The following is a 72089-nucleotide window of genomic DNA, read 5'->3' on the forward strand; positions in this document are numbered from 1 at the left end:
AGATGATCAACTTCATAAAACAAATCGAACTGAAGCTCAAACGACCTGTTCGAAGAATCCGAAGTGATAATGGTTTAGAGTTCAAAAACAAGACTCTAGATTCATTTCTCAAAGACAAAGGAATTGAACATAACTTCTCAGCCCCATACACTCCACAACAGAACGGAGTTGTCGAAAGAAGGAACAGAACTCTATGTGAAGCTGCAAGATCAATGCTTATCTTCGCTGATCTGCCACAATACTTCTGGGCAGAAGCAATAGCCACAGCTTGCTACACTCAAAATCGTTCCTTAATCCATAAACATCTTCATAAAACACCATATGAAGTCATTAACAACCGAAAACCAAACATCAAATTTTTCCAAAAAGTGATTTGTTTCTGAAAATTCGTTGGTTTTTGTATTTTCCGTTTTGATCACGCATTCATGCAACCTGAAATAACTGATAATATTTGTTAGATAATACAAATACAGCTCGTCTTATTTCAGTGATGGTTACATACAATGTCACATACAAAGACATTTTTCAACAAAGTACATGCTGATTCTGATCGCGAAGATGGATTTCAATCGCATGGTTCGGTGATCAGAATTTTGGGCTATTACTTAAGAGTTATGATATTTATATTGCTTAGGAATAGATAACAACAAGGTTTTCATATGGATTGTAAGGATAAGTTTTTCCGCAAAGTTTTAAAATAAAAGAAAAAAGGTTTTGATTTTATTTATTTTAAGTATCCTTACAATGGCATTTGTGAAAAGTTGTTGCTTATAAGATTCCATTGATAGCAATATTGGAAAAATGGATTTGATTCTTTCGGTTGTGGTAGTGTCTAATATTACCAAATAAGGAAAGATTCTCATCACCCAAGGTTCAATTGGACCGAAACTTGGAATCATACAAGTTGTATAGTATGATGAATGAGAACTTTGAGCTTGGAAAATTAAGACTAATTCCTTATGTGAATAAGGAAAGGACTAAGGGATCGAGTACACATTCTTGTGCACTGGTCAAGTCCACCACAAAAGATCAAGAAGACTATTCGTCATGATTTACTTAAGTTCAGTAAATATGGTTATACTTATAAGTTTAAGTATAAGTCTGTAGCATTGGAGAAGTTTCAATGTGAGACAGAACGAATAAGAAGAATCAAAGTATGGCAGAAAGATAAAAGTTTCTCAAATCTGAAAAGATGGGAGAGTACTTTAGTATCATGTTTATGATCATCTTAATGATTAAGATACCATATCACAATTGGTCCTCTAAAGTCAAGAAGAGGAGTCATGAATTGTTGAAATGGTTAAATCAAAAAGATGAGTCATACTTCGGTCCAAAACAATTCTTAGAGTCATACTCCAAGATTGTAACTTGAGTGACATATCTTAAAGAGGGTTTGTTAACACTAGTCAAATGTAAGAGTAAAAGGTTATCTACTCTTGTACATTTGAAATTGGTAAGTTGTGATGTTTTAGATAAAACAGAGACCAACTTAGGCCAATTGTGTAAAGTGTTAGTCTTGATAAAGAATCTGCACTATCTCTTGAATATTTGACAAGGGAGTCTTATATGTCAAGATGACAGTGGGAGTCTTAAAGCTCTTGAAAGTTTCAAGACTTAATCAAGAATAAAACCTAAAGTCCTTCACTAGCACACGACTTGAGGTTTATAACCTATCGTGTTGAAATTTTTGTGCCTATTCAAGTTGGCTTTGCATAGGAGTTCTGAGAGTTCTCAATTGGTTGCACAACTACTTGGAAGCAATGGCAGGTACCTGAGCTGCCAAATGGCAAGAATTTAAGATTGCATAAGTTTAATCAATATGAGTTTGGATTTGTCACTAACCTTGTCTTGTGATTATGGTTTTGACAAATTCACATGGATAAGAACACATACACTATTAGATCTAAGTGTCATAAGGTTTCTCTCCGATTCATGAAAATGATGGTGAGGAAACACTTTCACTAAGTAGATTTTAGCTAGATAGCAATTGTGATATTTGCATTCTCAAAGTCGTTAGTGGAGCGTGTGTGGTTTACCGGCACACTAACATGGACTTGTGAGAAGTGGCAAAGGTCTAAACAATTGAGACTATGATTACGGCATCCCTTTTCATAGTTCTAAAATTGTTTAGACACACATGTGAGCTATCTAAGAGAGGTGTATGATTTTGATAAAGTTTTATCAAAACAATCTAGTATCAAAAATCTGAACTTTGGTAAGAAAGTCAGCTGATTTCTGAGTACATGTCAAAGCTAGTGGGAGCATAAGTGTTATGCTAATAATCATCATGTTAGTGGGAGCATGATAATTATGACAAAGGTTGCAAGTTAGCAATGTTAATTATAGAAAACAAAAGTTTCAATTTGTGAGGTTGCAGGGGTTGAAAAAGTTGTTTTGCTATAATTAAGGGAGAGGAAATTATACTTCATTTCAATTCTAAAAAGCTTAGATTGAGATTTTAATCGTATTTAATCAAGGATATATATATGAATTTCATGTTGGAATGGCTCAACATAAGGAAATTCTATATATGGGTCCATTATTTGCGTTCTAAAATTCGATTATGATTACGGCATCCTTTTTCATAATCTGAATTTTGAGAACTTGGCAAATTGAAATGGAAATATTATAGCAAAAGATTGGTTTAGTCTTTATGTGAGACATCATGAATCGTGTCTCATATGCTTCAGATATAGGATCGATTACATGTGCTATATTCATCCTTTCTAAAATTTTCCAAATGCCTGGGGCATTATGAAGGGAAAAGGTCTAGAATTGGATATGACTAAAATGATTAAGCAATTGTCGAGGACAATCTAAGGTTTACCAAAGTTGGTTGCTCAAGGACAGTTGGAAGTATAATGTTAATTCTGGAAGGACCATATTGACATAATTTGTAAGGAGGCAACTCTTGTTCAGAAGTGATAGTCAAAATGGAATATGGAAATGTTTCAAAGTTAGAAATTATTCAATCTGTGTAAGATTAGGAAACTTAATGAAAGAAGGATGTTTCCAAGGAGCTGATCTCCTTTGGAATGCTCTGTAATGATTGTTGTCAAGTCTTTCTGACTTTGTGCATAATCATTAAGAGGATCAATGCATATAAGTTTACAATCTAACAGATTTCAGTAAATGGCATGAATTTGGAATTCTTGCATTTGCAGTAAGGATTTGGGACTGTGAAAAGAGGATCATTGGAGTGATGTTCAATTGATCTATTTTACAAAGTAAAGATCATAGACAAACATAGTATGCATACTTGGTGTATGGCATGACTAGTGTTTAGAAAACATAGTGTACATGCTTGGAGCATGGGACAACTATTGTTTTAAATTCAAGTATAAAGTTGATAAAACCGAAACAATGAATAATGAGTAATCAGTATGGTGATAAATAAAAGTGTTTATTTATATTCATAGGGTTTGATACCATATTTGATTCATTTATTCTTGTGTTTCACTTTGCATGTTTTGACTTCCAGAATAACTAAGTCGCTCTTCCTGAATGATTAAGTTATTCAAACCATCCACAGTCGGTCATATGTTGGAAGTAGATATGAATCAAGACTGTCATGGGTTGGTTTGTAGAGGTCCAAGTTGGTGGACAAAGTGGTGCTACAACACTCATGAGTGCTCATAAGTTCTGAGTATTGGATTCAACCCGCGCTCATTTGAATCACTTCATGGATTTTATCACGAGTGATCATGAGACGATAATATCTTCTATTCTTCAAACCTAGAGATATGAGTTGTTACTATGAGTTGGTTATACATTGATTGCACGAAAACGCATTGGTAACTCGATGTTATAAAACGTGCCTTTGTGTATGATTCAACAAGTAGTAGAACAAGCCATATGAGTCGAAGTTTATCCATTCCTTTTACCTTCGGGATAAAAGCGATATATGTGGGTCCCTCGATGATTTAAAGATGATACATGTGACTGCTTGGCCAAGCCAGGACTGATTTGATTTGTTCAATCAGTCAGTCATCATGAATCAAAAATCGGGAAACAACAAATGGACAGAGAGAATGATTGATAATCCATGTCTCATTCCATATGATATCTAGAATGGAGGAATATATGATCCCTTATCTAATGGACAAGTCATTGACAAAGGTCAGAGTTCATCGACAAGGTCAGAGTTCGACAGAAGCTTTTGAGAGCTACGATTGCTGATCGGTTCCTGAAGTCATACGCAATAATAGTTTTAGACTTATCCAAGTGGGAGACTGTTGGATTAATGTCTAAGTCCATAACTATAATTGGTAAGACTTGACCCGACCCGGCATGGTCCATTTGGGTTGCATGGCATCATTCATTTGGATAGACTATAATGAGAGAAATAACACTTAAGGTTGGTTAATATATTATAAGTTCTAATATATTAATAAGGTTATTTAATTAGTATTGATCAAGAATTAATTTGGAATTAATTAAGTGATCAAAAGGAGACTAATTAAATATATGGGTTGATTGTGTAAATCATTCATTCTTATATATGTGGGCTTGTGATCCAAGATTCCTTATGTTGGACTAAGTCCATGGGGTGACCCATGGATACTCCATGGAGGTTAAAATCCATGGAGCATAAGGAATGGATAAAGTTATGAGTTACATGGTGTAACCCTAATAGCCACCATATAAAAGAATCCCATGGCTCAAGAAATCGTGCACTAATGTGTGAGTGTGAGGGCTAGACGATTTCAAGGAGTGTTCAAGTTTCTCTCAAGTTATTCCAAGTGTATTTGGTGTTGTGTGAACCATTTGAGGTGTCACACTTGGGGCACTAGGCACTCAAGCTTCATGAAGACATTCTACATCAAAGAGGTATGTATTCTATCTTGTTATATTTATTATTTTGTATGCTAGATTAGGATAATACCTTGGATGTTCATAATTGTATGTATAATAGAGAAAACATAGATCCAAGGTATTTAGGGTTGCATGTACACTTAGGAGTGTTAGAATGCTCATAACCCAACAGTTTAAGTACAGTAAATTCATTTATTGTGAGTTGAAAACCCTATATGCTCACCAGGCTTCCAAGCCTGACCCACTCAGCTTTTTATATATTACAGGTAGTGGACCCCGAGCATAGTCGGATGATGATGATGAGTGATTTTTGGATTATAGGCCAGTAGTTATAAATAACTGTTGTAAGGCTTATAATGTCTTGTTTATGCTTTTGATCTGTATCGGAACATGACATCCCGAGGTTTTGATATAAAAGGAAATTATATATTTCTTAAAGAAAGGTTTTGACAAACTTTTATCATGTTTTGTTTTGGGGACCAATTCCGCAACATCTTTTAAAAGATTTCTCTGATTTTATTTTAAAAAGCATAAATTAAATCGGTCTTTTCTGGCCGAGAAATTAGGGGATGTCACATCTTTCATCATCCTTTTTTTTTATTACTAATTTAGGGGGGGGAGGTGTTTGAGATTGATTATTTAAAATAGGAAGATTTTTAAATTATAAGCTTATAGCGGCGCCACAATAGTGTAACATCCCGAATCCTAGGTAGAATATTTAATTAATTTGCATTCATGATGTCAGAGCAACTCGACGAGTTGGATGCCCCAACTCGACGAGTAGGAGCTGAGTGAGAAAACCCTAATTTTCAGGGTGTGTGTCCTATTTAAAGGACCTTAAGCCTTCATTTCTGCCTCCGTTATCATCTTAACATTCTAAGAGAAACCCTAATCGAGCTATATCCTTATGTGAGAGAAAGCGAGGCTAACATTGCATATTTTAGTGCATTTTTGGAGGAAGATTGTGGAGCAAAAGGCTTGGGACGAGAGGGAGCTTTTGGATCCGGTGTTCATTCATTCCTAGCTTCTGTTTGAAGGTAAAAAGTTACCACCTTGATCATTATTTGGATAGATCTCTTTTCTAGGGGGTTTAGGGCCTTTTCCATCCTTCTTTGAGTTCTAGAGTTATTTGAGCTTGCCATGGAGTTGAGACTGCAGATCTGGACAATATGAGGTCCTTTGAGCCCAAAGATCCAAGTTTTATCAAGCTAGTGGCAAGCTTTTATGCATTAAACCCCATAGAGAGCTTGTTTTGGCATTTCGAGCTCTAGATGCCATGCATGGACGTAAAGCTTGCAGCTTTACGTGGTATTTCAGCTTTGGGAGGCTAGATCTAGAGTTTGGGACATTATTTCTGCTTAGAATCGTCTGAATGAGAATTGGTCTAGAGGGACTCGACGAGTGCATGAGCCAACTCGACAAGTCAGCTAGGGTTTTCCCCGATAGACTGGACGCGCTAACACTCGACGAGTTGAGCTGATTTTCCCGATACTTCAGAGGAAACGAAGGAACTCGACGAGTTTAGTCAACATGGACTGTTGACTTACGTTGGCTTTTAGGGTTTGGTCAACTGTGGACCTTGGAGACCATGGAGGGGTAAAATGGTCTTTTCACCCTTTTTGAGATTTAGTGGAGGAGTTAGCTTAACATCTCGGAGTGGTTATTACAAATTGCTTATTAGAGATAATTATATTATGTAGGCGGAGTCTAGACTGTTCGTGGGGTACTAGATCTACTTGCTTACTTACAAGGTGAGTCTTATCACTATACTTACCTGAGCGGTAATACTGTGTGACCGGAGGGTCTTATTTGAGTTATCGACCGAAGGGTCCTATGTGCTTATACTGAATTATGTGATATTATGCATTTTGTCTTTGTGATATATGCTATATTATTCTGTGCCTTACTGAGTTAGGCCCGGAGGGTCCAAATCGAGTTGTGAGACCGGAGGGTCTTCACTGAGATACAGGACTGGAGGGTCCAACCCGAGCTGTGAGACTGGATGGTCTTCACTGAGACACATGACCGGAGGGTCCACACCGAGCCGTGAGACCGGAGGGTCCTCACCAAGACGCATGACCGGAGGGTCCATGCCGAACTATAGCCATGAGAGGCTTATTATTTGTGTATGTGGTATTTTGGTGAACTCACTAAGCTTCGTGCTTACCATGTTGTATGATATGTATTTCAGGTACCTCTCAGGATCGCGGGAGGCGCTGGCTTGATTGTACACACCTGTTCGAGATTATGTTTGAGGATTCTGGGATATTATTAGTTGTTTTGTTGATGTGTGTTTTTGACAATTGATACAATGTGGTTTTGAGAAAAAGTGATATTGAGTTTTATGTGATTTAAAACGAAAAATTTGTTTGAAAATTTAAAGTGTTCCAAATAGAGTTTTAAAAAATGTTTGACAGTTTTTGATAAGTTAGAGGAAAATAACTTATAAAAGATAACTTAGCACTGGTGTGGAACAATTATAAGTTGTTTTAAAAAAATCTTCATCTAAATATTCATTTTAATTTATACCGATAAAGAATCGATAATAAGTAAAAAAAAATACACATTTAAGCTTTCCTAAACACCCTATCGCAGTTAGAACTAGGGGTGAGTATGGTGCGGTTTGGTGCGGTTTTAAGGCCAAACCGAACCGCAAACCGCATGGTGCGGTTTTTGCATTCTTAAAACCGTTGGGTGCGGTTTTGCAATGGTTCGGTTTTTCGGTTTTTAAGTGCGGTTTCGGTTTGTATCGGTGCGGTTTCGGTTTTAAACCGTGTTTAGAATTTGGTGCAGTTTTTTTTTATGTTTTTTGGTGCGGTTTTTTAAAACTGTAAGAACTGAAAACCATGTGCATGTAAGCTTGTATTGTGCTGTTTTTTTTAAACCATTCTTTTTCAACTCAAAACAAAAATACATAATCAAAAACTGTAAGTCGTTTAAAATACAACTTGTGACTGCTCAGAAACTAATTAATAATTGAAGGTTGGTTGATTTTGACTTGATTTGTTACAAGCTGTATTAGCCGATGATAATTCCCTTCCTCAATATGAGGAAGGTTTGTTATAGAAAGTAGATTATTCACTTTTATTGTTGATATAAATCCCATAAATAGAGATAGGCTCTTTGTATATATTGATAGCAAATTGTACCATTGCAAATCAGGAAAATACAACGTGTTTTATGGTATCAGAGCAAGATTACCAAAAACCCTAAAAAGTCCATCTTCTCCATTCTGCCGCCTCTGTTCATCTTCTCCATTCTTCTAACAACCATCTAATGTGTGAGTGTGAGGGCTAGACGATTTCAAGGAGTGTTCAAGTTTCTCTCAAGTTATTCCAAGTGTATTTGGTGTTGTGTGAACCATTTGAGGTGTCACACTTGGGGCACTAGGCACTCAAGCTTCATGAAGACATTCTACATCAAAGAGGTATGTATTATATCTTGTTATATTTATTATTTTGTATGCTAGATTAGGATAATACCTTGGATGTTCATAATTGTATGTATAATAGAGAAAACATAGATCCAAGGTATTTGGGGTTGCATGTACACTTAGGAGTGTTAGAATGCTCATAACCCAACAAATGTACCATCCCTTCTTTCTTCACATTTTTTGGCTTTAGGGCCTCTACTTGCCATTTCTCTAGTTCATCCAGAATAGTGAACTTTACTGTAGTGTGAGTAATAGCATAACACATACTATTACTATAAACCTTTATGCTAAGTGCATCGGCAACTACATTAGCCTTTCCAGGATGATACAGGATTTTACAGTCATAGTCTTTCATCATCTCCATGGCTCGTTGTTGTCTCATATTCAGAGTTTGCTGACTGAATATATACTTGAGACTCTTGTGGTCGGTATACAATTGACATTTTGTACCAAAAAGGTAATGTCTCCAAAGTTTTAGGGCAAATACCACTGCAGCGAGTTCGAGATCATGAGTGGGATAATTCTTTTCATAATCTTTCAGTTGTCTTGAGGCATAGGCTATCACTTTACCACGTTGCATCAACACACAACCGAGTCCCAATCTTGAAGCATCGCTATATACGGAGAAATCATCATCACCTTCTGCGAGTGATAAGATTGGAGCATGAGTCAAAAGATCTTTTAGAGTTGAGAAAGCTTTTTCTTGGGCTTCACCCCATTCAAACTTCACTTCCTTTCGTGTAAGACTCGTGAGAGGTACGGCTATACGAGAAAAGTCTTTAATGAATCTCCGATAATATCCCGCGAGACCCAAGAAACTACGAATTTCAGAAGCAATACGGGGCACTTCCCAATTTCGAATAGCTTCGATTTTGGTAGGATCTACGGATACACCGTTGCCAGAAATAACATGGCCAAGAAATTGAACTTGGCGAAGCCAAAATTCACATTTCGAGAATTTAGCATATAGTTTCTCCTTTCGAAGAAGTTCCAATACCGCACGAATATGTATGGCATGATCAGCTTCAGACTTGGAATAGATTAGAATATCGTCAATGAATACGATGACATATTTATCGAGCATTGGGCGGCATACCCGATTCATCATATCCATGAATACAGCAGGAGCATTTGTCAAACCAAACGGCATGACAAGGAATTCATAATGTCCATATCGAGTACGAAAAGCAGTCTTCAGTACATCCTGCTCGTGTACTTTCAACTGATGATAGCCAGATCTTAAATCAATCTTCGAGAAATAGCTAACACCCTGAAGTTAATCAAATAAATCGTCAATGCGAGGTAGTGGGTACTTGTTCTTGATAGTCACCTTATTTAGCTCACGGTAATCAATACACATTTGCATTGATCCGTCCTTCTTCTTGACAAACAATACTGGAGCACCCCAAGGAGAGGTACTCAATCGAATGAAACCTTTGTCAAGTAGTTCCTGCAGTTGGATCATCATTTCTTTCATTTCAGATGGCGCAAGACGATAAGGAGTCTTTAAAATCGGAGCAGCACCAGGCACAAGGTCAATTCGGAATTCTACTTTCCTGTCCGGAGGAAGTCCAGGCAATTCTTCAGGAAAAGCATCTGGATATTCTTTAGCAATGGGAACATCATTTACCGTTTTCTTTTCCTCTTTTGAGATATCGACTGTGTAGGCCAGATAGAGATTATTTTTAAGATTCTTTGTTCGTCGTAGACATAGATAGGATTCTCCCCTTCAATGGGAATACGTACTATCTTTTCATAGCACAAGAGTTCTGCGTGGTTCTTTGACAACCAATCCATGCCAAGAATAATGTCAAAGTTGGGCAAGGAGATAGGAATCAGATTAGCAAGAAAATTATACTCTTCAATTTCTATGACACAATCCTTATAGACTTTATCAGCAAGTAATGATATGTTTCCCGCAGTATCTACGTGAAATGGTTGCGCGAGTGCATAGCAAGCAATTTGAAAAGAATGCGCAAATTCATGAGACACAAAAGAATCTGAGGCACCAGAATTAAATAAGATGTGAGCAGGTCTAGAGTTAACAAGAAATGTACCCGTCACAACATTCGGGTCCTCGCGTGCCTCTTCTGTGGTGATCTGGAATGCACGACCCTTAGCTTTTGGAACCTCCTCCTTTTTAGTTGGAGTACCCTTTGATTGTTGAACAGGAGCTTGACTTCTCACCGGTTGTTGAACAGAAGCTTGAATTCTCGTCATCTAACTAGTAAGAGTAGGGCAAAAATGCTTCTTGTGGCCAGTAATACCACATGCATAAGAATTAACATCCTTCCTTGAGCAAGCTGGCTTTATGTAACCCATTTCTCCACATCCATAACAGACAATGGATTCCTTGTCTATTTTGCATTGGCCCAGATGATTCCTTCCACAAATGCGACATGAAGGCGATTGAATAGAAAAAGATTGTGATCTACCGCGTCCACGAGGGGCATTTTAAGTTTGCACTTGATTGCCAGGTTCAGTCCGAACGGATTGAGCTGGTAGACTTGAGGGAACAAGAATAATTCTTTCAGTACATGGATGCTTCGGAACAGTAAAAGTGGCACCACGTATTTCTAAGTCATGCTCGCGTCTTCGAGCATACTCAACGACTTTATCGAATGACAGAACTTACCTATTGGCAACGAAATTGTGGATTTCGTGCCGTAGTCCCTCCATGAATAACTGAATTTTCTCGTCTTCAGTTGGAATATACTTTGTATCAAACCTTGCTCTTTGATTAAACTGAGTTTCATACTCATTCACAGTCATTCCTCCCTGTTTAAGCTCGAGGAATTCCTTCTCCAATGTTCTCCTCATGTCTAGAGGACAATACTTCTCTAGCAAACGAGTTTTGAACATTTCCCAGGATAAATTCTCCTGGTCAAACCCGTTGAGAGCTTCATATGTTGCTTCCCACCAGACCAAGGCTTCTCCGATGAGCATTACAGAAGCATAATTAGCCTTGTCTTTATTATCCACATGAGAAATACGAAACACTTTCTCTGTGTTCTGGATCCAGGTAAGAACAACAATGGGATTAAGAACACCGGAAAACTCTGTAGCACCACTACTCTTGAAATCTTTGAACGAGGGACGCTTCACCTCCCTTTTTGAAGATTCTCCAGTGGCTTTCTCTTTTCCTTTATCACCCTTCTTTTTGTGTTCTGGAGTATTTACTTCATCAGGTTGAGGACCTACACCCACCTCAGGGGTATGGCTACCCACTTAAGTCTTTCCTAAAGTTTTAGAATATATTAGGGTTTATCCTTACCTAATACTCTACTTAAGTCTTTCCTAAAGTTTGTATCCATATACTTACAATGATTCAGTTCATATATTGAACTTCCAATAGTTTAAGTCTAAATACCAATCCGTGGAATTTAGTTCACTTAAACTACTGCTCTGATACCATGATTGAAAGACCCACACTTTCATATTTCTGAAAGACCCAAACTTTCATACTTGACAACTGTTACTACAAAACATGCTACTTGCATATTTATAAAAAAATATATTTTACATTAATAACTTGTTTACATAAGACTGGATACAAACCGACTATTACAAATTTTTATATGTACATAACTTCCCAGGATACTATAAGTTATACATACACGAGTACAAAATACAATAGTTTCAAACTATTCAAAATCTTCCAACAATATACGATTATACTGATTACTTATCTCCAGCAATTTGTTAAACATTGAGAGGGGTAAGCGGTGACGCTTAGTGAGTTCAACAATAGATACAATATAACGTTATGCCATATATATACTTCAATATGGCAGAAGCAAAGAGGAACAAGAATCAACAAAGGCATATGTGAATCATGTGACAAACTTTCCATATCAATCAATGATTTGATTCAAATATATACGACCAATGAGACATGACAATTTCTATACTTGATATTCATCAATAAAGCTTCGGCCCAAATGGCCCAGAAGACATACACTTTCTGATTTAAACATTTTGGTAGATTTCAGGCTGAAAGCCCTGTCTAACCTTCTGCCAATACCATAGAATAGAAGTCATTCTCTTACGAGACATGCTCTAGAGGCTACATACCAGTACCACCGTGAATCTAAGTCATTTCACTGATCACATGGTCAAAGGTATAACTTTGCTATCATAAATAGCGGAAATAATAACAACGGAAAAGCACATAGCACATATAACACATAACATACAATTGCTCCTATATATTGAACTCGCCGTGAAATAACGGGGGTTAAAATAGTAATTTGGGAAGCACTTCGTTACTATAATTGACTTTCTTCAAAGAAAACCGGGAGTTTTCTTGAAAACCGGGCCCTGCGAGGGTTGGGCTTTAAACCGAAAAGATAATTTCTCGGGCTCTTCGGGAACTTCGGGGCGTGTTTCAGGCGTTGGAAATAATCCCGGGGCTTCATGGGAAATTGAAATAGTGGAAATATGAGTTTAGGGGTGAAAAGGGGGCAAAAATCAAATAATACCCGGGAGATCTCGCAACCCCCCCCCCCCTTTTATAGGGTGAGAGACCGAAGATCGATGGCTGAGAAGGCTCCACGCGGCAGCAGATGCGAAGCTCGGATGCGAGGGTGGGACGCTCGTCAGAAGCTCGCAGGCGAGACGTGGCTCGCTTCGGACACGCCACGTTTGCGACATGCGTCAGATTTCTACCGGATCACTTCGGACTCGTCATCAGCATCGGACACGGGGAAGGTGACTCACCGAGATCCGACTTATCCATGCGAGGTTTCTCAAAAATTGTGCCCCGAACTTCTAAAATCCATAACTTTTGCATACGGGCTCCGTTTTTGACGTTCTTTATATGCTCGCGTAGGCGAGGATATATTCTACAACTTTTGTTTACACTTCGTCGGCTAGTTTTAATTTTATTTTTAATATTATTATTTTTAACAGATCGGGACAGGAAAATCCGTTAAAAATTCATAACTTCTTCATCCGACATCCGTTTTCGCCAGTCTTTTTACCGTTGTACTACTAATGACGAGACCTTCGATTCTCGTTTAGGTTGTGTTGGCTAAAAATCACACGATCTAAAATTCGAGTTTTTAGCTGTCTACTACTAAGCTGAAACTTAGAAAAATCATAACTTCCTCATACGAAGTCAGTTTTGGACGTTCTTTTTATGAAAATTCTCGGTTTAACAAATACTACGACTTTCATTTAGATTACTAAGGCTAAAAAGTAGTTTATCAAAAACTCACTTTTTACGTCATTCAGTGCCGTGCCGGTTTTGTCGCGGATCTTCGATTGGTCATAACTTCTTCGTTATAACTCGGATTTCGATGAGGTTTTCGCCTAAATGCTTATAATGAAATTATCTACAACTTTGAATAATAAAATTCTACTTATTTCAAAATTTATATTTTCGTTAAATTTCGATATTTTAACTTTTAATTGGAATCTCATAAGACTTCCAATATTTTCCGAGTGATTCTAAACATAATTTTACTTCATTTCTAGTAAAAACTATCTGTTAGAACTCAGTACTCAATATCACATAATATTTCATAATATTATTTACTTTTAACACGATTTTAAAACGTGTATGTTACAGTATATAAGTATAAAAGCTATTTGATTCAATTCAAATACCCTTTGTAACATGTTGAGCAAGGGGTTGCATTCATGAACAATTAGTATCAATTCAGAAAGTACATATAAATTATAATAGGTATAATTTATGATTCATAGAACATTAATTCACGATTCAAGTATACTAAAGTACATTGTTTTACAAGAATAAGAGTTTGATTTAAAACTAATCACGAGTGTACATCTTTCATATACTAATTCAGGGGCATAATGTCAATCATTCATTTCAGAATGATTGGGTTTTCATAACTATTATACATGTAATGTCTATATGCTTTTTATGAGTCATTTGATTTAGGTTGTTTAATTCATTTAAAAAATATAGTTAAGGTCCTGACATTATAACCAGAATCTCCAGTCGGGGATCGAAACAATGTGTGTATAGATCTATATTGGGATTGAAAACCCCGCACTCAGACTGCTAGCTACAGTCAGGCACACACACCTACGAGTGACAATTTTTATCAACAGTTTTAACGCACTCATAGCGTTGGGTCAGGCCATATAGTCAGTATGGTTATAATAACTCATTAAAAGATATTAACCATACGTTAGTATATAATTAACTAAACATAAGTACATTTTCAAAGTACTAGTTTTAAAAGATACAATTTACAGTATTAGATTACAGTATTACATTACAGTTTACAATAACAGTTGGTGGAACCAGGCACACTCACAGTTACAAGTTTTACATAAAGGAGTACAAATGCAGAACATTGGTTTACAAACAGAACGGTTTTATGGGATTAAAACTACTTTTCATATACAGCAGAAAATATAGGATTTTCTGGAACAGTTTACATATTCAAGAAATAGAAACATACTTTCAAACATAAATACTTATGCACTCACTCAACTTTATGTTGATACTCTATTTTCAAATTACTTGTCTTCTCAGGGAATCAGTAGACATGTACTCCCCGAGCTTTTGAGAAGATGGAGCTAGTTTGAGTCATGTCTTCTTCTTTTGTATAACTATTTTGGTGTCAATATACATTGATTGAAAACATGTAAATACTTATATTTTTTTTAAAATACAATGGTTGTTTGTACTTTGATTACTATGATGCATGTGTTGTGATACTAAAAATGAAGTCATCCACCCCGGACGTTTCCGCCGTCTGGTTTGGGGGTGTGACTCCGACCTACCAGGTCACTAAGCATATCACCATCCTAACTACCAAGATGTAAATCAATAAGCATATCATGCAATAAACTCCGATACAAATCCGATAAGGGCCGACATTGGTGCCTTAGACCCTGTTGATATAGTGAGGAGAACTCACCTCACAAGTAGTTCGAAGTGATAAAGTCAAACTCCACCAAATGCAGCTCCAAGTCCAACACCTACATTCACCGATGATCCTCTCCCATAAATTCCCAAATTACCGAAATACCCCCAGAAGTCAAACTGGTCAACCCTTGGTCAAAGTGAAAGTCAACGGTTAAAGTCAACCCAACTCGTCGAGTGCAGCTATCAACTCGTCGAGTTCCTTAATAACTCATAAAGTCATAAAACCCTTACTGACTCTCCGAGTTTCCAACCAACTCATCGAGTCCATGAATGTCCAAAAGTCAGGGAAAACCCTTACTGACTTGTCGAGTCCCCTTACTGACTCGCCGAGTCCATGCAGAACCCAACCACGGTAAATCTTCATCGGACTCGCTGAGTCGTCTATGCGACTCGTCGAGTTCATGCAGTCTATTTCTTATACAAATGTTTTTAAGCCACCCCAAAGCTCCATATTGCAGATCCAACCTCCTACGGCATGTTTTCCACGTAAAGTTGCAAACTTTACATGCATGCATGGTCCTAAATGCCAAAACTAGACTAATGGAAAGGTTAACTCAAAGGGAAGGACCCAATCTTGCCAAATCTCATAACTTTATGGCTAAAGGGACCAAGGGGAGTCCAGATCTGAAGTTGCAACTTCAGATCTTGCCCCAACACCCTAAATGACTCCCAAATGTGCTAAAGATGGCCCAAAACCCAAACATGAAGAGATCTAGCTAAAGATAAGCCAAGGTAACGACTTGTTACCTTCAAAATGATGTCAAGATGCAGTAAAGTCAGATCCACGAACTCCTCTCTGCTCCAAGCTTCTTATACTTCACACCTTCTTCATAAAATGCACCACAAATCACTCTTTTATCCTCACAACACTCAAGAACAAGGTTAATAGTGATTAGGGTTTCTTCTAGCCGTCAAGGGGATGATAAGGGACTAGAGGAAAGGAATTAAGGTCCTTCAAATAGGGTGAAAACCCTAAAAATTAGGGCTTCATTTCCCAACTCCTACTCGTCGAGTCCAGGTCCTCCGACTCGACGAGTAGATCCAGTAATCCATGCGGGTTATCCTGCCTCTACACGACGATTTGGGGGCAACCAACTCGTCGAGTAGATCAATAAATATTTATATAATGCTTTAAAAACTTGTATCTGGGAGTCAGGGTGTTACAACGCGAGATTTCAGCCATCTACTCGACGAGTCAAAGCGAGTAGGTCTGTCAAAGTGAAACCCTAATTTCGGGGTTTTGCACCCTATTTAAGCATCTTAATCCCCACCTTTTGGCCTTATTTCCAGCCTCCAAGTCCTAAACACTAATATAGGAAACCCTAGAGTATCCTGTGAGTTGTGAGCCATTCTTGAGTATTTTGGTGTGTTCTTGAAGCTAGAAGAAGAAGAAGGAGCTAAAAGGCTCAAGGAGAAGATAGTAGATCCAGAGATTTCCTTCCATCCTCATCACTTTCTGGTAATCAAGTCTCTAACTTGAGCATTAATTTATTAGATCTATTTACTTTCATTTTTATGAGGGTTTTGGTGCAAGAACCTTGGTCTTTGGGATTTGGATGTCCCAAGTGACTTATATTTCAGATCTGGGATCTAAGAGGGGTTCCATGGCATAAAGGTGCAAACTTTATGACCATGGAAGCCCCATGCAAGCTTATAAGCGCTAATATGGCCTTTTTAGCCTTAAGAGGCCATGCTTGGAAGGAAAGCTAGGAACTTTACGTGTCCAACTGATGTTCAAAGCCTAGATCTAGTATAGTGTGCTTTAGTTTAGGGTATTATGGCTTATGGACCAAGATCTATGTTCTAGAGAGTTAGGGTTTGAGCTAAACCCATTAAGAAGGACTAAGAGCGGGTAAAGTTGGAAACTTTACCCTTAAAAGTGTATTCCCAATGTGTAGATGAAGTATGAAGCTTGGATCTGAAGGGTAGGAGCTTAATCCATTGAGATGGCTTAATCAGAGAGAGGAAATCGGCGAGTCCATAGAGGGACTCAACGAGTTGAGTTGGTTTGTCCTGTTTTAGCTTATGGTAGAACTCGAAGAGTCCGTGAAGGGACTCGACGAGTTAAATCGGTAGATTGCGACTCTGAGTAGCCTGGGAACTCGACGAGTCAGGAGGAGACTCAACGAGTTAGATTGCGATTTCGGGTTCTAGGAATCGACGAGTTGATGGAGGAACTCGACGAGTTGGGTCAACCAGGTGGTTGACTATGACCTAAGAGTTGACTTTGACCAGGGGTAAAATGGTCATTTTACCCTAAGAAGGATTATCAGATTTTGATTAAGTGTTATTATTGTTGGATTAGGTATCTAAGCCCATAACTATATTTGGTATGTACTTGACCCGGTTGTAGCATGGTCCTTTTGGGTTGCCTTCACCAGAGCAACTTGACTGGATGAATTATAGAGAAAGAGGTTATTATGGTTTATTAATATATTATATGAATAATATATTAAAAGAGAAATCATATTGGTTAATTAATATTGGTCAAGAATTAATTAGGAAATTAATTTTGTGGTCAAAATATATTAATTAAACCTAGGGTACTGATATTATAATTATTGGATAGTTGCAAAGTAGGCTGAGGAAACCCTAAAGATAGGGTGGACGAATTCTTGTGGATAAGGCCTTAAGAATTCGTCCAAGGAAGGGATTCTAGAAGGATCTTATGGGCTGCTTGGAGCCTAAGCAACTGGATAAGTGTTTGACTGAAACCCTAATTCCACACCTATATAAAGGTACCCTAGGCATCACAGTTTCGTCTGCCCTAACCCTAGAAGGATTGCTAGAGCCGAAAATCACCTCCCTCCTCTCTCTCTTACATTCTTCCAATTGCCTTGGTGTTTGTGATTGATTAGAGGTATTACACTTGTGATTCTAAAGCTAAAGGTTGAAGATTCTTGCTACAATTGAAAGGTAATCATCTAAGCTTGTTTTAGTCATTACTTTTGATTTTTGAATTCTAGTATTAGGGTTTATAAGCTTTGGATGATTTGCATGTATAATTAGAGAAACCTAGATCCAAAGCTTTAGGGTTTTCATGTGCACCATAGGATTGTTGTAATGCTCAAAACCCATCAATTATGAAATTGATAGCCGGGGAGTCGTCGGAGCAGCCATCAGAGATTCCTCACTCGAGATTTCAGCAGTCAGTCTTGCGAGGTGAGTTTCCTTCAGTAGGAACGAGTCCACAACACCAAGGTCGGCCCGTAGTATGATATGTTAGTAGCTGAGTGTGGGCGAGGCCCATATCTCATAGTAGCCGATTGTGGGTGGGGCCCGTATCTCGTAGTAGCTGATTGTGGGCGGGGCCCGTATCTTAGAGTCAGTAGAGTGTGGGCGGGGCCCGTATCTCCCAGTTAGCGGAGTGTGGGCGGGGCCCGTATCTTATAGCAGTTGAGTGTGGGCGGGGCTCGTATCTCATAGTAGCCGAGTGTGGGCGTGTCCCGTATCTCGTAGTAGCTGAGTGTGGGCGGGGTTCGTATCTCAGTGTCAGCGAAGTGTGGGCGGGGCCCGTATCTCCCAGTTAGCGGAGTGTGGGTGGGTCCCATATCTCCATGAGTGTGGGCGGGACACGTATCTCTTAGTTGCATGTTATATGTGTATGGTATGTGGTAGTTTGGGGAGACTCACTAAGCTTCGTGCTTACCATTTTCAGTTTTGGTTTCAGGTACTTCCGGTAGCAAGGGGAAGAGCTCGGGATGATTGCAGTGCACACACCATTTGTTCAGCCTGGGATGTTTATACTTTGATATTTTGATATACATAGATATGATGGTTGAGATATTATAACATGCGTTTTGGATAAATATGGTTTTATTAATAATTAAAAACGAAAATTTTGGACCGTATTTTTGGGATGTTTCAAAATAAGACTTCCTGATTGAAAATTTATATATGAAATGGTCCTCGTAAATCCTATGCTCGAAAATCAGAATAAATAAAATAAGATAAAATAGATGAAGGTTCACGTCTGGTACTCTCCAATTAGAAGATTCAAATCATAAGAAAAAAAATAATAGATGTGATGGTTACCTGTGGGACGGAGCCGGTGGCTGCATAGGTGCTCCAGCAAGGGGAGGCTGGACGATGACGAAGTAGGAAGCTTGGTGAGGAGACAATGAAATCTGATGAAGTGTGCCGAAGAGAAGAAAGAAAGAGGCGATTTTGAGGGCACAATTGTCTTTATGGCCCATTCAGCCATAAAGATATGGTTTTGGGGCTTTATGGGAAAGATATATCTTACCGGGAAATACCCTTTTTTTGGTGCAAATCGAACAGTCTTTCCGGCCCATTCAGCCAGAAAGATCTGTTTGGACCTGGAAATATGTCTATCAAATGGGGCCTAAGTCTTTTGGTGTCACCTCATTATCATATAGTTATTTTGAATAAAATCAAGATATAATAGGCAAAACCCGAATTTTATGATGCATCCACATAAAAAAACATGAGACAGTTCGAATTACTAGCCTCATGGTACCCTTAGTGAAAAAAACATACGAATCGGAGTATCCCAAAACCAAATCTCATAAAAATAAAGGAAGTGCACGATCAAACATTCGCCTTGCCCTGATCATCTGAAGTACCTGAAACATAAAACTTAAATTGTAAGCCAAAGCTTAGTGAGTTCCCCCAAAGTACCACACACAACCAAACATATAACAACATGCAAATATAAGCCTTTAGCCTGACAAGACTGCCTCGCAGGGCCTACAACCTATCTGGACCGCTCTCCGAGGCTTCAGCCTGACTGGACCGTCTCTCGGGTCTTCAACCTATCCATACCACCACGCGTATCTTGGCCTTCAACACAAAGCATGACCGCCTCAAACCAATAATGATAACATATCAACATATATAATAACAATCAATAACCAGCAAGTACAAGTAATCATACATACCTACTAATCTAACGCATACTCAGTGAACACAGGTAATCATACAGATCTACCAGTATAATACATAACTAGCATAAAATCAATTCAATATACTCGATTACATAATCCAGTGGGTCGACATTGGTGGCTTCGACCCACAAGTAAAGTGACAAAAACTCACCTCATGGTCTGAAAAGATAGCAGAAAATAATGATGCTCCAAATGCCAACTCTACAGGTCACCTATACAACAAATAGTGACCTAAACTCAAACTAAAGCTCAAAATACCATAAATGGCCCAAGGTCAAACTTGGTCAAACCCCATTTCAAAGTCAAGGTCAAAAAGTCAAAGATTCCACTGGGCTGAGTATGTCTTGCGTACTCCCCTCTACGCCCAACATAGAGGGTGCCTCTCAAATCCATGGGTTCAAAACCTGGTACACGCAACGTACCTCTAGGTACGCCTAGCGTACCAGAGCTAAATCTATAATTTTCCATTAAGCTCTTATTTCATTAAGCCAAAGCATCAAACTTCATATCCAGGTAAAAAAGGGGCGTCTTAATAGATAAAGTCTCTGACTTTATCCATTTGCATGGATACTAGAGGGTAAAAACTCAAACCCTTGGTCCAAAAGTCATCCAAAGTCCCAAAACTCTTGCATGGATTAATAAGGATGCCAAAGCTCTCATTTTTATGAATCTATGAGCTCAAAACTACAGATAACTACATTTCAAGGACATGAAGTAGCTCATACTCCACAAGACCAAACTATGGGACCAAAAGTGTACACAAACTATAGACTCGAAAGATCTAAGCAAATAACTCATCAAGATCTGAACTTTATACCTCCAAAGGATGCTTGAGGGTGAGATACTTCTAGATCTAAGCGGACTTGAGCTTCCAAGATGATTTCCCCTCATGCTTATTCCTTCAAGGACACCAAAAATGCACTCTCAAGCTCAAAATACTCACACAATGGATTACGGTTTGCAAAGGGAAGATTTGGGGGATGGAGGCTGATGAAGGAAAAGGTCTTGAGGATAAAATGATGCTTAAATAGGGTTTGACCCTAAGCCACATATTCCCTACATACATTGAGTACGTCGAATGTACTTAACACAAACATGCAATTTTGTTAAGTGAACAATGGGACCAATTTTGCAACAAATTTCCTACTAAAGATAGATATGGAAAATACCTAGATCAATGAGTGTTACAATTCTTACCCACTTGAATCAAACTTCATCCTCGAAGTCCGATGCTACGAATATCTCAGGGTAGTGCTCTCTCATATCTGCCTCAGGTTCCCAAGTCCATTCGAAACCCTTCCAATGTTTCCATTGAACTTTGACCAATGGAACCACCCTGTTGCACAAGGCCTTTGTTTTCCTATCCAAGATCGCCACTGGTCTCTCAACATAATTAAGGCGATCATCAACCTAAATATTATCCAAAGGAACAACTAATAAGTTATCATCTACACACTTATGAAGTTGAGAAACATGAAAGGTGTTGTGAATCTGACTGAGCTCCTCAGGCAAATCCAACCGATAGGTCACCCTGCCTACCCTGGCTAATATTCGAAACGACCAAATATATCGGGGGCCCAACTTTCCTTATATTCCTAAAGTGTATTATACCCTTCTAGGGTGATACTTTCACTAAAACCATATCGCCGACCTGGAACTCCAGCTCAAATCGATGTCTGTCAGTAAAACTCTTACGCCGACTCTGAGTTTTCTGCAACCTCTGTCAAATCTACTAGATAAGCTCTGTCGTCTAGAGAACTACCTCGGTCTTTCCCATGACCCTGCGACTGACCTCTCCCCCAACAGACTGGGGTACAACACTTCCTCCCACAAAGAAGCTCAAATGGCGGCACACCGATACTGGAGTGATAGATGTTGGTGTAAGAAAACTCAACAACAGGAAGGTAAGAGTCACAACTCCCATCGAAATGTATAACACATACTCCAACATATCCTCGAGCTCTGAATGGTCCTCTCGTTCTGGCCGTGAGTATGTTGATGATAAGCAGTGCTAGAATGCAACGTCATACCTAGTTCCTCGTGGAACCTATGCCAAAATCAAGAAGTGAACCGGACATCTCGATTAGATACAATGCAAACCAGAACACCATGCCAAGTGACTATATTGTGCAAAAACACATCGGTCAATTTCTCGGCTGAGGAGCTCTCCCGAATAGCTAGAAAATGGACACTCTTGGTCAGATGATCTAGTATAACCTATATCGTATCAAACCCCTTAGTCGTCCGAGGTAACTTGGTGATGAAATCCATGATGATTTGTTCCCATTTCCACATAGGAACCTCCAAAGGCTGAAGCTTGTCATATGACCTCTGGTGCTCGGCCTTGACCATCCGACAGGTCAAGAACCTCTCAACATACCAATATATCTCCCTTTTCATGCACAACCACCAATAACTAAGTCTCAAATCCCGATACATCTTGGTGGCTCCAGGGGGTATCGAAAATATGGACTTATATGCCTCCTCCAACACAGTATGCCTGGTCTCTTCAAAATTTGGTACCCAAACCCGACCACAATGGGTCGGTAATCCACAGCTATCAGTAGAAAATCTGTCAATCTTACCCCTGATTCACTCCTGCTTCTAATTCTCCTTCATGACTCCCTCGGCCTAAGCCTCCCCGATCAAATCCAAAAGTGGCGAATCGATCAAAATCCTCATACATAAGCTCTTAACATAAGAACTAGACAACTTGCGGCTCAAGGCATCAATGACCACATTCTCTTTCCCCGAGTGATGAAGAGTCTCGCAGTCATAATACTTGACCACGTCGAGCCATCTACGCCATCTCATATTTAGATTCGGCTGATCCATGAGATACCTCATACTCTTGTGGCCAGTGTAGATAGTACACCAGACCTCATATAGATAATGCCACCAAATCTTGAGAGAAAACACCACCGCCCCCAACTCCAGGTCATGCGTCAGAATATGAACCTCATGCAGCTTCAGCTGTCTAGAAGAATACGTAATAACTCTAGGGATATCAACATGGGAAAATAGGACGGGGATGACATACCCCACCCCCACCCCCGAAATTTCTCTATTCCCCTGCCCCCGCCCCCGAAATTTCCATCTTCCCTAACCCCTGCCCCCGCTCCTGAATTCCTGGATTATCCCCCACCCACCCCTATTTCCTCGCCCCTGATTGATTTTGGGATAAAAGAAATTGTTTTTGGATTAAAGAATATTTTTTGGGTTAAAAAAAGTTATTTATAACATATTTTTACATTTAAAATTTTTTTTATCACATGTCAAAAATGTTATACCAATAACTTAAAAACATGATTTTTATTGACTTTTGGAAGCTCAAAATCATTGCTATTATTTATTATATTTATATAGTTAACAAATATAAAAATATATAATATATTAATGGGGACCCCATGAGGGGTTCGGGACGGGACCGTCTACCCCTATCCTCGTCCCCAAAATTAAAACGGGGGTTAACCTTGCCCACACTACGTCCGCCCCCGGTTTTTTAAACAAATATCCTACATATGAGATTAGGGCCCCATTGGTTCGGGGTTCCACATGACTTTTTTACATCCCTAAATAACTCTCTGCATGAGCACTTCCCCTAACCCGGTGATAGAAGCATTACAATAAACAACAAAATCCTCCACACCCTCTAGGAGGGTCAGCACCGGGGCCTCACATAAATTTTGTCTCAGTGTATCAAATGCAGCCTCCTGCTCAGTCCCCCAACGAAAATCCACACCCTTCCTCGTCAGACAAGTGAGGGGTATAACAACCTTGGAGAAATCCTGAATAAATCTCTGATAATACCCTGCTAAACCCAGAAAACTCCTGATCTCCGAGGGAGACTTCAGGACCTCCCACTGCATAACAACCTCAATCTTGGCCGGGTCGACCAAAATCCTATTATGGTTAACGAGGTTTCCCAAGAACTGGACCTCCCGTAACCAAAACTCACACTTCGAGAACTTGGCATAAAGCCTCTCCCTCCTCAAAACTCCCACCAGCTCTCGAAGGTGCTGCTCATGTTGTTCCCTAGTCTTGGAATAGACCAGGATGTTATTAATGAAAACAATAACTGATCGATTGAGCATCGGCCTACACACTCGATTCATCAGATCCATAAATGTCGCAGGCGCATTGGTGAGCACAAACGGCATCACCACTAACTTGTAATGACCATAACAAGTTTGAAACACTGTCTTCTCCACATCTTCCTTTCTAACCCTCATATGATGATACCCTGACCTCAAATCAATCTTGGAGAACCAAGAGGCACCCTGCAACTGATCGAAGTGGTCATCGATCCATGGAAGTGGGTAACAGTTGTTCACCGTTAACTTGTTCAACTCCCGATAATCAATACACATGTGGTGAGACCCGTCCTTCTTCTTCACAAACAAGATTGGTGCCCCCACGATGAACTGATCAGTCTGATAAACTGCTTGCCCAACAAATCTTTAACCTGAGAGGACAACTCATGCATCTCATGTGGTGTTAATCGGTACAACGCCTTTGCAATCGGGGTCACATCGAGGACCAAATCAATCTTGAACTCAACCTGCCTTTCAGGAGGCACAACAGGTAATTCCTCTGAAAACACATATGGGGACTCTCTGACTACGAACACATATGAAACTGAAACCTCATTCCCGACCTGAGTGTCAACCACATACGTGAAGTAACCCATACACCCATGTTGCAAATACTGTCGAACCCTGGCAGCAGAACAAAAGGCCAATCCAACCCTGGTACCCTCTCAATAAATAATCAGTTCTCCCCCACTTGGTGTTCGAACTAGCATCCTTTGACCCTCACAGTCATTCACCACACCAAACCTGCTCAACCAGTCCACCTCTACTATCATGCACACATCCCCCATAGGGATATGGATCAAATCAATTAGGTAAGATACTCTAAAAATCTCTAAGGTACAATCCCAAAAACGCTCGATGTAGAAACCTCGTGTTCGTTGGTAATGGAAACCCGCAACAGACACTTTAAATCTCTAAGAGTCATACTAAAACTCCTACTGAAGGACTGAGACACAGAGGACCGAATCGCACCTGAATCAAAAAGCATAAGATTAGGCAAGGAATTCACTAAGAAGGTTCCTAGCAAAATCATAAACATAATCATACCATAAAATAGTTTTGACAGAATAATAAATGAAAACATACCAGTTCGACGTTTGGCACCGCCCTGGCCTCCTCTACTGTGAGCTGGAAAGCATGACCTCGAGCCCTCAGGGGCTCCGCCCTACCATGATGTCCATATGTGATCCTCAAAGTAGACGGGGATGGAGCCTGCACCTGCCTCATAGTAAGCAAGGGATACTGGGCCTTCACATGGCCCACCTGATCACAATGGCAAAATATCTTGGTGCTCATAACTAGGGCCTGCTGGCTATAATCCCTCGCATAGTACCCCTCCTTGCCACATTTGTGGCATCCCGAAGAAGATCAAAAAACACCCTCATGAAGCTTGCCACAATTGCTCTCTGTCCCCCAGATCATGAATCAGCAAGCTTGAACCGCTTTGCTGTAGGCTGGGACTGAATCGGAGCCTGTCGCTGCTCCCTTATCTGGGTCTCTATCTCAATCTCTCTCCTCCTTATGACATCCTGAAGCTCATAAAGGGTACTATAACGCTGGGTAGACACAAACTACTAAATATCAGTCTTGAGCATGATCAAGTATCGCGTCATCTGGGCCTGCTCCATGGCAGCAAACTCATGACATAATAGAGCCATCTCAGTAAACATATTGGTGATCTCTGTTACCGTCTCCGTCGTCAGTCTCAATTTCGGGTACTCCTGAGTCGATCTCTCCCTCTCCACTAGGGGCACATATCTCGTATGAAACATCTCCAATAACTTCTCCCAAGTAACATCAGCTCTCTGCTCAGAAGTATAAGAAACGGTTGCCAGGTTCCACCAGTCCTTTGCGCCCAACCGAAGAAGGTTCAGGGCGCACCTGACCTTCCAGTCGGACTAGAACAGGTGAAGAAGCAACCCTCCACATGATAAATCTATCTCATGGCCACAATCGGGTCCTTGACCCCGTCAAACTCTGGGGCCTTGTTTTGCTGAAGTCCCGGTACTGGAATGAACCTCCTCCTCGGCCTCCCGCATCAGCGACAATTGCGGTGGCTGTAGCAGCAACATCCTATGCCATGGCAGTGTATCGCTTATCAAATAGCTCAATCATTGCGGTCTTGATAGAACAAAAAACCTCGGGGATGGTACCCCGGATAGAAAAATCCACCTCAGTAGCAATTAACTCACGGATGTCGTCATCTGTCAATCTTGGCCTATCCTGGCCACCAGCTACAGAACCAGATCCTCTCGTGAACACCATACTGAAAATGAATCCGAAATATATCAAAAATACCACAATTATACTATTACAACCAACATAGAGAGGCTAAACCCTCAGAGTTTGTGACTTCCTTGCTACGCGTACGTGTCATGTGCTTCTAGTAGTACGGGCCCATACTACCTTCCACAACTACCCGTATTTGTGTCAATGGATCATCATAAACTAACCTAAAACAAACCCATAACTAGGATACATATTAATTCTATACTCACTCTCTCGAGAGTGGCTAATCATTCCTCAACTGGCCTGCTACACCCATACTCACTCATGAAACTTTAGCCAACCCTGCAACCACTCGTTCATGCTAATCATACATAACATTGGATTCTACAGACAGTCAAATACTTGATTCTACCCTAAGCCCACAACCAGAAAAAGAACAAGAAATAAGGCTAAACCAAACATTCTTATGCTATAAAATCTTAGTTATGTACAACTATGATGCATATACTAAGCAACTACAGTAATGACGTCAATTTCATATATCATACAAGAAGTTCCTCTAGGCCATCAGACATCATACATCTGGAAATTCTATCATGCAATTCCTGAAGATCCCTAGCCTATCACTAGCATGCAGTTCTATCATAAACATCATAACAAATAACAATGTGGGTATCTTGGAGGTATACTTTCTTGATATGGCTGATCGTATACATCTCATCCTTCCTTGGTTACTTTTGAAAAACATTTTCAAAACTCTTACAGATCTTTAGTTTGAGTCGGTATTCAAATGAATGCTCATCTAATACTCTCAAACCAGTGCTCTGATACCAACTTATAACATCCCAAAAATTAAGGTAAACTTTTAATTTTTCAAAACCAAACCACAAACCATAAATGTTTACAAAACTTAGTTTCCAAAATTCAAAATCACAAATCAGAGTATCCCAAAATCAAATCTCATAAAACTGAAGGATATGCATGATCAAGCCTTCGTCTTGTCTCGATCATCTGAAGTACATAAAACATAAAACTTAAACTGTAAGCCAAAGCATTGTGAGTTCCCCCAAATAACCGCACACAACCAAACAGATAACAACATGCAAATATGAGCATTCAGCTTGACTGGACCGCCTCACAGGGCCTACAGCCTATCTGGACCGCTCTCTGGGCCTTCGGCCTGACTGGACCGCCTCTCGGGGATTCATCCTATCCAGACCGCCCCAGGTATCCTGGCCTTCGGCACAAAGCAAGACCACCTCAACCCAATAACGATAACATGTCGACATATAAATTAACAATCAATAATCAGCAAGTACAGGTAATCATATATAACGCATACTCAGCGAACACAGTTAATCATTGATACATAGTTTATGTACTAAGTAATAAACCAACTGATAGGCAGTGGACCTAATCGAATAACAGTTAAAATACTAATAGATGTTAACTAATTTAAACAATTAGTTAAAAAGGGGGGTTTTTTCTAGTTTTGCAAGTCTAGAATCTTAAAAACAGTTATCACCAAAAACTATTAAACTAACAAAGAGCAATTCAACTACGGATCAAAACAAGATATTAAAGAGACTTCTGTTTACATACGATTTACACTACTCCTATGGTTGATTTCTTGGAAACGTGCAATGGATTGAGTTGTTTGTTGCTTACCGATTCCTAAGTTGATTAGACTCTTTGATCAAAAGAATAACCCTTTAATAAAACTAATTCATTCATACATTGATCAGGTGGACAAACAAATTAGAGTACTAGTATTAAGATCTAGTTATGCTAGACTTTAACTTACGATTGACATTAACGGATAATAACATCAATTTAATACATGAATGATCATCACATATTAGCTTCCACATTAATTTACCAGCTCTTCTATTTAACCTTAGGTTTATGATCAAAACACTAGTCTTACAACTTTAATGGTCACATATTCATAAGATTCAAGTTTACCAAATAAGAATGATCATCTAATTTAGAAAAACTCAACAATAAACAGAAGAAGTAGTTGTCATTAACACAAAAGGGTCTTCAAAAAGCTATCATAACAAATAAGCAACTAGCAACAATCCAAGATCCAATAAATCAACACATAGTCATAGTGATCCTCTACTCTAAACAAAAGCTAGATTTTTTAGCCCATGACTACTAGAAATAAACTCATAAAAACGAAATATACTTTGCTAAATAGGACCAAGACAATGTTATTAATTGATTCAGAATGATGTTGCCTTTAGATCTCTTCAAAATCAAGCCTTAGATCGATCTTTGTGTTCCAGAACCTCCAAGAAATGTTTTTGGCCTCCAAAAGTCGATGATATCTTCCAACCTCTCTCCGGGTTGAGAGAAGAATCGATTATTTATAAAACCCAAATTTGGTCCACCACGTCGTGGTCCACCGTCACCACGTCGTGGTCCTCTTTAAAATCGTGTGTCCGCCAAGTCACTATTTGATCGGGAATTCTCCATTCATCACGACGTGGTTGGTGATCACCACATCGTGGTCTTCAAGTTTTAATACTTCTTTGACTTCAATCCAATCTCCTGCTTCCATCTCTGTAATAACTTCCTTAAAATCCCGATCATGTCTTCACTGCTACGAAACAGATTTTAAACCAATTAAGTACCTTTTGTTCTATAATGAGCATAAATGTAGCAAAAAGTATTAAAATAATGCATGAAATATATAACTAAATATGCAAATATCAAAATACCCCACACTTGACTTTTGCTTGTCCCAGGAAAAACTGATTTTATTGCATCAAACCCCTAGCCACCAACATCACATAGAACAATCCATTTTGAGCCCATCCATTACATCAAAATTGCAATGCATATATTTTTGTCAACTTACCTAATCCTAAATACTCACAATACTCATGAACACTTCCCCACTTCTTTTAAACAACATTCATTTTATGCATCCCTCCGAATATATCCTCAGAAATCTTTTTAACCTTAAGGTAATTTTTGGTTAAGCCCCCAAGCATACATATGGAAAAATAACCTAGAAAGAAAAATTACAATAAAATAACTTGACAAATTGCCTTATCTTGAGTCTTTAATAATTTGGAACCTTTGTTCATGATATTTATTGATCTTCCTAACTTTATAGACTCTTATTCTCTCAAACTTTTGCAACACCTTTTTTTCACTCAAACTAAAATTACTAGAAAAAACATATGGTTAAGCAAGGGAACTTAACTTCAACCCTTATTGGTTAGAGGTATTAGTCTAAGGTGCAATGACTACATAAGCTCTCCTGGATACATTTCTGGTACACGATGCTAAACATATTATGTCCCTCAAACTGAGCAAGGTCATGCTTTTTTCCATGATTTCACTAGGACAGGGAAGCCACAAATATACTAGAATATATGTTAGCTCAAATAAACATCGAGGCTCCCATCGGATCGTACCATACAACACTATCAACCTAGGTCTCAACACAACGATACAACGATTTTTAACTAGATTCAATTTTAGACCATTGTTTCAAGTCTCTCTAAATTTTTTTAATCATAGTCATTTTTTTCAATTTTTATCAGTAAGCTTGCATTCATAAATTCAACTCGTACCCCATACTTAATTCATGCAATGTCCCCATTTCATGATTAAGCAATTAAAAGACCATAAAATTAAAGAGGAGAAATTGGAACAAACTCTCCTGGGGTAATAGTCGCGAGGTTGAACTAGAATCTTGTGTGGTCGACATCTCGTGTGATAGCTGGGAAATGGTACTTTGGACTGCTAATGGAATGGCCTTCAATACACCAAGATATACAGACTTCAAATAGTGCGAAAGAAGTAATTAAAAATGGTGAAGCTGAGCATCACCACGACGTGGTAAAATAGGAACACGTCGTCGTCTTCGAAAAATTGGACTATCATCGCGAATTTCTTCAACACCACGACGTGGTAATTTATGACCACACCGTGGTTGCGTTGTTCCCAAAATTATATATCTTCTGTCCAAGAAAAGGTAATACCAAGGTGGTATACCCCTCCATTCTGCTATAAATATTTGTTTCAATTAGTATAATTAACTAAACATCATCTTCACTCAAAATCTTTTTCTTTCAAGTCGCGAGTTTCACCCTTCACTTAAGCTTTTGTCTCGTTCTCTCGAAAATCATTCATCAAATCCTCTCATCAACTCACTATGCTTCTGTGAAATCCAAAAACAAACAAGTAATAAAAAGGAAAACAATCAGAAAAATTAAAATTGCTCAAATCCTAACTTACTTAAAATCATAAATTGCTTTAAATCCTACACAACCAAACATAAAAATAAATATATTGTCTTCAAGCCACACCAAAACTGGAAATAAAATAAATTAAAGGACAATCACTCCTCCTCGTTTCCAGCTCCACCTGCACTATCATCAACACCTCCTCGGCGTTCTGCCCATAACGCATCCTAAGTCGGTATGTATGTGTATGAAGTGGGGTACCCGACCAGTCGATCAATAGCCATATGTTGCATCATTAGATCCATGTACTTCAACGAAACTAAAGAACTAAATGGAAACAATAAATAAGAAGTACTTCCACTAGAATACAAATCCCCCAAGTTTCTATGTTTGATTTATTAGAAGTGAAATGTATTAATGAATTGATTACCGAATTGTAATATGACTAGTTATCTTGATCGGATTTCCTAGTACTAATAATTAATGAACAACTAAAACAATGATCATGCAATTAGTGAACACATAATTAATTAAATATATTCGAACTATGAACGACATGATCTAGTGATTTCTTGTCAATGATCATGAAAATCAATATAATCATACACATGGATATCTATTGCTCTATAACACAATCAAAGTCACTGATTAATTATCTAAACCTAGGCTTCTGATCAAAGTACTAGTTATACAAACATAATGGTCATAGATTCATATGATTCAAGTACATAAAGATAGAATGATCATCTAATCCTAATAATACTCAACAATAAACAATAAAAATCATAACTTTAACATAAAAGGTAAAGCAATGAATCGAACACAAGTAAAAACCAAACTCAATCAATCCTACTAACAAAATCAAAGCATGTCAACAAGGGTTCATCAATATCTAGTGAGAGCAAAGGTTTTTACACCATATTCAGTAAACTAAAACAGAAAAACGTCACCAAAAGAATGCAATACTTGGTCATCAAGAAAACCCGAAGTGAAATCTCGATACAATAGCACTTGAATTTTAAATTACTTCGATTGAATCTTTAGCTTCAAAATCGACCCTTGGAGGGTTTTTCCTCCTGAATAATCGCAAACCTAAGGCCTCCACCTTCTTGAAATGACCTAATGTCTGAAATATATATTTGCCAAATTTGGCTACCACAACATGGTTAAGAGGCACCACATCGTGGTTTTCATGGATATCCCGTATTCTCCAAGTCAGCCCAATGATCGCGAAGTTTCCATTTACCACGTCGTGGTGGTGATCACCAAGACGTGGGAGTTAGATTTCATATTTTCGCACAAACACGAAAGTCATCTGAAATTTTGTCTAGTTTTCAGATCATTTTGAATCGCCTTAATCAGAGTTACGAGTCATGAGATATGGCCAAAATACTAAGGAGGGATCAAGCATATTAAGTATCATGTATCTAAAAATATACATTTTCACCGTAATTGAACATTTTCAGCTCCGTTCTCCTTCTTTTACATCCCAGCTTAAATTTTAACCGTAATTGAACATTTTCAAGCATATTAAGTATCATATATCTAAAAATACATATTTTAATCAAATATATTAAGATAACGGCCTAAAATATATAGTTAAATAAGACCATACCAAAACACCCCACACTTATCTTTTTCTTGTCCTCAAGCAAACTAGATTGTTATAATGTTATATCAAAACTTTGACCACCAACATCACATAGAATAACCCAATTTGATTTCGCAAATTATGTATCGCCTCAATGCATATATTTGTGTCTAGACCCTAATTACTTCCCATGTCCTAAATACTCACAATCCTCATAAACGTTCCCCGCTTATTTTGAACAACATTCATTTTTGCATCCCTCTGAATACATCATCAGAAAACTTTCTTAACCTCAGGGTAATTTTTGTTAAGTTCCCAAACATACATATAATAAAATAACTTAGAAATAAAAATTACAATTCAAATAATCCCTTAGCAATTTGTTTTATTCTTCACTTCTTCAAGATCTACATACTTTGCAAACTTTTATTCACTCCACGACTTTTGACATTTTTTTCATTTTTTTTCACTTTTTTTTCATATCTCATTTTTTTTTCTCTTAAACTAAAAACCTAAAAGAAAAACATATGCTTACGCAAGGGAACTTAACCTCAACCCTTATGGTTAAATGTATTAGTCTAAAGTACAATGAATACATAAGCTTTCCTGGATACATTTCAAGTACACGATGCAAAACATATTACGTCCCTCAAACTACACAAGTTTGCGTTTTTGTCTCATGATTTCACTAGAACTGGGAAGCCACAAATATACTATAACATATTGGCTCAACTAAACCTTTAAATTCACATCAAATTATCCCACAAAATACTAGCGAACTTAGTTCTAACACAAGCAAAATTTTTAAATTTACTATATTTTTTCTAATTTAGAAAATTTTTCAAGTCTATGTTTTGTCAGTTTTTTTAAATCTAGCATATATATTTTTATTTCAATCTAGCATGCTATTTTCCTTTTTCAATTCCCTACCCCAAACTTAAATTATACAATGCCCTCATTGTATAAAAACAATCAAAAACTTATCAAATAAAATATGGAGACAAGGAACAAACTCGCCTTGGGTACGTAGTCGCGAGATTGGATCGAATGTTGTGGGTTGCTTGTTGATACTAGCTTGAATTTGTCTGCTGGAAAATTTTTTGAATTGAACATACTTGTTGAGATTTTTGGACTCGTGACAACAAAATAAGAAGCAGACAACTAAACTTGACAACTCGAAAATCTAACTGGGGCGTTGCCACGTTGTGGCAAGTTGTTGGCCACAACGTGGACCCTGTAGAAACTGGAACTCAATTGTGAGAAAATCATTGTTACAACACACAATGAGAATTGGCGCATTTTGGTCTTTGAATGTCAGGAAAGTAGTCGCGATTTAATAAAAAGTCGTGTCTCGAGATAGCTAGGCTCGCGTCACGTCTTCGTGAAAACTCTAAATTCTTCATCGTTGAATGAATCGACCAATCTGGAAGTAGCTATTTTCTCGACCAATCCCTCGTATCAGTTTCTTCCCATATGTAGCACTGAAAGCTCAATAGACTCCTTGGTTTGCTCAATGTCAAATGTATACCAACCTGGATCAATGAATGTTACAGATGGTTGTTAAACCCATCCGATAGATTAACATATATTCACGATTAAATTGATATTTTGGTAATCAAATATTAATTTGGATTTTTCCATGTCAAAACTATTGTTACCTATTGGAAACAATGTGGCACCTTGGGGGTGAGGGGAGGTGCTTTTTCGTTTTTTAATATATTATTTAATTTAATAAATCAAGGTACCAAAACTACACTTGGATGATGCCAATGTGATGGTATATAGATGATAATCAAGTCAAGAATAATCCAAAAAGATCATGCAATCCAAAAAAACACTTGCAATAAAGGCGTTGAAGTAAGAAGTTAGAAATGTAAGTTAGTAATGGATGTACCACACGATCACTTGGAGTCTACTTTATGAAAAGAGATCCAACGAGTCGGTTTAGATGTTTAATCCACCCAATAACTTGAACTTACGTTTTAAAGAAAGCACGCCAAGGACATGGTTTATGAATGCAATATAAAATACAACTTAAAGAAGGAATTACAATGTAACATCTGGTTCATGAATTGAGTATTTGTCATGTGCGCTTACCAAATTGTTTATTTGAGGGTTTCACGTTGCGGAGGTTTTTATTATAATTCTCGAGTCCTGATTATGCTTTTCCTATACTTTTATTGGTGGTTTTATATTCCATAAGAAAGTAGAAGGATGGGGAAAAACATGAAGCCGTTAATCGTATTTGCTAAAAAAACTAAAAAAATTGTTGAAATGCATTGAGGGTGTGGAGAACCTCTTCAATGGCCCAGAGCGCCTCCGGCCCAGTGGGTTGAACATGTTTTTAGGGTTGTGGAGGTATTTTAGGTGCATTAACTCAAAGACACTTGTCATTTCTTAGCTTCCACTTACCCTATAATGTTCCTTGAGTGAAACCTTATCATCCTTTGAGTATTGTGAGCTTATCCTCTCTCTCTGAACCATTTTTTGTGCTTATTTGGGTATTTTAGTGAAGTTTGAAGATCAAGAAGGTTTATTTGGTTGCATAGATGGTGGTTTCAAGTGTAGATCCAACAATCTTACTTCATTTTTAGACCTTTGTGAGTATAAAGCTTCAAACTTGCTTTTTGGTTTGGTAGATCTTACTATTTGTTGTATTTTTCACTTTTTGGTCCATTTTGTTCTTGATATTGGAGTCGAAGGAACTCTAGCACCTTTTGAGAACTTTGGAATGTCCCTTGGACCTTTTGGACTAAGAAAGTTGGGATCTTTTGTTTTCCCATTAAGTTATGCAAGTGATATGGTCATTTAGGTCACTTTTTAGTGTTAAAGTTTAGATCTTACATGTTGGGGATGTATTGATGGATAAAGTTGGAAACTTTATCCTTTAATACATAAATGGGAATCAGATCTGGAAAGTTGAGCCGTGACTTAATGGATTAAATCTATTTACCCTTATGAAAAAGGCCGGGGCGCGACATGCCGGGCTTGGGCGTGGTGCGTTTTTGGGGTTTTTCTAGATGCACTTATGATTGTCTGAAAACACAACTATTTTGTCTTCTTGTGGGTGCGGAGCGCCTGTTGACTAGATTGTTGACTTTTCAACTTTGACCGTTGACTTTTGGGTCAAAGTTAAAGGTTTTGAACTGTAGACTGAGCTTTAGCTTACGTTTGGTTTAGGCAATTCAGATAACTGATTCTTTGGACTTCGAGTAGTCGGATCCAGCTCAATCTTTTCACTATATTGTAGGACATTAGGTGTCGTTATATGCTTTTGTCTTTGCGACTTTTGCATGAATGTTATGTGAGCGAGATCCGTTTATTATTTAAGAGCATAATATCTTGTTATTTTGGAAAAACCCTACAAGTCGGTCAAAGTAAAAAAAAAAAGAAGGTTAAATCCTCTTATTCTAAGCTATGATTTTTTTTTTTTTTTTAAATTTTTGAAAAAACCATTTTAAACAAGTGATGTTGCTGCAAATGCCTTGTTAGATAAATTGATAAAAATTGTGTATACAAAGAAAAAAGAAAATGAAGGGGGTAAGTACTAAGTAGTTAGAGATGGTAGATATTAAAATGAGATCCCTATATCATCGGGTCGGGTCGAAGAAATATGAGTATGCTCCATAGTCCATACATATGCATTTCAAATTTCAAACAGAAGAAGACAAATAGTGGACCGAGACCGAGCCAAGCCGAGATTTAAAGATTAAACCGGACGCTAGAAAAACCAATAATAGCAGGTTAAACCGGTGACCCAAAAGCAAGATTGTGTGTGATTGACCGTACACAGTGTGCGTGTGTCTTATTCATTTGCAGGTCGTTTCCAATGGCAGTTGGTAAGCATTTAGTGTGTGTATACTCTCTCTCTCTCTCTCTCTCTCTCTCTCTGCTTGTGTTCTGTATATTCCAACAAGAAAGAATCTTGATTGATCAACAATTTTCCCCGCAAAATCTCTCTCGAACTTTGATACATTTCTCCTCTAGAGAGCCCCAGGAAGAATTCCCAATTTTTTTTCACTCAAATCGGACCCCAAATTTGAATTATATATCCCGTCAAACCCTTGTGACCTCTGTTTCACACTCCCCACTTCTCGCTTTTTATGGCTCTGCTGAACTTCAGTGTTGTATGAGGTAATGAGTACGATTAATCTTTGTATTCTCGTTTCATTGCATTTTACATTAGTTCAGGCTTCATCGGTATCTAATAATCTAGTGTATAAAATTGAAAGATTTAATTGATACTAGCCTGTTTGTTCAAAAGGATTCTGTGTAGTGTCATGTTAATTGAAGATTCGATGTTTAATTCATAGAATTTTTTCCGTGCATTTTACATCGCCCGTCAAGCTTAATCATCGGCCTTCTGAATAAATTTGGGATTCTAATCACAATATCGCATTTATAAATACGGGTGTTGTTGATTTTTAGAGATATTCAGTTGAATTTCATATGATTGCATACATGGTTCAGAGTTTCATGTTTTATAATATCTGAATTGAGTGAAATTGATCGGGGATTTAATCCAGTTTGTTAAAAATGAGTTGAAATGTTCGAAAATAATATTAAAAATTTGTTTTATGAACGGTGATTTTTTTTTTTTATTTATTTTTTTTTTTTTTTTAAACTCAAGTTGATGTTCTTGAAGACCCCAGTGGTAAAATTGAGTTTCCAAATGCTATCGATGAATAAATTTATATTATATGTGCATTCGTTCGATTCATTTATTGTTTTCAAACCGAATCCGTGAACGATAGGGAGATCCAATGACCTTGTGGGTCATTTTGCATTCAACATTCTCTTAAAAGTTTCGTGTCAGAATTTAAAGATTCAATCTTTTAAGCTCAAGCAGATAAGAACTCTCTCTCTCTCTCTCTCTCTCTCTCTCTCTCTCTCTCGTCCTTCCTCCCTCATCATTTCAAAATTTTGATAAATTTCAAAAAAAAAAAGGTTTAAATTCTTTCACCATTGGAGCTTAGTTGCTGTTTAATTCCGTTTTTCAATCAGATTATTCACTATCGTTAACAAATTTCTATCGTTTTACACTTAGTTCACTCATGGTAAGAAGTTATATCAAGAAGTGTAAAATTTAATCAAAAAGTAAGAAACTTGAGCTCGCAGTAATGGTCTTTTAGGGTTTCTAATCACAATTTTCTGTTTTTTCTTTCAGGAATTCGGAGTTGCTGGTGTTTATTTATCCAATTGTTCAAATCTATGCTCAATGTCAGAAAGACGAAGTGCATGCATGATAGCAAACCCCTGAATTTACTTTAGATCATTGTGTTGGGAGTTTGAATATTGAATACAAATATACAAAAATTGTTAGAAAAAATTAATAGGAATGTTGGAACCAGAGCTGTTTTCTTCTCGAGTGTTCTCTCCTTTTCGTGAGGAAAGTGGGGATGAAGAGCTTTCTGTTCTTCCTAGGCATACAAAAGTAATCGTGACAGGAAACAACCGAACAAAATCTGTTTTGGTGGGTCTTCAAGGCGTTGTGAAGAAGGCTGTTGGCCTCGGTGGTTGGCATTGGCTGGTATTATTCCGTTTATTTTTATTATTATTATTTTTTTCTCTTGCTTTTAATTCAATTTCATGCACCCTTTGTTACTTTGAATCTTTTGGTTACACTAATTAAGGAGAAAAAAAAAAGGGGGAAATAGCATGCCAAAATGATTGAAATTGTACATGGGATGGGACCATCAAAATTCGATTTTGTTCAAATAATGTTGTTAGTAGTAGTGGTGACAGTAGATATAATCAAATGTGGTATCATGAAAGTGAAGTGTTATTATTTTTTTCGAGATCTTGAATTTTTTATGTGTCTAACTTTTATGTCATCGATAGGGTGATCATGATAACTGCAACTTTCCCTTTCTTTTTTTGTTTCAAGCTAAAACAAATTTACCGATTGTCACCTATAAAATCAATTCTGGTCAACAAGATTCTTTTATTATGTCATCATTAAGACCCTATAATTGAATAGCGAGTCATGAAAGTGGATGCTTTTTCTTGAACCCATTTTGTATATGCGTCATCTTTTATGGGTTTCATAAAAATTGCGACTTTCATTTTTCTTGTTTTAAGCAAAGTAACGTATTTGCCAGTTGTCACTGTTACAAATCTTGATGGTATTAATTAATAATTATAGTCAAGATTCTTGTATTTTGTCATTATGAAAGAAAGTCGCTTAACCCTTTTACCAAATTTCCGACTTTTACTAGGTTCTGAAAAATGGAGTTGAAGTGAAGCTGCAAAGGAATGCTTTGAGTGTTCTTGAACCCCCAACTGGTCATGAAGAAGATGATGAGTATGAATTTGATATTTCAAGCAGTGGTTCTGATGTCAATGAGTTTCGTAAGTTGATACTTTTTTCAATAATAAATCAATTCATGTGGGAGTGGGACCCATTATCAAGTTTTGTGTTGTTGAATTTTGATTGGCAGCAACTGCAACAGAGTTCAGCAAACTGAACAAACCTAGAGTTCGTTACACAAGACCGTGGGGTCTATCTCCATCAGTGAAGTCTGCTAATCGTAATGGTTGCAAAGAAACTCAATCCAATATGCACGCATGTTATCCTGTAAGTTGGAATCAAATTTAAATTTTTATGGTCAAAATATGTGTATTTGCACCTGAAAATCTAATGTAACGAATTAAACTATTATGAATTTCTTTGTAAGGATAAAATGGTCATTTAGTCTCTCATTAAGACGGTTTTTATGCTTTTGTGTGAATGAGCAGAAAGTGAACTTCTCGAAGCTCGGAACCAACACACTATGGCGATATTACAGCACCTTCAACCTTGTAAGATTCATAAGCAACACAAATTCATTTCTTGTTTGTTAATTGTCATACATTATTTTAACATGTGATTTTTTTTTAATATATTAGGGTAACATGCACTCTAATCCAACAAAGGAACAGCTGGTTAACGCTGTTCACAAACACTTTGCTTCCCAGGTCCTCAATTCGTGTGATCATTTTGGCTCTTTTAACCTTTGTGCACTTGTTAGCAAACTGCTGACCATTGTGTTTTCAATGATGTAGAAAGTAAGTGAAATGGAAGCAATAATGGAGTTCATCAATGCAGCCAAGAGGCGGAAATCTGGAAGAAGCCAAAAGGATCAAAACTGATAGAGAGAGAGAGAGAGAGAGAGAGAGAGAGAGAAAGAAAGAGAGGAGGATGTTGATGTTGTGTGTGCGCTTGCGTGTTGTTTGTGTATACATACTATTATCCTAACCGATTAGCGCCAACTCTTAATTGTAGACGACTTAACTGGAGATAGAAAAGCTTGTTTCTTGGCTTTATGATGATCTCTCCTTCATCTTTAACCATGTAATATTGAGCCACGTTCTAGGCTTCGTTTATATCTAAATCGTATCTCATTGCAATCAACGCATAATTTTAGCATGTTTTTACGAGTTTTCCGCAAGTATTCAATCTAAATATGATTTTCTTTTTCTTGTAAATACTCATCATCATCATTGATGTTGAAAAGTGTTCGGCTCTAGTTACCTGATCGACCAGTCGGATTTACCAACCTTGTAAAACAATCGACATGAGTTTTAAGATAGTTTTTTTGATAAACCTTTTAGAAGATACACATCTTCAACACGATACAAAATGAATATTGTACACAAGTTTTTTAATTACAAACTTCACATATATAATATTGAAAAGTTAATATTAAGTAAAATTTGTTAAATACATGTATATATAGATTAGTGTTATTTTGTTACTTCTAAACTATAGTTTAAGGTCCTTTGTGTATCTTTTGTATTTATTCTAGGAATGATAATGTAATACCAACCCTAAAGGTTTTCCATAAAATCAAACATAGTATCAAGCCTAGTTGTCTTGGTTTCTCACCACCATTGCCAACTATCATCTTTTTCGGCTGGTATTTTTTCCGGCTGACCTTTGTCTTACTATCATTGTCAAACACCAACAAAGACTCTCCGGTCACTTTCATCCTCTTGGTTATCATCTACATCAACCCTCACTTACCAAGAGTTATTTGATTGTCTTCTCACCATCCCCCCCCCCCTCTTCTTCCGGTAAGTATCTTCCTATCCTTTGTTTTTTACAGTTCATTTTACATGCTTTTGAACCTCTACCCTCTATGATGACAGACTCATCCTCAAACTCCAAAAACTTCACTGTCAGACAACATAACTCATATAGGCTCTTAAAATGTGTACTCACGATTCAGTTTCAAACTATGTCAATGGTTTAAATTACATGTTACGACACCGTATTTTACTCTATATGTATAAGGGTGTGAAATACTTGGCCATATAAGTGGAAAATCTCTTCCCATGGGTGGTGATGATGAATACTAAGAAGCCATCGACTCATGTAAAAAGTCGTCGTTTTATTCAACCTGTGACCATAACTACTTCAAATTATTTCAAGTGACAACTGTACCGCCAAAGATTTATGGTACAAATTCGATGAATTTTCCTCAACTACAAGATGTCTAGAATACTATAATTTCACGTACGAATTGGATGAATTTCTTGTTGATGTCCCATCAGATGTTAACTCCCCAATCACTAAAAATGAATTGGCTATGCAAATACTACGACAATTGCCTTCACCACATCATAATATAGAGCGTGTTCGGCAAAATTAGCTGGTAGCGGGTGGCTTGTAGCGGGTAGCTTGTAGCTTATAGCGTTTTGTTAAACGCAACATGAAGTAGCATTTGGATTTGGAGCGTTTTGTTTAAAGTAAACGCTAGAAGCTTGTAGTGCCGAACGAGGCTTTCTGTTCAAAACGGAGCGTTTTGTCAAACGCTAGAAGCTAGAAGCTCTCAATCGCTCCCAAACGCTCCGTGCCGAACACGCTCATAGTCATCGCTATCACTAATACTAAGCCAATATCCTCATTCCTTATGTATATTATGGTTTCCTTTATGCATCTTTGTATTTATTTATAATGATGATATATAATGAATGTAATACTAACACAAACCAGTTTTTCATAATATTAAGCAAAGTTATTATCAACACACACACACACACACACACACACACACATATATATATATATATATATATATATATATATATATATATATATATATATATATATATATATATAAAGAGCGTTCAATCGAGAACATTTCTTATTGCGAGAAAATTTGAGAATAAATTTGGACCACACAATTTTTTTAAATTAAAATCATCAAATAATATTAACATAAATCAAAAAATAAATAAAAAAATTAAAAAACCCACTAACCAACACCACTCACCACCCAAACAACACCACCACTACCACCACCCCCACTCACCACCCACGAAAACCACCACCCAACATCATCACCAACACCCGCCACTGCCAACCATTACCACCCATCACCACCACCCGCCACCACCAACCCTACGCACCATCATCACCACCACCCGCGACCACCACCCACCACAACCACCACCCACCCACCACTACCATCCACCTCCACCTCCCATCACTACCACCCACCCACCACTATGACCACCACCTGTCACTACCACCAACCACCACCCATCACCATCACACCCACCCGCCTCCACCACCCATCACTGATGCGTGCAATTAGCTACACCTAATTTTAAATTTATAACCAAACTACCTTAACTTTTGCACCTAGGCGGTGTACCTAGTCAAATTATAGAATAGTCGGGTAAGTCGGGTGTCGATCACAGGGAACGGTTTTGACTAATTAATTTATCTACTACTAAATTAACCTAATTATTAACAAATAAAAGGGTTTTATCTAATTTTACAAGTTTTGTTGAACTTAATTCTTAATACAAACTTCAGTCAATTATTAAAACACTTCTATTAGTTCGAATCCACTTTCCTTCAATGGTTTATAATTTAGCTTATGACAATTACTGTTGGTACCAATTAAGATAGTATTAGCAATTTAGTTCTAAATATACTAACATTAATTAATTCATGTAAGTCTATGTATGGTCACACAATAGTTAACACAAAATCAATTATTGAATATGATTGGAGCCATGTAAGATTGATTTGATAAACACAATTATGGTCATAATATGAGTTCTCTAGCACAACCTAATTCAATGATCCAATTGCTTATCTAAGATTGGTTTGATCTTAGCTCTAATAAACTAGTGTTCACTGAATTATTAGGTATTCATATTCATGCAGCTTCATATTCACTAACTACACAGAATAAGAATTTAAAGCAATTAATTATCAAACAAACATGCTAGGTAAAATCAATCTAACACAAGTCTTAACCAATTAGTAAATCAAAGCTAAAGTAAATACACCATGAGTCCAGCTTCATCTAGCTAACAGAAGGAGCTAGATTTAGCTGGACATCCTAGCAACTAAGCAAACAAAATCCATAATCAAAAACATATTTAAATGTACCAAATTATGAATCAAATTATGAACTTCTTCTCCCTTGGTGTTGAAAGCCAATTCCAAACTTTTTCTTCTTCTGAAAATCGTCTCCAGGAACCCTCCAAGGCAGCCAAAAAGTCCCCCTTCAATCGTAATGATCTTAGGTTTTTATAATAATCCCGAAATTTGAGTTTTACGTCGTGAATGACATCTTCACGTCGTGACTTAGGAGAAATCCTTATCGGGCAAGGATTTTACTTCGCAAATACTTATCTTCCAGAATACTCATGCCACGTCGTGGCCTTCTAGTTCACGTCGTGATTTGAGCTGAATTCGTGGGTTTCTTCTACTTTTGTACTCCAAGTCTCCAAAGTTCCATGTTTTGTCATTTTTGGTCCCTTTCTTCGAAAATGCTTCAATTTGGCTGCAAAATATAATTTAAGCTTATAAGTATCAATCTTCTATGCAAATAACCAAATTATTAGTAAAAATGTAAATAAATATTGCCTAAAAATATGTATAAATATGGCAATATCAAAATACCCCACACTTATACTTTGCTTGCCCTCAAGCAAATCTAATTATTTTTCAAATTAAACCTTTATCACCAACATCACAAAGAACGATCCAACTCAAACTCAGCCATTATGCCAAGACCTCAACGCGTGCATTTGTGTCTAAAATTTTTCCTAAGTAACCCCCCTCAATCCTAAATACTCACAATCCTCATAAACATGCGCCCACTTCTTTTGAACAATGCTCATTTTATGCATCCCCCCGAATCCATCCTCGGAAATCTTTCTAACCTCAAGGTATTTTTGTAAAGCTACCCAAGCATACATAATCTAGAGAATTACAACTTTTAGATACCACAATATGGAGCTATTGAATTCTTCACTTCTTTGATATTTGATATTTGATTTCTTCGAATTCACCACCTTCTTGTGTAATTCTTGGTATCTTCAGTTTTATATTTCTTCAGAATTTTTGATCTTTGATCTTCAAACTTTGATACTTCTATAGCTCCAAAAATTCCTCAATTTTTCACTTGTTGGTAATTTCTCTCTCTCACTTTTTTTTTTACATGTACTCACTTTTTTTCACTCAAAACCCTACATGCTTAAGTAGGGGCGCTTAACTTCAACCCTTATTGGTTAAAGATATTAGTTTTCCTGGATACATTTCAAGTACAGACTGCTAAACATATTGCATCCCTCAAACTAAGCGAGGTTGTGTTTTTGTCCCATGATTTCACTAGAATAAAGGAGGCCACAAATGCACTATAGCGTATATTGGCTCAACTAAACATTTGAGTTCTCATCGGATCATCCCAACGCAACACTAGCAACTTAAGTTCAAATTATCATTACTAGAGAATTTATTAGATTATTATTTCAAACCTATGAAAATTACTACTAAATTGTTGTAAATTTTTAAATTTTCCTGAATTTCTAGCAATTAACTATTTTACTTTTTCGACCCCCTACCCCACACTTATTACATACAATGCCCTCATTGTATGCATAAAATAAATTAAAAGTAAGAAAAGGGAGAAAAAGGAACAGACTCCCCTGGGATAGCAGCGGTGAGATCGAACTCCAGTCGTGCGGATGAAATGTGCAATTCGAATATGGACCTCTTCTAAATAGGAATTGGACCTTGAACTCGCGAAATATATAAAGTGTCAATAAAATACGGAATCGAAACTTCAACCTTCAATAAAGGTGGTGCAAATCTCCAAGGTGTAAATAATAATGTGTGAAAGCATACGCCACATTGTACGGTAAAGAAAACGAGCCATAATACTCTTCATAATGATCTCAAGAAGAAACGTGGTGAACCATAAAGTAAAATGCGCCAATGGACTTCAATTTTGTGAAAAATTAAGAATCACGTCGTGCAAGTAAGGAACACGTCGTGATGTCGCTTAAAAACGTGTTCTGAAAATCCGTGAATTTTGATTCACGACGTGAATTAGTGGGCCACGTCGTGAATACTGGGCAGTCAGGAAATAAAATTCTCCACTTCCTCTTTCAACTTGGACTTGTTACCAACATCTTAATGAAATAAGACGCTGCTAATGCAAGATCTTAAGACTCTTTTATAACTCTACCCTCTCTCTCGACGCACCCCACACTTATTTCCAATTGTGGGTCTCGACTCTCGACTTTAGACTCTAAACGACACTTGTCTAGACGTATATGCTCTCGACTCGACTTTTCTTCCCGAGACTCCTTTAGCAATCTGAAATTCAACCACCAAAAGGAAATAAAAGTAACATAATAATTTAATATGTCTTACAAACCAAACAAGTTCATAAACAACACAACCCAAATTTAAACTAAAAACAAAATAAAATAAACAAGTAATCAATCGTCATCTTCTCCGCCTCGTGCTCCACTTGGTCCCTCTCCATCACCCCTTGGTATCCATAGTTCCTCCCATGTAGGTATTTACGGGCATTGTGGTGGCACGGAAGGTGGTCGAACCACACCCATATGAGAAAACATGGTTTCAAGAAGTTGGGTGTTATATGTCATCCCACCGTGAAGATTATCCAAATAAGAACCAACCCGACTTTGAAACGAGTTGGTGAGTACTCCACCCTCATATTGTTGAGCTGCTTGAAGATCTCTCTCCACGTCTCCCCGGGCTCTAACATTCCGCCTTCTGGGCCTCGGTGGAGGTTGTTGCTCGGGTTGCTCCATTTGTTGATCACCATCCTCCGGGGGTATCACATAGCCGCCCCCAACATTCACCACCACCCTCATAATACCCAACACTTGAATCGTCAATTCATTGTCCGAGAAACGAGTAAGGTTCCGAAGAAAATTAGGAGTCAAAATGTCGTAAGACCGGGCAAGGCGGGTGACTAAATGTCCACCCGTGACCGGACTCCCTTGCCTAGAGCCGGCCGCTTTTTTCCCAAAAATCGTGCAAGCATGTAATGAAGATCACAACAAACCCCTGGCGTGATGATACTCCACAAGTAAAACAAATTCTGGATGGAAACCTTATCGCCATGATGTTTGTGATTGATAGAAAAAGTGACAAGGCGATGAAGGAATCGATGAACAGGACTTCGAATTTGTGCCTTACTAGCATCACGAGAATTATACTCGTGATTTGAGATAGTCCTTCAAAATTGGACATCTAAAGTTCCGGGTGTAAAATCCCGAACACATCCAAGCAAGAATGGCACAAAAAATGGGGATTGAGTTTCCACCTCCGTGTATAAGCCCATGCGCCATGCGAACTCGCGAAGACTGCACTCGCGATAAACCCCGCCCAACCGGAAAACAAGCGCCCGGTTGTAATCAAAATCCATAGTCCTTTCCTCAAAGCTTACGGTAGCGAAAAACTCTATCGATAATTCCCGATAGACGGGCTCTTGAACAGCGAAAAGATTTCTCCATCCATGACACGTAAATGAAAAACCATCTCCTTCATACACCTTTGTCCAATATCGCTCCAATTCCAAGGCCATTCCCACACCTCGTAGCCATCTCCAATCTAAAATGGGTGCTATTGCAAACTCGCTGTTATAAAGCCATCCCAACCGGTTTTCGTAAGTTGTCAACAAAACCGAGATAAATTTTGCGGAAAACGATACAACGGGTGAATACTAGCCACATCAATCGGGTTATTCTCCTGCTGGACTGCCCTTCTAGGAGCCATTTGCCTGAAATCATCAAAAACAAAACAAAACACCCAACATATTATATTAAAAACAAAACAGGACACTGGTCGCCCAGGATTCACGATGTGGGCAAGCATTCCACGTCGTGGCGCGCTGTCGGGACGTGAAACTGATTCGAGCATTTTACAGTCCAAATCCAGCAAAAATCATACTTGGGGTTTGTTTATCTCACTAATCTAAGGCCATGCAAACTGAAAATACTAACCAATTCAACCAATTTTGGGATTTTTAATTCCTAAGTAAACCCTAACCACCCAAAATGCACGAAATGTGAAGAATAGCAACAATTAGGGGATGAAATACTTACCAAATGAAGTTAAGCGACAAAAGATTCAAACAATTTATGAGAAAAATGGAGGAAAATCGTTGTGCGGCTTGCTTCCGTTCGTGCGCCAGTGAATAAACAAATGGGAAGGTGGGTCAAAGTGTTTATGTAACTGGTCCCCCCCGGTAAGTTTTAAAGGTCACGACGTGAAAGGCAATTTCACAACGTGACTGGCTAGTTGGGCTAAACGAATCCGGGCTTCACAACTGGGCTAAACTATGGAAACCCTGTTTATCAATCCCATTCACGACGTGAAAAAGATATTCACGACGTGAAACATAGTCTCGACCATATATAATTTAGATAATGAAACTTATTTATTCTAATTATGTACCACTTAATTTCTAAAGTACCCCACACTCGATTTTTACCAATTAAAGAGATTATGAGATGACAAATTGATCATTTTCCTAAAAATTCCTAAAAAGACATGAAAAGAAAATGCAAACCAAACTCGGGTTTCCTCCCGAGAAGCGCTTCTTTTTGATGGAGTCGTGAGCCGGACTCCGTGCCTCCTACGTTGAGCTGTCAGAGGAGTCCACCACCTGCACCTTCTGTTCTTTCCATCGCCTTTTGTACGCTTGAACTCGTCTAATGTACGCCTTATTTGAATTTTCTTTTTTAGCTTTTACTTCATCTATATCAAGTTTGCGTTTGATCCCTTTAGTCTTTAATTTTTCATCATTCTTATTAACCTCCATAGGAATCTTTTCTTCCTTCATCACTGGACTCGTCTCCTTGGAAGTAGCCTCGTCTTCATCACTCGTCAAATCATCGCTTTCCTCACTAATCAACGTTGTTGGTTTTGTGTAGGTTTCAATGAAGAACGGGATGGATGCTCTCGGTTTGGTACGTTTGACTTGATGAATTGTCTTAATTTCTTCCTCCATGAGCTTTTCTAATTCTTCAAGTTCATTTTCTTCATCAATATTGAACACCTCACCTTGAACATTTTCTCCTTGAAATCCGTCTTGTACTCCAAAAGTTTCCTCAACATCACCAACCCTCAAAGTAAGTTTGGATTCACGAACATCAACTAAAGCTATGGCTGTATTAAGCAAAGGGTGACCAAGAATAATTGGGACATTAACATCGTCCTTCATATCCATAACCACAAAGTCAACTGGGAAAACAAATTTCCCAATTTTAACAAGGATGTCTTCTACGATTCCCCTTGGTTGCGTCACCGAACGATTGGCCATGTGGATGGTCATCTTTGTAGCCTTCATTTTCTGAATATTCAGCTTTTGATTGAATGAATATAGCATCAAATTTATGCTGGCCCCAGAATCGGCTAAAACATAAGTCTTCAAGTTGTTTCCAAACTCACATGGAAGAGTGAGGCGTCCAGGATCTCCCATCTTCTTAGGTATGTTTCCTAATACCACTCTTGAACTTTGCTCACTAAGAACAACTTTAGAGTTCTTCTTTAATTGTTGACGAGTGTCTATAATATCTTGTAGGAACTTCGCGTATTCTGGAATTTTTGAAAGTGAATCGATAAAAGGGGTATTAATAGGAATACCCTTTATTTGTTGAATAAACTCCAGATGTTCCCTTTCCAGTGGACTGAGATGTGCTCGAGACGGAAACGGCAAAGGCGGTCGGTAAGCCGGAACGGATTCTGAATTTTTCTGTTCAGACCAAGCCCACGTCGTGAGTATGGCGGGCTCAGTCTGGTGTTTCAGCAACAATTTCGTTTTCGAGCTTCGACTTCTTTGGCTTTGGTCCGAATGGCTTTGGCTCCTCCTCTAGTGCTTCTAAGAACTTAGAGATGGCCTCTTCGTCAGTATCAATCATCATAACATGGGAATTAGTCTTCTTTTCGGGAAATTGGGGAGATAATCTCTCATTCACCAAAGTAGTAAGTTGACCAAGTTGAGCTTCAAGGTTGTGGATGGAGGCTTGCTGATTCCTTAATGATGTTTGTTGGTCAATCATCATTGCTTGCTGATTTTTCATCATCGTTTGATGCTCCTTTATCATTATTATTTGATCCTTCAATGCCGCATCCGTATCATCATGTCTTTTCTCTGAAGCTTCCATGAAACGAACTAACATGGTCTCCAGACCAGCTTTCTTCTCAGCTGGTGGTTGCTCCTTTTGGTAGAAACCCTGGCCAGTCTGTTTGTATTTTTCCTCCTTCTGCTTTTCGTACTCATCGTATGGCAGCCACTCCTTCTTTGGCTTTCTCCAATCTTCATCATATTTGTCCCCACTCGAGTAACATACTTGAGCCTTCTTGTTCCCATACTCATCCAAATGGAAATCTCTAGTCAAGTGTGGACCATTGCATTTCTCACAACCAACTCTTATTGCATGAATTGATTGGTCCATTTGGGTCAATCTCCGGTCCATATTATTCAACATCGCCATCATAGCAGCCATCTCTTTAAAATGCGCACCTCCACTACCTTTTACTCCATCTTGTCTTGGGTTGTGGTACTCACGAGAGTGTTTTGCGAATTCTTCAACTCCTTGACCTCCCTTGGATTTTTCTTTGTCAGTGGCCCTTGAGAATCAAGGAGTTGCCTTGTCATAACATTGACCCCATCATAGAAAATAGACATCTCTTGTTGAACATTAAGATCATGTTGAGGACAATTCCTTAACAATCATTTGTAACGCTCCCATGCCTCGTATAATGACTCCCCCGGTTGTTGCTCAAAGTTGGCTATTGCCTTCTTGAGTTTAGCTATCTTGGATGGTGGGCAAAATTGGTCCAAAATTTGTTCGCGCATCTGAGCCCAAGTAGTGATTGTACCAGGTGGAAGTGCTTTTAACCAATCTTTAGCAGCTCCCATAAAAGTAACGGGAAGCATCCTTAGCAAGATGGTATTTTTATTAACATTTGGGACATTGAAATAATCCACAATGTCATTGAACTCATCTAGATGCTTAAAAGCATCCTCATGATCCTTTCCATAAAATGGGATATCCTTTAGTGCAGTATGGATGTGTCCCTTCAACTCGAATGTGGCAGTGGCAGGAATCGCGGGTTGTACTAATCCTGGACCAACATCTTCTCGAATACGCTTCATATAAGCTCCCATTGACATTTCTTCAATGTTCGCCATTTCGTTGCTTGGCTCGTCTTCAAGTTCGCTCGTATATAGTCCAAACTCGTTCTCGGACTCGTATTCATATTCGTTTGGGATAGGTATTTGATCTAAGCTTTCAATATTGCTCTTGTCCTTTGAAGATGAACTCGATTCTCCCGTTTTCTTCCCCGAATTCTTTGAGAACACTGACTTGAACTCTTGTAAGGGTGTCTTATTTGGTGTTTGATCGTCTTTCATGTTCTTATCCTTCTTGTTATGAAGGGTCGACTCTGGATCTTCAAGTGGTGGCACCAAAGGTGTTTTGGAACCTCTGGTCATATACTCCTGCAAAATAGACAAAATAAAAACGTAAAACTGAACAAAAACTAAATAAAAATTTCCTATAGACTGGCCACCACGACGTGGTATGGGCTACCACCTCGTGTTGTCGCAGAAAACTAATAGAAAAGAAAAACGAATAAAATCTAAAAATTAATGAACTCACGTCGTGAGCTTAAGGCTCACGTCGTGAGTCTAGTACTGAAAATAAATCCTGAGCTGAAAAAGTAACTTTTTGCAGGTTTTACCCCACAAAAAGGATCGATCAACCTAAAGCAAATAAATCAACTAACAATTAAGTCGTTCCCTGGCAACGGCGCCAAAAACTTGATGCGTGCAAATAGCTACACCTAATTTTAAATTTATAACCTAACTACCTTAACTAACTAATTGCACCTAGGCAGTGTACCTAGTCAAATTATAGAATAGTCGGGTAAGTCAGGTGTCGATCACAGGGAACAGTTTTGACTAATTAATTTATCTACTACTAAATTAACCTAATTATTAACAAAGAAAAGTGTTTTATCTAATTTTGCAAGTTTAGATGAACTTAATTCTTAATACAAACTTCAGTCAATTATTAAAACACTTCTGTTAGTTTGAATCCACTTTCCCTCAATGGTTTATAATTTAACTTATGACAATTACTGTTGGTACCAATTAAGATAGTATTAGCAATTTAGTTCTAAATCTACTAACATTAATTAATTCATGTATGAGTTCTCTAGCACAGCCTAATTCAATGATCCAATTGCTTATCTAAGATTGGTTTGATCTTAGCTCTAATAAACTAGTGTTCACTGAATTATTAGGTATTCATATTCATGCAGCTTCATATTCACTAACTACACAGAATAAGAATTTAAAGCAATTAATTATCAAACAAACATGCTAGGTAAAATCAATCCAACACAAGTCTTAACCAATTAGTAAATCAAAGCTAAAGTAAATACACCATGAGTTCCAGCTTCATCTAGCTAACAGAAGCAGCTAGATTTAGCTGGACATCCTAGCAACTAAGCAAACAAAATCCATAATCAAAAACATATTTAAATGTACCAAATTATGAATCAAATTATGAACTTCTTCTCCCTTGGTGTTGAAAGCCAATTCCAAACTTCTTCTTCTTCTGAAAATCGTCTCCAGGAACCCTCCAAGGCAGCCAAAAAGTCCCCCTTCAATCGTAATGATCTCAGGTTTTTATAATAATCTCGAAATTTGAGTTTCACGTCGTGAATGACATCTTCACGTCGTGACTTCGGAGAAATCCTTATCGGGCAAGGATTTTACTTCGCGAATACTTATCTTCTAGAATACTTATCTTCCAGAATACTCATGCCACGTCGTGGCCTTCTAGTTCACGTCGTGATTTGAGCTGAATTCGTGGGTTTCTTCTACTTTTGTACTCCAGGTCTCCAAAGTTCCATGTTTTGTCATTTTTGGTCCCTTTCTTCGACAATGCTTCAATTTGGCTGCAAAATATAATTTAAGCTTATAAGTATCAATATTCTATGCAAATAACCAAATTATTAGTAAAAATGTAAATAAATATTGCCTAAAAATATGTATAAATATGGTAATATCAATCACCCCCACCCCCACCTATCACCACCACCCATCACCCCCACCCACCCACACCACCACCCCCACCCCTCACCACAAAAACCTCCCACCCACCTCTAACACCCATCACTACCACATAACCACCACCCACAATTATGACCACTACCCGCCACTACCACCACCCACCACCCGTCTCCACCCCCCACCACCACAACCCGCCACCATCACCCCCACCCACCACCCGTCTCCACCCCCCACCACCACAACCCGCCACCATCACCCCCACTCACCACCCACCAAAATCACCAACCACCACCCACCACCATTCATCACCACTACCTACCTCCACCACCCATCACAACCACCCGCCACCACCACTCCACCCATCACCCAACGAAACCACCATACACCATCATCACCCGTCACCACCACCATTCTTCGTGTGAGCTCCGATTTAATCCATTTCTATATCTAGTTTTCATACCCGTCACCACCACCATTCTTCGTGTGAGCTCCGATTTAATCCATTTCTATATCTAGTTTTCACTTTCATTTTTGTGCCCGACTCTCCTTCGTGTGAGCTCCGATCTAAACCCTATCCATCAATGACGTCTTCTCAAACTATTCATCAAGTTTCTAAACCTGCATCAAAGAAGAAATCTTCAAAGGGTTCTGCATCATCTTCCTCAACTGAGTTGATACTCAGAGAAACCACTCAGCTCTTTTCACTTGATCCAATGGATTATGATGAATCCATCCGTATCATGATCGATTTCATCTCCCATCATCCTATAGAAGTTTCTCTCACCAAAATCCCCAACCCTAAACTTCCTCTTCGCATTCTTCACAAAGCCTTTGAAAGAACCAAGACCGAAAAAGATGTACTGGAAGTAAAAATCGTTGATGACAAACTCGTTCCTCTCTACAAGAACACCTTCCTCAAGGCAATCGGTATTCCAGAAAACCCAAGCGTTTTCGTGTTCAAGAAACCAAGACTGAAGAGTGGCAGACATTTCTCAATCAAATCAGGTATAATGGGGAATTCAAGGCAAAGGAGTTCAACAGGTCTACTGTTCCTGGCCTTTGGACCGTTTTGATGCACCTCATCCTTCGAGGATTGTCCGGTAAGCATGGTGATACATACACCATGAGCAAGTACTGGTTGTACGTTGTGTACAATATCTTTTCCGGAAGAAACAACGATGTTGATCTGACCGAGGTGCTCTGGCAGGACTTTCGGAAGTTTGCCATCAAGAGGAAGTCGAACGAGATCTTAAGTTTGAGATTCTGGGCTCTGACGCTTCAACAGTTGTACGATGAAATATTAGAAGCCATTCCTCTAAACTCCGATCTCAAAGAGGTATATTGTTCCTTTAAAGCTATAAAAATTATAGGATTCCTAACCAATCTGCCTTCGGACCTTTTCGTCGCTTGCCAGAACACATATTGGTTGCAGTTCCATCTGACTCACATTATCTCAAGCATCATATTGAGACTTTGGTTGTGTATGACCCTACACAATCTACCTCAGTCTCGGATGATCAGCCTTCGAATGAGAACAAACAAGTTTCTACTAGTGGCCGTAAGAATAAAATGGCAAAACGAAAGGCCTCTCCCTCACAAGTTAGAACAAAAAAGAAAACCAAAGCCAGTGGATCCTCTCAACATGATTCATAGATTGGCATTCGATCTGACTCTGGATCACCGCCTACCACTCATGGTAAGTATAGTGAGAAGACTCACCTTGTAAGCTAGCAAGTAAAAGTCTCGTACTCGGAAATCTCGAACTAGCCTCCGCCTAACACATAAGATAATCATCTCTAATTAATACTCTACTTATACTCAAATATACCAAAGGTTGTTCTCTACTTCTCACTAACTCTTGGAATGGGTAAAAGACCATTTTAACCCTCCATGGTCTCCATTACTCATTTTGACCAAACCCTAAAGTCAACAGAAGTCAACCCGAGTCAACAGTCCAAGATTGACCCGATTCGCCGAGTGCATCTATGTAACTCGTCGAGTCTACCTGTTTTTCTCAGAAGTCTCATGAAAGGTCCAACTCAGCTCGTCGAGTTGACCCACAAATCGTCGAGCTTCCGCATGATCAAGCTCATCGGGACAAACCTAACCGACTCGTCGAGTCAGGACATGGACTCGGCGAGTCTCTTCGATCTGAATTCTCGTTCAGATGTTTTAAGGCAGATCTATCACTCCAAACACTAGATATACCATCTTAAGGCTCGATTGTCACGTAAAGCTTCGATCTTTACGTTCATGCATGGTGGTTTTGCTCCAATCTCCCAATACATGTTCTCACAAGGTGTTAAACACCATACGCCTCATATGGATGAATAAAGTTGGGACCTTTGGGCTCTAGGGACCTCACAAGGTCCAGATCTGAGGTTTAAACCTCTTGATAACTTAGTATGCTCAAAGTCCCAAATAAAATGTGATGAAAACCCTAATTTCTCAAACTCATGAGATCCAACCAAATAATGGGGAAAGGTTCAAGCTTTTTACCTTCCTCTTGAAGCTCTAGACGAAATGGCCTGAACCCCAACAGCTCCTTCTTGTTTCTTGCTGAACAAACTCCTCTTCCTCCTCAAAGATGCACTAAAAACCTTCAAGGTTAGCTTGGAGACTCTCTTAGCTCACTACACTCATTTAGGGCTTCACAGAGTAGGGTTAAGCAGCCAGTGAGCCGCAAATGAGGCTATAAGTGTCCTTATATAGGCCCCAAACCCGGGGATTTAGGGTTTCTCTTCACAACGTCTACTCGGCGAGTCGACTCTTTAACTCGTCGAGTAGATCATTAATCCCACGTGACACATCGCGACTCTACTCGACGAGTTGTAGCACCAACTCGTCGAGTTGCTCAATAGTCCTCAAAAATAAATAAATAGATAATATACCTGGAATTCCGGATGTTACAATTCTCCCCCACTAGGATCAGACTTCTCCCTAGAAGTCATGCTCTGGAAATAGCTCTGGGTACTGCTCTCGCATCTCAGATTCCGACTCCCAAGTCAACTCGGACCCTCTCTGATGTTGTCACTGGACCTGAACCAGGGGCACCTCTTTGTTCCTCAGAACCTTCACCTTTCGATCCAAGATTGCAATCGGCTTTTCAATATAATTCAGGCTCACATCCACCTGAATGTCCTATAATGGAACCACTGCCGTCTCATCGGCTACACACTTCCTCAGCTGAGACACGCGGAAGGTGATATGAATCTGACTCAACTCTACAGGTAGCTCCAACCGGTATGCTACCTTTCCCACTCTGGCGGTCACTCTGAAAGGACCGATGTATCGGGGCCCCATCTTGCCCCGTTTCCTGAATCGGATCACCCCTTTCCATGGGGATACCTTCAGGAGGACAAAGTCTCCAACTTGGAACTCTAGCTCGGAACGTCGCCGATCTACGTAACTCTTCTGGCGACTCTAGGCTGTCAGTAACCTCTGTCTGACCTGCTAAACCTGCTCAGTCATCTTCAGCACTATCTCAGTGCCACCCATCACTCTCTGCCCCACCTCTCCCCAGAAACTGGGAGTCCGACACCTTCTCCCGTACAGAAGCTCAAAGGGAGGCATACCAAAACTCGAATGATGGCTGTTGTTGTAAGAAACCCAGCCAGGGGTAAGTAAGTGTCCCAACTTCCTCCGAAATCCATAACACATGCACGCAGCATGTCCTCAAGCGTCTGAATTGTCCGCTCGCTCTGCCCATATGTCTGCGGATGGTATGCGGTACGAAAATGTAACCGGGGACCCAACTCCTCATGAAATTTCTTCCAGAACCTGGAAGTAAAGCGCACATATCGATCTGACACTATCGAGGGCTGGCAATCCATGCCGAGCTACCACCTCTCTCACATAAATCTCGGCTAGTTTCTCTGCAGAAGAACTCTCACTGATAGCGAGGAAGTGAGCTCTCTTCGTCAGCCGGTCCACAATCACCCAAATCGCGTCAACTCCACGTGCAGTCCTCGGTAACTTGGTGATAATGTCCATAGAGATCTGCTCCCACTTCCACTGGGGAATCTCCAGAGGCTGTAATGGACCATGTGGACGCTGGTGATCTGCCTTGACCCGACGGCAGGTCAGGCACCTCTCAACTACCCATACAACATCCCTCTTCATACAGGGCCACCAGTAATCTCTCTTCAGGTCCAAATACATATTCGTGGCCCCGGGATGGATCGAGAATCTCGACCTATGCGCCTCCTCCATCAGTGTACACCGCGCTCCGCCCGTATTGGGCACCCAAATCCGCCATCGGAAAGTCATAAGCCCACGAATATCCATCTCAAACTCAAACACCTGCCCAATCACCCGCTCCCTCTTGCTGTTCTCCGGTCTCACGGCCTCCACCTGGGCCTCTCGAATGGTATCTAAGACTGGAGTCATCACCGTCATCCTCATACACACATCTTGGATCGGAGCGCTCTCGGCTCTACGACTCAGGGCGTCGGCTACCACATTATCCTTGCCAAAATGATACATGATCTCACAGTCATAGTCTTTCACCACATCTAACCACCTCCTCTGTCTCATATTCAGGTTGGGCTGATCTATGAGATACTTCAGGCTCTTGTGGTCCGTGTTTATGGTACACCGAACACCGTAAAGATAGTGGCGCCAATTCTCGAGGGCGAACACCACCGCCCTAACTCCAAATCATGGGTGGGATACCTCGGCTCATGAGGCTTCAGCTGCCTCGACGCATATGCTATCACGTGACCCCTCTGCATCAACACTTCATCCATCCCTCTGATAGACGCATCGCAATAGACTACAAAGTCCTCCACTCCCTCCGGAAGGGCTAACACCGGAGCTTCGCACAACCTCTGGCGAAGAGTCTCGAATGATGCCTACTGTTCAGGCCCCCAAACAAAAGTAACACACTTCCGAGTCAATCTGGTGAGAGGAACTGAAATCTTGGAGAAATCCCTGATAAATCTTCGATAGTAGCCAAAAATTCCCAGAAAACTCCTGATCTCGAATGGGGATCTCGGCACCTCCCATCGCATAACCGCCTCAATCTTGGTCGGATCGACCAATATCCCATTCTGATTAATGAGATGTCCCAGGAACTGGACCTCTCGTAACCAGAAATCACACTTGGAGAATTTGGCATACAGCCTCTCCGACCTCAAAACTCCAAGAACCTCTCGCAGATGCTCCTCATGCTGCTCTCTGGATCTCGAATATACTAAGAATCGTCGATGAACACGATCACCGACCGGTCCAACATAGGCCTGCACACCCGGTTCATGAGATCCATGAATGTCGCCGGTGCGTTAGTGAGCCCGAAAGGCATCACCACAAACTTTTAATGCCCATAACGAGTTCTAAAGGCCGTCTTCTGAATCTCCTCCTCGCATACTCTCATATGGTGATATCCGGATCTCAAATCAATCTTGAAAAACCAAGATGCCCCCTGCAACTGATTGAATAAATCGTTGATCCTCAGAAGTGGATAACGGTTCTTGACCGTCAACTTGTTCAACTCCCGGTAATCGATGCACATCTGGTGCGAACCATCCTTTTTCTTGACAAAAAGGATCAGCGCTCCCCACGGCGAGCTACTCGGTCGAATAAATCCCTTCCCCAACAGCTCCTGAAGATGTGAGGATAACTCCTCCATCTCTGGTGGCGCAAGGCGATAAGGTGCCTTGGCAATAGGTGCCGCCCCCGGAACCAAATCAATCCGGAACTCCGCTTGCCTCTCGGGAGGCACACCCGTCAACTCCTCGGGGAAAACATCCGGAAACTCGCACACTATCGGAACCTCGACGGTAGAACTCGGCCTCTCTGACACAATCCGCATATCCATCACGTACGCCAGGAAGCCCATACAACCCTGCTGTAAACTCTGCCTCGCCCTGGCAGCAGAGCAGAAAGCTGACCTAGATCTGGTACCCTCGCCATATACTGTAAGCACTCCCCCACTAGGGTCTCGTATAGTCACCATTTGACGCTCGTAATCGATCACTGCTACAAAACGGCTCAACCAATCCATGCCCACGATGACACATACATCACCCATTGCGATCGATACCAGGTCAATCAGAAAATCGACACCAAAAATCTTCAGCACACATCCTCGGAATACATCAGTAGACAAAACTACTTGCTCATTAGCTATGGAAACCCTCAGAGGTCGACTCAACGCCTCCCGTCGGATACTGATGTGACGACTAAAAGCTAAAGACAAGAAGGATCGACTCGCACCCGAGTCAAATAACACCAAAGCAGGTACGGAATTCACAAGAAATGTACCTAAATACAACACAGAATAAGCATAATAAATCATAGAATAAATAATAAGGAAATACGTACCAGCCACGATATCAGGTGCTGTGCGGACCTCTTCCGCTGTCAGCTAAAAAGCTCTCCCACGAGCCCTCGGAACCTCGGCCTTCACCGGCCGAACATCAGTAGCACGCAGAGCAGCAGGAGTGGAACCCTGGGTTGATCCCTGAACAAGCTGAGGGCACTCGGCCTTCCGATGGCCGATCTGATTGCAGTGAAAACAGATTACAAATCCCTTGGGGCAATCCTTCGCCATATGCCCCTCCTTACCACATTTGTAGCAAATCCCCGCCCGACAAGATCCCTCATGACTCTTGTCGCACTTGCCACAAGTGCGGCCCTTCTGGCCTCCTGATATCGAATCAGCGGGCTTAGCCCGCTTGGCTGCCGACTGCGACTGTGCCGGCCGCCGGTCTCTCCCCTGAGACTCCGCATCCTCCGTGGCCTGAGTCTCCAGCTCGATCTCCCTCCTCCTGGCATTTTCCCGAAGCTCAACAAATGTCTGATAAGACGAGTTCGCCACGAACTCTCGTATATCCCTCCTCATAATTCTCAAATACCGGCTCATGCGTGCCTGCTCAGTCGACACATGCTCAGGACGGAACAACGCCCTCTCGAGAAACATCCGCGTAATCACAGTCACCGACTTTGTCTTCTTTCCTGAGAGACAGAATTTCCTGGGCCAACCGTTCCCTCTCCACTGGGGGAACATACTCATCTCGGAACATCACAATAAACCTCTCCCAAGTCACACCAGAATGCTCAACAGGAGTAAAACTGTCTGTCGCAAACTTCCACCAGTCCTTCGCTCCCAAGCGAAGCTGGTTTAGCGCGAACCGTACCCTCAAATGCTCAGGGCAAGAACAAGTGTAGAAACACCCCTCGATATCAGATATCCACCTCATCGCAGCAATCAGATCCCGAGCCCCATCAAACTCTGATAGCTTTGTGTTGTTGAATTCCCGGTACATCAACGAGTTACCTCCCTGTGGTCTGGCAGCAGCAACAGCTGCGGTGGCTGCAGCAGCAACGGCCTCAGTAACAGCGGCATACCGCTCATCAAAAGTCTCAATCAAAGTGGTCTTAGTAGACCCGAACATCTCAGGAATCTCCGCTCGAATAGCTACAGCCACCTCCTCGTGAATCATCCTATGAATCTCATCATTACTAGTCCCACTGCTCTCGGGGATGTGGCGTGTACCCACCATGATGTCTCTGAAACACAACACAATATCATCAGAGACTCGCTCGAGCATACACACACTCGATCACTCATCCCTACTCGTTCCTTAGCATCCTAAGGATTCTTACTTGGGTTGCATACAGATCCTGTGCTTTCAGTAGTACCGGCCTAATACTACCTTCCACACCAACTTGTAGTCATCCCAAGTCCTCCTCCTAGGACCCCTGATCACTATTACTCTATCTCTCACGAATAACAGACTACCCTCTCAGAGGATCCCTCATATACTCATCTAGATATCTCCCCTAGATTATTCCTTGACTCAAGACTTTTTCTCTCTAAGTGATCCTGCTAGATACTCTCACTCAGTACATACTCAAAGCATATGACAGATAGCACGACTACTAAGCTAAGGCATCACAAATTAGGCATCTCTAGCCCTAAAATATGAAATACCTAGCCTATCCTCTAGCATGCATTACTAATATCTCATAAATATCTCATAACACAATTAAATAAGGGTATTTTGGGAAATCACCGTTTGGGCTCTGGCTGATTGTACACACCGCTTCGACTCGTTTTCTCTTAAAAACCCTTGCTCGGTTTTATAAAAATCATTTCTTTTGAAACATTTTTCTCAAATCCTCAGTTTGAGTTCAGACATACCCGAAGGTGCATCCGAATCCCTCAAACCAAGGCTCTAATACCAACTTGTAACACCGCAAATTTTCAAACAATTTTTTTTCATTTAAAAACCCAAATATCTCATTTCAAAATCACAAATTCCACAAAGATCAAGTTATCAAAACACATGTCTCAAAAACTGTTTATAACACAAATCCAGGATCCTCCAAAATCATATCTCCGACGCAGGTGTGTACAATCAAGCCGACGCCTTCCCATGATCCTGAGAAGTACCTGAAACACATAACCCATAACACGGTAAGCACGAAGCTTAGTGAGTTCCCCAAAATACCACACACAGCTCATTAGCCACTCTAGGCTATAACTCAACAAGACCCTCCGGTCAATGTGTCTCAGTGGGACCCTCTGGTCCCAACTCAATAAGCTCATAATAACAATACTCAGCATAAATCACAAGACATGATGCAAAATATTAAGATACACAGTTAAGCACAATAAACATCTCAATCACACAAAGGTACCACTCATGGTAAGTATAGTGAGAAGACTCACCTCGTAAGCTAGCAAGTAAAAGTCTCGTACTCGGAAATCTCGAACTAGCCTCCGCCTAACACATAGGATAATCATCTCTAATTAATACTCTACTTATACTCAAATATACCAAAGGTTGTTCTCTACTTCTCTCTAACTCTTGGAATGGGTAAAATACCATTTTACCCCTCCATGGTCTCCATTACTCAATTTGACCAAACCCTAAAGTCAACAGAAGTCAACCCGAGTCAACAGTCCAAGTTTGACCCGACTCGCCGAGTGCATCTATGTAACTCGTCGAGTCCACCTGTTTTCCTCAGAAGTCTCATGAAAGGTCCAACTCAGCTCGTCGAGTTGACCCCCAAATTGTCGAGCTTCCGCATGATCAAGCTCATCGGGACAAACCCTAACCGACTCGTCGAGTCAGGACATGGACTCGGCGAGTCTCTTCGATCTGATTTCTCATTCAGACGTTTTAAGGTAGATCTATCACTCCAAGCACTAGATCTACCATCTTAAGGCTCGATTGTCACGTAAAGCTTCGATCTTTACGTTCATGCATGGTGGTTTTGCTCCAATCTCCCAATACATGTTCTCACAAGGTGTTAAACACCATACGCCTCATATGGATGAATAAAGTTGGGACCTTTGGGCTCTAGGGACCTCACAAGGTCCAGATCTGAGGTTTAAACCTCTTGATAACTTAGTATGCTCAAAGTCCCAAATAAAATGTGATGAAAACCCTAATTTCTCAAACTCATGAGATCCAACCAAATAATGGGGAAAGGTTCAAGCTTTTTACCTTCCTCTTGAAGCTCTAGACGAAATGGCCTGAACCCCAACAGCTCCTTCTTGTTTCTTGCTGAACAAACTCCTCTTCTTCCTCAAAGGTGCACTAAAATCCTTCAAGGTTAGCTTGGAGACTCTCTTAGCTCACTACACTCGTTTAGGGTTTCACAAAGTAGGGTTAAGCAGCTAGTGAGCCGCAAATGAGGCTATAAGTGTCCTTATATAGGCCCCAAACCCAGGGATTTAGGGTTTCTCTTCACAACGTCTACTCGGCGAGTCGACTCTTTAACTCTTCGAGTAGATCATTAATCCCACGTGGCACATCGCGACTCTACTCGACGAGTTGTAGCACCAACTCGTCGAGTTGCTCAATAGTCCTCAAAAATAAATAAATAGATTTTATACCTGGAAATCTGGATGTTACAAACCTGTGAATGTCCTTTCGGATGCAGATTAGCTTAAATGGTCCTCGGTTACGTGGCCATCATCTTTAGCAGAAGAAAAAATTACACGAATGGTCCCTATGGTTTGGAGTAATTTGAGTGCTTGGTCCCTAACTTATTTTTTTAACTCGGAAATTCCCTACTGTTTGTTTTTGTTACGCTCTTGGTCCCTACTGTTTGTTTTCGTTACGCATTTGGTCCCTATCTGTAAGTCCCTAAATTGCTTATGTATCAATCAGATCCGTTTGATGGTGCAAAATCCTAATCAAACGGATGATGTCAGATCAAATAGAAGAGAAGAAGAAGAAGTTGATGATGAATCTTGAATGTATTGGTTAGAATGAAGATCTTTTACACAAGATCCATGCACTTACACACACTAAAACTCCTCTCTTCTCTCTATTCCGCACACTCTCTTATGTTCATCAATCTCTCCTCAACCACCTAACACCTATATATATACTTAGGGAATATGGGCCGTAAATGGGTTTACGGCCGTAAATGGGTTTACGGCTGTAAACACCCATTGGGCCGTAAACAGGGTTTACGGCCGTAAACACCCACCTGGCCGTAAACCTGACCGTAAACTCATAAAATATTACATAAAAATACAATTGCTCAGAAAAGCAAAGTATAAACCATAATTTTGACCCAACAATCTCCCCTTGGTTTATAACTTTCTTTTCTTAATTGACCCAACAAGCTCCCCCTAAAAAGTAGCTGGCTTTTCTTATCAATCTTCATCGAGAGCTTGGCTTCAGCATTAATCTTCAAATTCTTCATAACTTCAAGATGAACTTGATGAATCTTCAATGAATGACTTCATCTTGAGCAGTTGGGCTTTTCTTCAGAATTTGACATTGAACGCACATTGGGTGAGGAGGCTTCTTGTACTGATTCTTGAAAGATAGCGCTTTCAGTTTGAGAATCTTTAGAGAGAACATCAGAGAGAACAAATCTTCTGGATCACTTCAGCAGGTTCAAGATAGCAGCAGACTGATTGAGGAGGCTTCAATGCAATCCGTCACATAATCTTCAATTGCTTGACCTTGCTTCTAGGGTTGAAAGATTGAATGTTGAAAGAATAATCTTCATTTCTTGCTCCTTCGAATGAGAATTCTTCGATGATCATGGATGAAGCCTTGGCTCAGAAATCTTTGACACAAACTTCATGAGTTTCATCTTCACCTGAATTCAGTTTTCAAGACAAAACAGAACTAAAAGAAAATTTAGCACATAATATTTTTGGGTTTTTCATATTTTTTGAAAAAAAATAAAACAGAAACAAAAAATATTTTTGGATTTTTTTTAACAGAAAAATAAAGAAAGAAATAACACTATTTTTGGATTTTTAATTTTCTGATTTTTGTTTGATTTTTGAATTTTCTGATTTTTGTTTGATTTTTGAATTTTTAATTCTCCCTCTAAATTTGTGCATAGAGGAAAACTATGAACAAATTTAACAAAAACAAAAATATTTGGGATCAAAGTTGTCAAGCAATCTAATATCGTTTATCAGCACACGCCTGCATGTCTAGATCTGGTCAATCACCGGTGTTGTGGTCCACTTAAACACAAAGGATGTTGAAATTTTGGACATATTATAGGTGACAAGTCATTGTGATATATATTCCTAAATGGACATTTAGCTGACGACGACCAAGGATATTGTTGTCCACTTAAATTAACCAGCAAGATCTACAGACAACCTATTAAATGGTTCAATTTTAGATGTACTAGAACATGTTTCCCACTTTCTGATATACCCCGGTAATCAAGAACTTCCAAAGAACTCCTTACTTTAGGTGAGTATTCAATCATTAAGAAAGAAGTCAGATATAGAAGTGCATATGTTGTATCCCAGGTCGGATGTCTTCCAATCACACAGAGGGAACAACATATGACTAACATAGATAGAGGGATTGAGAGGTAGAATGTTGCATATGCTGTGTCCCAGGTCGGATCTTCCGATCACGTAGAGGGGACAGCATATGGCTAACAGATAGAAAGAATTTCATAGATAAGGAGGTGCGTAGAATTAGAGTTGCATATGTTGCAATCCAGGTCGGATATGTCCCAATCACGCAAAGGAAGCAACATATGACTGACAGATAGAAAGCAAGAAAATAATTTCCTACAGGCCTACTTTATCAGAACCCCCCAGTTGCCCTATCAATACCGGAATTAAGGACATGAGTCCATACATCAAGGAAATGTTGAGCCACAGTTCTAGATAATTAACTTTTAGTGTATCTCGCAGGTTCCCATGTTTATCTCACTGCTCAATCTACCCGAGCGTCGTATGGTCAGTCCAAATGAAACTATCTAAGTCTATATTGTCTAGTCCTTTCATGGTCAATCAATGTCTAGTCCATTTGAATCCTTTGTGCCTACCAGCACATTGAATACAGAGTCTAGACAATTCGGCTTTAGTGCATCACACGAATTGCATATTGCCCTTTAGCACTAGACTTCATATCACTTCCCAATAATAACTACTAACGAAAAACTATTAAGAAAATGAAAAATTGTCTTTAAAACGAATCAGAGTAAGATAAACTCAGGAGTATAGAAAAGAAAACGCAAACCGTAATTCACCGATTGAATTTGCATCCAGAAGGTTTGAGAACAGCACGCATAATCTCAGAACAGATCCGAAAATTCTTCATGTCATTAACCACTAACCCCATGTGTGATCCCTTCTTTTCTTCCTTTCCTGCAAAGGACACATACTCCCAAACAAAGTTATGAATGTTGTACAGTTGAGAGATGTCCCCTATCATGTGCCTGGAACAGCCACTACCAACAAACCGAAGTCTGATGATATGCCTCCATAGCTGCTCCGACACAGAGCGGGATTAGTTGGTCTTTGGAACCCAGTCCATTTTGAAACTGGGTTGACCTTTTTCATCCTTGCACGGTACTCTCTCCCATGACATGTCCTGTTTATCACAAACAGAAGATGTAGAAATATTAGAGTCATTAGTTGATTTGGGAGATTGAGCTTTCGGAACCCATTTGTAGTTGGGTTTGATCCATTTCTTTTTCGATCCGATGGGTGCCCCGGCACTTGATTTTGAACTTGAGGTCTGCTGTCGAGATGACTTTGACCTAGCCGGTTTTGGTTTCGTTGGAGCATTTCTTGAAATAGGCTTCTGGGCCGGCATTCCCTTCTTGCCCTTGGGAGTTGGATTCCTGGCCTTCTGCGCGTTCCAGTCACCATGGTCTGAACGTGACCTTGAGGGGTTTCTTTTGAAGTATCTCCCTCTTGGCGCGTTCTGCCAGCCTTGTGTATAGTAGGGAACGTATGCACGATTTGGACAGTTTCGGGCAATGTGTCCAGGTGTTCCACAGTGAAAGCAAGTCTGCTTCTTCACGTAGGAGTTGTTTCTTCCTGCTCCTGGTGGCGTGTCCTTGTCTTGTCTCTTATTGTTCCCACAAGCACAATTACAACAGGCACTCTGTTTCACTGGAATTGGTGGCATGTATTTCTCAACAGTAGGTTGATTAGAAGCAGCTGAGTTCGAAGCAACAGATTCAGAGCTCAAGGAGATGTTGGTTTGTTCAGCGGTGTTCTCATTGTTCTCATCCTCTGCTACTTTACCTGCACATGAAGTAGATGTGCTAGAAACATGAACATCAGTATTTTCAAACAAATAATCAAATATGTCAAAAAAATTTAACTCAACATGATCCGATGCAAAAGCATCAAAAGCATCACAAGATATATCATCAACTTTAATATCAGAAACAAAATGTTTTTCATTGGAAACAGAAACATCAGGTTCAGGCTCAGTTTTGTTATCAGAAACAGATCATTCAACTTTGTGCTTTGACTGATCTAAGGATTGATCTGCAGGGGAAGTAGAAACGTTAGTATTTTCAACATTAATAAATCCTCCTGAAACAAAACCAGATGGCTTGCCATAAACCATGAATGGTTCGTTGGCAATCTCCTCTTTAGACAAAGGTTGATACTGATATGTATGATTAAAAGGAGGAGGTACATTATCGTATCCTAAACCCTTTTGCTGGTTTCGTTTGAACTGCAGGCAATGGTCAATCATGTTGGCAACTACCTCGCTTGATCCATCAAATTTTCTAAAATCAAAATTTGCAGTTTCAAATTGTCTCTTTAATGTATCCAGCTCAGTAATTAACTCATCATTTTGTCTCTTAATATAATCATAAAGTTCACATTTTTCACTGTATTCTGTCTGAATTCTCTTAAAGTCATTTATTTTTGTCTCTAACTGGGCCTTTAGGGGTTTCTGTCATTTTCTGAGTTGATATCCTTCATATCTCAGGTCCTCAACTTCTCTTTTTAATAAATCAATTTGTTCCCGAAGAAACTTAATCGTAGTTTTACAAGATGGATTACATGAAACTTCATTGACTGGAACGTTTGAAGAACTCATTTTTTTTTAAAATATGCCCTTTGACTAAAAACTCAAAAGTCAACCTCAAAAGTCAAATTTAAAAAGTCAATCTCAAAATTCAAACTTGAAAAGTCAAACTTAAAAGTCAAACCGAAAAGCTAAATTTGAAAATTTAAAAGTTAAATGAGAAAGTCAAAGTTTAAAGTCAAAGGTCAAATTTTAAAAGTCAAAGTCAAAATTTTAAGTAAAAAGTCAAAAATAAAAGTAAAAAATTAAAAACTAAATTTTTTTTATTTTTTTTTTAATTTTTTTATTTTTGGTTGAAAATGGAATTTAAAAATAAAAGAAATTTGAATTTTGGGCTAAAAGTAACAAAGGTGCGAAATTGGGTGCGAATGGCAATGTTTTTGAATTAAAATCGGAAGGGATGAACCAAGGAGCAGCTTAGAGGAGTTGGTAAGACGCGTGTATTAGTAGGGAGGAGACCCGGGTTCGATCCCCGGCACCCCCCAATTCCGTTTCCTTATTTTTTAATGGAAGCAAGCTGCGAGGACTTCTGCTGCTGAGATGCGAGGCGAGGACGAGGCGATGCGATGCGAGGCTGAGGACGAGACGAGGTGCGAACCGCAAACCACCGAGGGCCGCAAACTCCGGCCGTACACGTCCGAGCCGTAAACGCTAACCGTACACGTGCGAGCCGTAAACTCCGAGGGCCGTAATCTCGGACCGCCAGCTCCGGCCGTAAACTCCTCGGAAACCCTAGCTGCTGGCCGTACACGCCGCCACTCCCTCGCTGGTTACGACCAAAAACAGCGTTTTTGTCCCTTTTTTGCTAACTCGATCAAAAACTCGTTTTTATCAAAAACACGAAGAACAAACCCCCCCTAATTTTCAGAGATCTATCCAAAAACGCAGGAATCCTTCAAAAATAAGATCAAATAAGCTCCAGATCTGACAAAATTGACTGATACAATCCAAGCTCTAATACCAATTGTAAGTCCCTAAATTGCTTGTGTATCAATCAGATCCGTTTGATGGTGCGGAATCCCAATCAAACGGATGATGTCAGATCAAATAGAAGAGAAGAAGAAGAAGAAGAAGAAGATGAATCTTGAATGTATTGATTAGAATGAAGATCCTTTACACAAGATTCACACACTTACACACACTAAAACTCCTCTCTTCTCTCTATTCCGTACACTCTCTTCTGTTCATCAATCTCTCCTCAACCACCTAACACCTATATATATACTTGGGGAATATGGGCCGTAAATGGGTTTACGGCCGTAAATGGGTTTACGGCCGTAAAGACCCATTGGGCCGTAAACAGGGTTTACGGCCGTAAACCTGTTTACGGCCGTAAACACCCACCTGGCCGTAAACCTGACCGTAAACTCATAAAATATTACATAAAAATACAATTGCTCAGAAAAGCAAAGTATAAACCATAATTTTGACCCAACACTATCTCACCTAAAAAGACTATTTATTTAAATAGAAAAAATGGTGGAGTCGGTAATTTAAAGTTGTGGGTGTGGGTTTGGGGGTGTGTTTATTTAGATAAATTAAAACATTAAGGACAAAATAGTCTTTTTAGGTAAGACAGGGACCAATCGCGTAACAAAAACAAACAGTAGGGACTTTCCGAGTTAAAAAAATAAATTAGGGACCAAACGCGCAAATTACCCTAAACCATAGGGACCATTCGTGTAATTTACTCTTAGCAGAAACGTTTAAACGAAGCCGAGATATGGAAAAAATCAATACAAAGCTAATCGTCGACGCATTCCGAGCTACTCAATATATGATTCCACTACTCCCTGCTTCGGGGGTCGCTCAAATCGATGTAGGTTCTCTAACTTGGAAAGTTGATGATCTCCCTGAAGAGCCTCTGTTTCCTCCTTCACCATAATTTATCATCACCGAATCCGGTCAAAAATCATCTCTGGCATGGATGTACCTCCACAAGACAAAGGCAAGCAGATTGCTACCGATCCGGACAGCCCAGTGATGACGTTGAAAAAATCTGAGGGCTGGCCTCAAGAACAAATCGATCAAGCTTTGGAAGAAAGCATTCAGATTCAAGCACTGAAAGAGAATCTGAATCCGATGTTGGGCATATCTACTCTTTTCCGAGAAGAAATTATTCACGACATACACTTTGTGCCCTTTATGTATTATTATCTTCCAAAACAGGATGCCGATCAACTTGATCTACCATTCTCTCCGCATGGTCACTTCTACATCAAGTACGCTCCTCTTCATCCGAATGGTGATCTTCAAATAATCATCAGGACAGGGCGTGAGAGATTGAGAACCTTTTACTCCGTCAACGCACGACCCTAAAAGGAAGTATGGTCTCGGAAGAGGATTACCAAGATTATTGGATATGGTAACAAAGTTCAAAGCATGTTCGATCTTAATTGTATGTTGTACAGATATTAACGTTTCTTAAAACAAAGAATCAACCATCACCATCACAGATGCCGACTTTCCTTCAATCAACACAAATGAAATTCTCACCATTGTTTCTCACTTCCGAGATCGCCAATCAAGTCACACGAGCATCGGAGCTTACAGTGCTGCAATCAATTTCTTGAAGGACTACATTGCGGAGTTCAGCAGGTCCGGCATTGAATTTGATCACTTGTTTGAAACTAAGAACGTTTTGGCAAAATTCACCACCGAACTGCCTGAAGCATAGATCTTGGTAGAAGGCCCCATTGAAGAACCGGAACTCGGTTATGTCTATCTCAAAAAGAAGAATAACCGAAAAGAATTCTTTAGAGTTCTTGACAAACATCTTGTTCCGACAAAGATCCTTCAGAAGTTCATTTCCAATGCGGAAAAAAGTGAACCTCTAGCAATCCGAAGCCAAACCAGAACCAAAGTTGAAGTGCATTCAAATATGTAAATGATTCTGAAGTCAAGCTTCTTCCGAGATGAAGACTTATCCAAGACATTCCTAGTTTTTGGTGTTATTGAGTCCGTACAAGCATTTAATGCTTTTTGTCGTTTTTATTGATTATACAGTTCATGGGACAAAAACGAGTAAATCGTGTGTGTCAGCGTTTCTGACTTATCAGATTTACATTCTCCATGTAAGTATTGTATTTTGTCTTATTGTCTCTCCTTTCCTATTTAAAGAGATGATTTATCCATGCATTGTAACCCATTTTGAAGCAATATTCTCCTTCACATCAAATACAAAATATCTTGCAAGTCAAATCTCTTTCTCCATCATTCTCCTTGTTCTTAAGTTGTCTTTACTTTGTTCATACTCATTTTATCTTACTTAAATATATTATTGAATAGTTTGTTGATCTTCATACTTCAAGACAAGACTACTTTACTAGACTTGACCGGACCAATATATTATCAGCAGACATTGATCTTAAATTAATTCAAGGTTTGAGTTTTCAAACCTTGTTCACGCACTAAGTCTTGTACTTTCAAAAAAGAGCAAAAAAATGTGTCTCAAACCAAAAAACACGCGCCATAACACGCCATAACGCGCCATGACATGCCATATCATGCCTTGCCACGTGCCACACCTAACAGCAATGTTATGAGGCTTTTTGTAACGGCAAAGTCGCGCCTCATGCCATGGCACGCCTTGGCAAGCGCCATGGCACGCCTTTTAGAACACTGGTTTGGGACATATTTTGACTATTAGGGTTTTGGGATTTGTTGGGCAACTAGCCCTTCTGAATTTGGGCCATTATGAGGCTTTGGGCCTTCTTGGATTTGGGCCCATATTGGATTTTGGGTGCCCTTTAGGAATTGGGCCACAATTGGGCTTTTAGTATCATGGAGTTTGGGCCTCAGTTATTGGGCCAAGTGAGGCAATGGTAAAATGGTATTTTACCCTGGGTGTTGGACAAATGAGCTAGATTCCCGGTTATGGTTTATGGCCCGGTTATTAATTGAGGTTTTATTTGATTGGTTAGCGTGGGGACTCTCCGGTTCAGCAGCCCGAGCATATGTTTGTCTGACAGCAGACTGAGGTGAGTTTGCTCACTACACTGTAGGACACTAGGATATGTTATGTGTTTGTAGTCTTTGTGACTCCTGTTGTATGTGTTATATGCATGTGTGCCTGTTTGCTATATGTATATGGGGTGAAATAGACCTGGGGGTGAAATAGATCCAGTACAACCTAGTGCTGACATATGAGTTGAAATAGACTTGGGGATGAAATAGACCCGGTACGGCTTTGTGCCGACACATGATTTGACATAGACTCGGGGTGAAATAGACCCGACACAGCCTTGAGCTGGCAGATATGTATGGTATGTGGTATTTTGGGGAACTCACTAAGTTTCGTGCTTATGTTTTATGTTTTAAATGTTTTTCAGGTGCTCCTAGTCTGCGAAGGAAGGGTCCGGCTTGATCGCAGCGCATCCACCCATGTTTCCACACTTTATGATTTTGGGAATTGTACTCTGATAACTATTTTACTCTGATGTACTTTTGAATGCTTAAAATGATCAAAGGGTGTTTATGGTTGATTTAAAAACGAAAATTTTACCTTTTAATTTTTGGGATGTTTCAAGTTGGATAGACGATGTTGAACCTATACACATATCGATGGAAACATGGAGCAAAAACGATGGGAAATAGAGAGTGGGAGAAATGGAGTCAGAGCTAGGGTTATGAAGAGAAGTAGGGTAGAGATATGGAACAAAAATCACGTCATAGGTTTCTCATTCGCTTTGTTACAATGTGTATCTCTTGTTGTTGTTAATGGAGTTATACTAAAAAGGGTTGATTAGATTACGATGAAATCGGATATTGAGATAGGGTACTGGTTTGATTGACTGGATTATGTAATACTTTGTAATATTAAATGTTGATTTTTGGGACATATCTTGTTGAAGGAATGAGTGGGAATAAGATTAAAGAGTATAAGAAAGATGCCACATTGCAAAATAGTTGTGTAGAAAGATGACATGTGTCATATTTAGGTTTTGTTTAGTAGAAGAGATAGCTAGATCTTTATTTTTTAGTCAAATGTTAGTATGAGACATATTTTAGATATTCATAATAGAAAATGATATCCAAATCATTTTTTTTGGGATAATCACGTATGTCTTATTAACTTTTAAATATCAAATTTGTTCAACCCAATTTTTAAATATCATATAGAAGAAATGTTATTTGTTATATAAAGTTTATTTAACAATATATCTTTATTAAGTTCATTTATGTGATATAATACTTTATTTATTTAATTTTATTTAGTTTTATGTTTGTATATGATAAAAACTAGTTGTGAGACTCATATAATTACGTGGATTAATTTATATATATATATATATATATATATATATATATATATATATATATATATATATATATGAATGTCAAAATATTTGAGAACTTTGAATTTATAAGAAAATAAGAAAAATAATGAATTATTATAATGAAAATGTTTTTTATCTTTTAAATTTAAAAAAATAGTTTAAATAAATAAACAAAAGAAACTAATGAACTTTAATTTTGAGAATTTTGAAATTAAAAAGTAAGTTGATTAATGAAATTGATATCAATTTATTACTACATTTATTGCAATTATTACATTAAAATATTATGTAAAATTTAATAAAATTGAAAAACTCATAAAATGACATGTGAAAAAAAAATTAATTCAAAATAACCACAAAATGACATTTGATAAATTGAATGAGAATGTGATAAGTGACAAAAAAACATTCATTTATTAGAGTATATATTTTATTCGAGCCAACCAAATGTAATGATTTATTTCTTTATCGGTTCATTCTATTTCTTTATGATTCTATTTATAGTGAATTAGATTCTAAATAACTTCCATAAAAAATTTGCAAAATGTACTTTTTGCCAAATAGAATGAATTGACTTATGCTCTTGCGAATTATAGGAAAAAAAAAATCATTTGTGTTGTTCAAGAATCAATCGAAGACAACCAGAGTGGTTTAAATTCACAGCTGCTATTTCAAGTGTTATGAAAATGAAATATTCTATTTGGTATGATGAAACTGCTATTTCAAGTGTGTGAAAATGAAATATTCGATCTATTTGGTATGATGGAATTACAAAGAAATTTAATGAACACTAATAAAATAAACTAATAAAATGAGCGAGATAATAGAATGTATTATTACAATCCACTATCATCTCTGGTTGGGTCGAATAAACAAAATATGTCATTTAAACATATTATAATGATAACTAAATAAATCCAAAAATATATAATTTTATACAAATAAACTTTAATTAAATAAAGAATATCGTTAAATAAATT

The 72089-nt window shown here is 39.0% G+C and overlaps 1 protein-coding gene and 1 non-coding gene across 3 annotated transcripts; both read left to right on the forward strand.

Annotated features, from left to right (window-relative positions):
* Positions 1-36026: 36026 nt before the first annotated feature.
* On the forward strand, positions 36027-39574 carry LOC145165280 (uncharacterized). 2 transcript variants are annotated; one of them, XM_079083988.1, is made up of 7 exons: positions 36027-36315; positions 37349-37711; positions 38400-38532; positions 38622-38758; positions 38920-38982; positions 39070-39138; positions 39226-39574. In XM_079083988.1, the coding sequence occupies exons 2-7, from the start codon at positions 37520-37522 to the stop codon at positions 39310-39312; spliced, it is 681 nt and encodes a 226-aa protein (XP_078940114.1). In that variant the 5' UTR covers positions 36027-36315; positions 37349-37519; the 3' UTR covers positions 39313-39574. The 2 variants fall into 2 exon arrangements, with proteins under 2 accessions (XP_078940114.1, XP_078940115.1); XM_079083989.1 differs by lacking the exon at positions 36027-36315 and adding an exon at positions 37135-37238.
* A 9581-nt stretch (positions 39575-49155) lies between these two features.
* Positions 49156-49262, forward strand: LOC145168264 (small nucleolar RNA R71). Its single transcript, XR_013741831.1, has one exon. It is a non-coding gene; the product is annotated as a small nucleolar RNA R71 (small nucleolar RNA).
* The last annotated feature ends 22827 nt before the right edge of the window (positions 49263-72089 follow it).

The sequence above is a fragment of the Lactuca virosa genome, chromosome 3, assembly GCF_052849685.1.
Source record: "Lactuca virosa cultivar CGN04683 chromosome 3, Lactuca_virosa_CGN04683_v6, whole genome shotgun sequence".
Taxonomy (NCBI): Eukaryota; Viridiplantae; Streptophyta; class Magnoliopsida; order Asterales; family Asteraceae; genus Lactuca; species Lactuca virosa.

Bases quoted from the DNA above. Each gene is read 5' to 3' on its own strand.
- LOC145165280 (XM_079083988.1), top strand. From the start codon at position 37,520: ATGTTGGAACCAGAGCTGTTTTCTTCTCGAGTGTTCTCTCCTTTTCGT. The intron at 37,712-38,399 runs GTATTATTCCGT...GACTTTTACTAG, and splicing joins TCGGTGGTTGGCATTGGCTG to GTTCTGAAAAATGGAGTTGA. The intron at 38,533-38,621 runs GTAAGTTGATAC...TTTGATTGGCAG, and splicing joins TTCTGATGTCAATGAGTTTC to CAACTGCAACAGAGTTCAGC.